Genomic DNA, 62,127 nt, shown 5'->3' on the forward strand with positions numbered 1-62,127 from the left:
GATTAAAACTCGTTCTATTGGTTGCTAATTTTGTGTTTTATTAATTTACTTTTTTTCCTGTCCGACATGGGGACCAGTCCCGGCTAATAATTAACAAATGGTGGAGGCGCCGGGTAACACCAATGGTCTACCTATTCGTCAGACAAAAGTAAAATAAGTGCGTGTCGCGATAAATCGTTAAAGTGAAATAATAATACGTAAAATGGAGGAGAATCAGGAGATGCCGAGACTTTCTAGTCAGGTGCTTGGGGACCCAAGACATGTCCAACTTGGTAGCCGATCAAATGCAGAAGGTGAGAGAGAGATAATACCGAGCGTGGAAAATCGAGGTGAGTCTATTTCATTACATAATACCAATTTTCGCGGAAGTTCTGGTACTATCAGTATGCGTGGTGAGGGTTCGATAAATAGCCTTGATGATGGGAGTTTGGTCAGTCCTATCACTAGGGATTCTTTAAACAGAAAGCGAGATCTAAGATTAGAAGCTGCAAAAAAGAAATTTCTTATTGAATCGAAGATTCTAGAAGAAAGGAGAAAATTAGAAATGCGATTAATTGAGGAAGAGTTTAACGCGAATCTCGATAGTCTAGAAGAGGACGAAGGTTTGCGGGGGGGTTCTATAGATCGGCAAATCGATCATGAGACCGGTAGTGTGGGTGAATGGGTGGATCGCGGACGGCACGGAAATGCAGGTCCTTCATATCGAGATGAAGACAATCGATCGGAATCGGGTCATTCAAGAATTCATGACAATACAATGCTTAGTAATAGCTTAAGAGAGTTTGCCCAAGAAATATCTCGTTCTATAAGAGAATCGCGTGGGGGGGATATGTTAGAAAAAACGAATCAAGGGATAATTAAAAAAATGTCAGTAGGAAAGGCCCTGCCCTCCTTCGATGGTGACGTCTTAGAATGGCCGATGTTTAAACGAGCATTTGAGGAGAGCACATCAAAGGTGGGTTATACTGAACAAGAAAATTTAATTCGACTAAATGAAAGTTTAAAAGGCGATGCAAAAGAAGCCGTAGCTTCGCTTATGGTAACAACTAATGATACTAAGCAAATTATGCAATTATTACAACTTCGTTTCGGCAACGCGAATGCAGTCGGAACTCGTATAATAAAGGATTTAAAAAATCTGCCAAAAATTCAAGGAATAAATGACAATTTTATAAATTTTGCTACTAAAGTCAAGAATAGTGTAGCAGCTTTAGAGGCGACCAAACACCTTGGATATCTGCATAGTCTAGAGTTGGTCCGTGAGATTATGGGCAAAATGCCATCTTCCATGGTTTCCAATTTTAATCGTTATCTGCACAGTAGTAATGAACTTGACATGCCCATGCTTGTATCCTTGTCAAACTTCCTTTTCTTTGAAGCCGAAATCGCGTGCAAAGTTGGCATATTTGAGACTGTAGAAAAATCCGAAACTTTTAAACGCCCTCATAACTCTGACAATAAAAATCATAACCCGAAACGATCGCGAGGAAATTATTTTGAGTCGCAACAGTCTGGTAATCGTGCTACCGAGAGAGTACATACTACGGCTGAAGAAAAGAACAAAAAAGAAAATTGCGGCTACTGTCAAGGTAAAGATCATGCAGTCGTAGTATGTCCTGAATTTGATAAATTGTCCACCTCTAAACGATGGGACTGGGCCAGCAAAAAGAAAATTTGCTTTCGTTGTTTGTCGAGCACTGAACATCGACAAAATAAATGTCGCGAAGGTAGTTGTACCGTCTCTGGTTGTAAGAGTACCCATCATACGTTACTTCATCGAATGGATAGATCTAACGATGATGAAGAAATTTCTATTATAAGAAACGAGGCTCTGAGATCCGTCAAAAATAAGGAAACAGAGAAATGACTAGCCTTCGATAGACGTATTCTATTAAAGATCATTCAAGTCAAATTATATGGACCTAAAGAATCAATTCTTACATTTGCCCTAATGGATGAAGGGTCGACAGTTACCCTTTTAGATGATACCTTAGCTAAAATCATTGGCGTGAGAGGACAACGAGATCCATTACAAATTACTGGCGTAGGGAATTCAGGGACTTCTGACCCCTCTAGCGAACGAGTCGATTTTGAAATTAGTGCCCTCGACAGTAATGTAAAACATTCAATAAGAAACGCTCGCACCATAAAAAGTTTAGTTCTACCTAGTCAATCGCTTTCGGCAAACGATATACAAAATTATTCCCATACGTCACACCTATCTGTCGAGCCTTATAACAATGTTGTACCGAAACTGTTAATCGGTCAGGACCATTGGGATCTCGTTACATCAATAAGAACAATGTCAGTTTCTCGATTTCAGCCAGTAGCTTCCTTGACCAAGTTGGGATGGGTTATTCATGGTCAAATACCTACGCGTTTAGAAAAAAATAATTATGTAACAGTTTTATCAATAGATTGTTCGCAAGAAAATTCCGAAGACTCTTCGGACCTACATAAATTAGTCAAGTCATATTTTAGCACAGAATGTATAGGTATCACTAATAATAGTCGAAGGAACAAATTGGAAAAAAGGGCTGAGAACATATTGTCTAACACTGCGAAACGCATAGGCTCACGTTGGCAGGTAGGTCTGTTGTGGAAGAGTGAAGATATCCAATTACCGAATAATTACCAAAATGCCCTTACACGCCTTTATTCACTTGAAAGAAAAATGGATAAAAATGCTACATTCGGTGAACGATACTGTCAACAGGTAGAATATTTAATTAAGTCTGGGTACGCAAAAAAAGCAGATTTACCCCCCGTTAAAAACCCTCGCGTTTGGTACTTACCTCATTTCGGGGTAATTAACCCTAACAAACCTGACAAAATTCGTCTCGTTTTTGATGCGTCTTCAAAAACTAAAGGAGTTTCGTTAAATTCTAGCTTGCTAACAGGTCCGGATCTTGTTTGTTCACTGTATGGTGTCCTATTGCGTTTCAGACAAAAAAAGATAGCATTTATGGGGGATATTAAGGAAATGTTTCTTCAAATAAAAATTTGCGAAGAAGACCAAGGGGCACAACGGTTTTTGTGGCGCGGAATGAATCGAGAATGCGATCCTGAAGTGTATGTAATGACATCGATGTTATTTGGAGCGACTTCCTCCCCTTGCACTGCACAATATATAATGAATAAAAATGCCAAAGATTTCGAAACAAAATATCCGCGAGCAACTAAAGCCATCAAAAACAAACACTATGTCGACGATTATTTAGATAGTACAGATTCGGAACTGGAAGCGCTCACGGTAATCAAAGAAGTTACAGAAGTTCATAAACACGGAGGATTCGAGATTACCGGGTGGGTTAGTAATAATAAAATTTTACAAAGTAAACTTTCCGCAAATAAAGATAATGACATAGTTGACTTGACAAAAGATCATATAGAAAGAGCTTTAGGTTTAAATTGGAACTCGTCTAAGGACACCATTACCTTTAATTTCGATAGTAGAAAAATCCCCGATTCAATCGCCAACAAAAATGAAAATCCGACTAAACGCGAAATGCTAAGTGTTATAATGTCAGTTTACGATCCATTGGGTATTTTGCTACCACTTACAATTCGAAGTAAAATGTTGTTACAAGACGTCTGGCGAAGGAAGTGCGCCTGGGACGACAAACTGACAGAAGAAGAATTTATTCGTTGGAAAGCATGGATATCGGAATTAAAAAACGCGAAAGATTATCAGATTCCCAGGGCCTATTTTAATCGAGAAGACATACCTCGCGACATAGAATTGCATATTTTTAGTGATGCTAGCGATAAAGCCTATTCCGCTGTTGCTTACTTACGAGGAATTTTTCGAGATGGGTCAATTAATGTTTCGTTTGTCGCGGGAAAGGCGAGAGTAGCTCCACTGAAGTCCCTATCAATCCCGCGTATGGAACTCCAAGGAGCGTTAATAGCGAGTAGATTAGGCAAAACGATTATCGAGGAACTCGAAATAACTATCACGAGGCGCGTATATTGGACCGACTCGCTTACCGTCCTAGGATGGATCCAAGCAGACCCACGAAAGTACGAAGTATTTGTAGCTCACCGCTTAGGAGAAATCGACGAAATAACGGACATAGCGGAATGGAACTGGACTCCTAGCAAATTGAACCCCGCCGATTGTGCAACCAAGAATGTAGGAAATATACAGGTTCTTACAGATAGATGGCTCCAAGGACCGAAGTTCCTTTGTTCCCCCGAATCGATGTGGCCAAAACCGAATTCTATCGATAGGAAAATATCTTGTGAAACCGAAGCAAAACGCGAGTTTGTCACCGTTGTTAAAGAAAACATAACACAAGTTCTGCCAGAGATTTCGCACTTTTCTAAGTATTTATGTCTGATCAGAAGTACATCATGGGTATTGCTGTCCCCCCAACGTTGGCGTGGAAACAAAAGGGCCACGCTCACCCCAGACCTTTTACAGAAAGCCGAACTCGCGTGGATAAAACGACTACAAAGAGAATGCTTCGGGTCCGAAATCCAAAAGTTGAAAGATGGTAAACAATTAGATAAAGATAGTAGGCTTAAAGGTCTTTCACCCGTAATGGACGCGGACGGAGTCACACGAATTGATGGTCGAATAAAAGTAGCCACCGATGTTTCATACGACGTTAAGTTTCCGGTAATCCTAGACGGTAAGCACCCGTTCACTCGATTGATAGTGCAATATTATCATGAAAAATTCGGACATGCCTCACCTGAAACGATTGTTAACGAACTGAGACAGAAGTACTGGATAATAAAACTACGCCCCACGGTAAGATCTGTCTCTGCACAATGCCGATGGTGTCGTGTCCAGAAAGCAAAACCGCAAATTCCCCGCATGGGCGACTTACCCATAGAGAGATTGGGTCATCATCAAAGACCTTTCACGTTTTGCGGGATAGATTACTTTGGTCCTATGTTGGTCACTGTAGGAAGACGAAACGAAAAGAGGTGGGGTGTTCTCATAACGTGCTTAACGACCCGGGCTATTCACCTTGAACTCGCTTCTTCCCTGTCCACCAATTCCGCTATTATGGCACTCAGGCGTATGATAGCTCGACGTGGTTGTCCTTCAGAAATATTTTCGGATAATGGCACAAATTTAAAGGGAATGGACCTGGAACTCCAAAGGTCGATTAAAGAAATCGATTATGACACAATAGAACAAGAAATGACGAGTCGTGGAATCAAATGGCGATATATTCCCCCGTCGACTCCTCATATGGGCGGAAGCTGGGAGAGGTTAGTACGTAGCGTTAAAGTAGCTTTAGCAGTAACTCTGAAATCAAGGGCACCCAAAGAAGAGGTGTTGTCGACATTGCTGGTTGAAGCCGAAAACGTTGTAAATAGTCGACCATTAACCCACGTGTCGGTTGATCACCGTGAAAGGGAAAGTTTAACTCCTAATCACTTTCTAATCGGCTCATCGTCAGGAGCATCAATTCCCGGAAATTTTAACAATGATGATTTGTGTTCCCGAAAGACCTGGCGGAAGTCACAACGTCTAGCCGACATGTTTTGGGCTCGCTGGTTAAAAGAATACATGCCCAGTTTAGTAATTAGGAAATGTTGGACTCAAGAAGTGAGACCGCTGTCAGAAGGTGACGTGGTATTAATCGCAGATCCAACTCTTCCAAGAAATTTATGGCCGAAAGGAATTATTTTAGAGACTATTCCAGGTAAAGATAAACGCGTCCGTTCAGTTAACGTGCGCGTTAGAAATCGAATTATGAAAAGATCAGCAGCAAATATTATTGTACTGGTTCCTGTAGAAGAGAGTACGGGAGTTACTTACTCTCGTACTGGGGGTGAGGATATTGAACACAGGAACTAGAAATGGCGGGAAGGGGGGATGGGTGATGTTTGGATATAATAGGTTTAAGATTTGTGTTTGGATGTTTCTACTTGAAAATTATATTTGTTGAAGGAATTGTTAAAGTTATTTTCTTATCGCGTTCGTTACCGTTGTTACTGCTAGTTCGGTGGTGGGTTTGTGTTTTTATTGCCTTTCAGACTGTTACCTGAAAAGAGACCATCAAAGGAGACAGACAGTTTTCCTACCTGAACGGAGGGACGAGGCTTCCCTGCGGAAAAGGGTACGACAAATTCGGCTTTCCCAGCTAGGGACAACGACAAAAAAGGGGGCCAGACGTGAAGAAGTGGGGTTCCCAGCTCGGGACGCTTCAAAGAATACGTCATTAACGGCTCATTAGTTATTTGGCAGTGCTGGAGTGGAGTTCTCGTTGTGAGACGCTCCTTTTAAAATACTACGAGATTAATAATTGTGATTTGTATTATAATTTTCTTGATTAAAACTCGTTCTATTGGTTGCTAATTTTGTGTTTTATTAATTTACTTTTTTTCCTGTCCGACATGGGGACCAGTCCCGGCTAATAATTAACACAATGCCTCCGTGGTGAAGTGGATGCTTTGGGTTATATGTCACAAAATAATCTAATTTAATTTGTGATTCTGGTTTTGGTCGTCTATTTAAGGGATGAAATTTATATTCTGATTTTACCGAAACTTGATTTTCCTTAACAATTTCGTTTTTAACGGGGGTAGTCTCTATTTTCGTATCTGAATTTTCCGATTTGTTTTGAATATTTTTATTGCGTGAATTAATTCGTTTTTTTGAGCGACCGCCACGGGGCCTAATTTTATGTGGCATAATTTGAATGATTCATAGCAAAAAAAGAAATGAAAAATCAATAGTTTTCAATTACTTCTTTAACAGAGTAAAGTGGCCCTTAAACAGAAAAGTTGAAATAAGATTCCTAATAATTCCGTAATTAGGGAGAGCGAAAAGGTGACGATAAGTAACACGAAAGTAAATAAAAGAAAAATTTCTATTAAAGACATGTTAAGTATAGAAGAAAAATAGGTTTCTTTCTTTTGCAATGAGAATTTTTTTCTTATTTCAAAAATGAAACAAATTTTTACGATTCGCTGTTATGAATTTTGATTAGTCATCATCAACGACATAGTCGGAGAGCCAGCATCAAAAATTGGGAATGAGTCATCATCAATGACCAAGGTCAGAGAGCCAAATTCACAATTTTTCGCAATTCAAACAGGTTGTCACTTAAATCTTTGAATACATTAGGAAATTGAAAATTTTCCTTTTGAAAATTTTCTCTTTTGAATTCTCAAAGTAAAGTATAAAGATGGAGGAAAATATTAGGCAGTTAAAGAAAATATCACTTCTTTCTGTTTTTCTCGATGAGAATTTTGTCTTTATTTCAAAAGATACAAATTTCCAGAGTTACTGTTATGAATTTCGATTAGTCATCATCAACGACATAGTCGGAGAGCCAAAATCAAAATTGTGAATGAGTCATCATCAACGACCAAGGTCGGAGAGCCAAAATCACAATTTTTCGCAATTCAAACAGGTCGTCATGTACTTTTTGAATGCACTAAGAAATTGAAAATTTTCCTTTCGAGAAATTTTCTCTTCTGAATTTTCAAAGTAAAGTATAAAGAATGGAGGAAAATATAAGACAGTCAAAGAAAATATTACTTCTTTTGTTTTTCTCGATGAGAATTTTGTCTTTATTTCAAAAGATACAAATTTCCAGAGTTACTGTTATGAATTTCGATTAGTCATCATCAACGACATAGTCGGAGAGCCAAAATCAAAATTGTGAATGAGTCATCATCAACGACCAAGGTCGGAGAGCCAAAATCACAATTTTTCGCAATTCAAACAGGTCGTCATGTACTTCTTGAATGCATTAGAAATTGAAAGGTTTTTCCTCGGAAAAATCCTCTCTTACACAATTCTCAAAAAGAAGTTTGAAATTAGTTGATTAAAGTCTTTAACTATTCTTTTCTTTTAATTGAAAGAATTTTCGGAACCAATGTCTCAGATAATGTCATCATCAACGACCAAGGTCGGAGAGCCAGAATCATAAATTAGGATTGCGTCATCATCAACAACATAAGTTGGAGAGCCATAATCCAGAATTTATTTTTAAGACAAAGTCATTATGTACTTTTCTTTCAATACAAGGAAAAGAAAATCAATCACTCAATAAATTAGAATGATTGATTTTTAGTTTTGAAATGTTAGTAAGGTATAAGTATAAGAATTTTAAATTAAAAGTAGACGTTAAAAAAAAAATTTTGTCAAAATTAAATTTTTTTTGAAAAACTCTAAAGTGACAATTGATGAAAATCAATTGTTCCGATAACGTAGCTGACAGCAACGTAAGGAAAAATCCCACCGCTGCCACCATCAGCTTGTTACGAACCGAAAAAAAATATTAATTATAAAAATTATTATTTTCTATGTCCTGGAGGCACCAAGCTGCCGAAATTAAAAATTCCGTTTAATTTTATGGGATCGTGTATCCTTTTTAAGAAGAAAACTGCCAAGTTACGTTATTCGGAATTGAATTTAAGGGATAAGACACAATAAAACAATTAAGACCCTTTTATACATTTATTATAAAAAGAAATCTTTGATTTTAAAATGTTGAAATAATACAATAAGATAAGAAGATGGAACGATACATGTTTAAAAACTTACTCTACTGCTTATTATACCGTCGCAAGCTAACGAGGGCGAGGCGTCGAGCTGCTTTCCGACGGGCGGAAAAATACACACACTTAGCAAAGCGCGAAAGCGTCTATTGGTAGCGCACGAAAAATGCTCTCACGGGTCCACCGAATCTAAACAGCGCAGGCACCACACGTGCGGACTGGCCGGTCAAAAAGACAAAAATTCAATAATTTGATTTTATTCGAATTACTGGATTTTTATTAAAGACGACTTCCGTTGGACTTCGTCGGCGTGAAGTATTTACTTTAACTTTTCGTCCGTCCAATTTTAATCACTATCTATGTAGTGGATTGCAAAAATTGAAAAACCGACTCACGGACGGGCTTAGTCCCGGCGTCTCAAAATCGTTTTTATGCCTCTGAAAAATTTCAGAGCTGACTCGCGAATGAGAGTTGTACTGCAATTAATTGACTTCCGCGATGCACTTTTATATGAACGTTTAGAGACTTCAGGTGGGAAAATTTTGTGGACTAAGGGTTTTTAACACGTGAACAAGGCGTGAGCTCTGGGCCTGTTACTATGCCAATAATGCTGAGTTTTTATTTTCTTTTAATGGTATAGCCAAATATAATAATATGCACTTGATAAAATCAAGCATTATTATTGAAAAGACTTGTTATCTTTTGGATTTGTTTTATGAATTTTCCTTGTTGGAAAATGATTTGATTTTTGGCATTTTTACCCTTTTTTTATTTGCAACAATTACAACGTTGATGTTGTGTTGTTATGAGCATGTAGGATTGTTAGGTCCAGAATACGTAATAAAAAGAGTGGGGGGGGTAGAGTAAGAAAAGGATGGAAGCTGAAGAATTACGTTCAAGAAAAAGCTCATCGCGTAGATTTATTTTAACTATTATCATTATTATATCCCTTTTTTTTCGCGAGAAGTCCAATTTCTAGTGTGGCTCCTGTACACATCCATACTCATTTTTTTTTTTTTAGACCCGCAAGTGATAATATCGTGCCTCACAAAACAAAGTATCCATTATTATCTTTTGCAATCAATAATTCCGTTAAATTTTAAATTATGAACATTGCCGCAGCGTTCGATGCATTCAGGGTGCTGCCGCAATGTTCGTTAACGCACTCGCAACATTCGCAACATTACCGTTCGCTACTTTCTTCAATTTTAAGTGGGGAACATTGCTGCAACGTTTAATGCGCTCATAACGCTGCCGCAATGTTCACTAACACATTCGCAACATTCCCATTTACTAACTTCTACAATTTTCATTTGGGAACATTGCCGCAACGTCCAACGCACTTAGGGCGCTGCCGCAATGTTCGATAACACATTCGCAACATTCCCATTTGCTAACTTTTACAATTGTGGTTTGGGAACATTGCCGCAACGTCCAACGCATTCGGGACGCTGCCGCAATGCTCATTAACGCACTCGCAACATTCGCAGCATTAAAATTAAAAATTTTATAATTTTCATTTTTCGATGTTATATTTAATTATGAATGTTCGTAGAATAATATTAGAATATATGTACATATTTTGTTGCTGATATTTATAACATTTTGTTTTAGATATTTGTAATAATAATAATATGTGCATATATGACATTTCAAGAACAAAGCCCGAGTCCGTTCCCATCGCATTATGCTGACGATTGAATTTTATTGTCAAAGTATTGTGTTAAAATTTACGATAAGTAAATTTCACCACAATACAAGAGAAAAAAAAGAATTAAATTTTTAGGTACCACCGTGACATTTGTTAAATTTTTTTTTTGCGTATAATGACTTGCATCAAAAAATTATTTTCTATGCCAAAAAAATTTTTTTTTTGGTGAAAAATGTTTATTTTGGCGAATTTTCATTCAAATTAGAAAAAAATTAATTTCAATCATAACTGAACATAATAAATTTTTTTAAACAATTGAAGATTGGGTATGAAGTTCCATTTAAATGATAATAAAAAAATTTTTTTAAATAAAAGAGTGTTGCTCTTGTACGCTCAACCTCAAAACAGGTTTACAATTTTTGTATTAAATGTTATGAAAATATATTTTATTTTGAAAGTTTTGTTTGAACATGTTGCGACATCCAAATTCTAATCTTTGCAGTGAGTAATTAAATTTATTTAAGTAACCTAATCTTTACTTCTTAGACTATTTCAAAAACTATTCATAAGTTCATTTTCTTTCATTTTTCGTGCATAAATGACACTAGTTTGCAGAGATTTTCATTCATGACATTTGACTCTCATTTCCCATGTAAAATGACCCGCTAAAACCAAAAATAAAGTTCAAAATTTTTAAAAGTAGATCATTTTTTTTTTTTTTTCTTTGTTAAAAAAGAAAAAAAAAATTTTTATGTTATCGTTGTTTTTTATATTTTTCATTGCGAAAAAAATATATTTCACTTAGACTCACACACATAGTGTAAATATATTCGGTTCCAGTGAAAAAATTTATATTTTTTTTTTTAATTAAATTTGAAATTAAATTTCCAATTTATCATCTATACTATATTTTTCAATAGTATTATTGCAAAACAATATTATTTAATTTATTAAAAATTTTGCTTCAAATTTATAAAAGTTTAGAATAAAGACTGGAACTTGGGTGAAGTGCACAACATTTTTTATCATCGAAAATTGAAAAAAAAATAAATTAACATATCATTTAAAAAAACGACACAAAAAGCCAAAAAAAGTCTAAAACAATATAAAATAACATTAAATTATAATTTAAACTTCTTCAAAATTTCAAATTACCAACAATTCACATTAATTATACTTAATTTAAATATCAAAATTCAAAAATAAATAGTTTTGGGAATGACCTCCTTTTTAACCCTTAAATAAGGAAAATGCATGCATTGCTGTGTTTGCGCCACTCGCGGCGCGATTTTAATAATTATAATACATTAATTGCTTAAAGATACATAAAATTGTTAAAAAAATTTTCGTGTGTAAAATTCAACTTTAGAAGTTAGTGTTGCAAAAATTTTTTTTTGTGAAATATTAGTTTTTTAGAGAATGAAAACTTTTGCATCAAAATAAGATTTTTAAAAAAAGTTTTTTTGGGAAAAATTTTTTCTTTGGTGAATAAAATTTTTTGCACCAAAAAAATATTTTCTTTTAAATAACCAAAAATTTAAACGATATAAATTTCTAATTCTTCAAATTACGATTAAATTCAAAGTAATTAATTAATTCGATACAAATTCAAAAAAATCTCCATATTAATTAATCAAAGCATTCATGGATAAAAGTTTAAATCGACTTTCAATTTAATTCAAAAATTTCATTAAGTAAAAAAACAATTAAATAAAATTTCTTCTGTAAGAAAATTTCATTCATTATGAATTTTACTTTATAAAATCTGGTTAAACAGAAATCTGATCTTGTTAACAGCAAAGCATGGAAAAATCTTTATTTTCAACTTGAATATTTTCATTTTTCTATTTATTGCAAGAAATTAATTTATCGAATATTTTGTTCTTAATATTTTATTTCTTATTTTAATTAGAATTTTTAAACTTTTTTGTTGTAACTAGACAAAAATTAATCAAAAAAGTTATTTATATTTGGGTTTCAAATTTCTTAAAAATAGTCTAAAAAATCTGGAAAAGTCATGGAATTCTAAAATCTGTCTTTCGTGGCAACCCTGAATAATAAAAGTTATTATTATTATATTTAATTTTAAAAAAAATGAGTAGTCGAGATAGGAACTGTAAACCTTTCATGACAATGATTGAATAACTCTTAAGGAATTATTATTATTTCCACATTTAATCATTTTATGTACATTGATTTATTTCCGTCAAGCATAATGTTCCTGCTTCGAGACATGCAAATTTTTAATGCAGAATAAAATTTTTAATAAAAAAAATTTTCAGTACAGCAAATTTTTAATGCAGAAGAAAATTTTTAATAAAAAAAATTTTCAGTACAAGAGCGAGGCCGTATCGTTGGGTTAATGCAAGCGGGATGGAGTACTACAGATGTTGCAATAGAGCTACATACTTCGGAGAAGACGGTTCGCCGATGGTGGAATAAATTCCTTAATGGAGAAGATTTCTCAGACCATCGAGTACATAATTCCCGTCCCATCAAAATACCCGATCAAGGCGAATTAGTTAGACAGTATTTTACAGAAGAACCCTTCAATACTGTCAATCAATTCTTAGCTGACACCGGTGTAAATGTTCATCGCAATACAATAAAAAAGGAGATTAAAGGGAATAGTAATGATTTCTGCTTGTGCTAATAAAAAGAAATATCTATCTAAGACAGCTCAAGAGGAAAGAGTTGGGTACGCCCTCCAATACTATGCTGAACCACAGGAATTTTGGGAAAACACGGTTTTCATGGATGAAAAAAAGTTCTGTACCACAGAGGATGGTCGACGAAAAGTTTGGCGACTGAAAGGGCAATATCTGTCACCAAAACATGTTATTGCAGTAAATCACAGTCGAAGAATATCAACATCATTTTGGGGATTCATAACGTCCAAAGGCTTAGGCCAAATTCGTCAAATCCCTGGAAGGATGAATGGCGAAATGTATGTCGACCTATTAGAGAACGAATTTTTGCCCTATCTTCGTCAGCAATTTTCTGAAGAAGAACATCCTGAAATCCAAGTAGTTCAGGATAATAGTAAAATCCATACATCTAATGTTGTAAAAACTTGGTTCGATGATCATCCAGAATTAATACTTCTTCCTCATCCGCCGTACTCCCCAGATTTAAATCCCATTGAAAATGTATGGAGTACAATGCAAAGTAAATTCAGAGCTGGGGAAGCAACAAGTCTTCAAGAGCTTGTCGACAAGGTTCATGCAGTTTGGAATGAACTTTCATTAGCACCTAACATTGCAGCCAATAACATCTACTCAATGCCAAGAAGACTTAGAGAAGTAATAGCTGCAAATGGTTTTTGGAGTAAATATTAATTTGAACTTTTTTTAATAAAATTAAATATTAATTTAACGAATTTAGTCATTTATGCTTTTTTTTAATCGTCTGAAAGTTAAGGGACTTCATGAGGCTCCAGATGCCATAAAACGATAACACAGGCACACAAAAAAAAAAAAGTTGTCTGTTTCTTGAACTACACATATATTTCCTATAGTATTTTGGCCCGCTGAAACCGAATCTGAGGTCAGAATTGCTCCATCACCCTCAGTTTTTTTTTAAATCGACCAAAACCACCCTTAAACGGACAAATTCACACTTCGGAGATAAAAAATAAATCAACTTATTTTTTAGAAAAACCAAATTTTACATCTACGAAACTTTGCTCCACTAACTCAAAAACAAAGCCAGCATTGATCCAGCACCCCCTGAATTTTTTTAATCGAAAAAACTACCCCTAATCTGAAGAATCAAATTCAGGAGGTAAAACAATAAAATAACTGATTAAAAAATTTTATAACCAGGTATTTTTACTCCAGCAAGGCAGAAATAAATCCAGAAATGCTCCCTCACCCTCTAAATTTTTTTTAAATCAAAAAAACCACCCTTAAATAGAAAAATTCAAATTTAAGAAGTAAAAAAATAATAAATTACCGGCTTTTTTTAAAAACAGAACCTTACATGTTTGTAGTTTTGCTCTACTAACTCAAAAAAACAAAGCCAGCATTGATCCAGCACCCCCTGAATTTTTTTAATCGAAAAAACTACCCCTAATCTGAAGAATCAAATTCAAGAGGTAAAACAATAAAATAACTGATTAAAAAATTTTATAACCAGGTATTTTTACTCCAGCAAGGCAGAAACAAATCCAGAAATGCTCCCTCACCCTCTAAATTTTTTTTAAATCAAAAAAACCACCCTTAAATAGAAAAATTCAAATTTAAGAAGTAAAAAAATAATAAATTACCGGCTTTTTTTAAAAACAGAACCTTACATGTTTGTAGTTTTGCTCTACTAACTCAAAAAAACAAAGCCAGCATTGATCTAGCACCCCCTGAATTTTTTTAATCGAAAAAACTACCCCTAATCTAAATAATCAAATTCAGGAGGTAAAACAATAAAATAACTGATTAAAAAATTTTATAACCAGGTATTTTTACTCCAGCAAGGCAGAAATAAATCCAGAAATGCTCCCTCACCCTCTAAATTTTTTTTAAATCAAAAAAACCACCCTTAAATAGAAAAATTTAAATTTAAGAAGTAAAAAAATAATAAATTACCGGCTTTTTTTAAAAACAGAACCTTACATGTTTGTAGTTTTGCTCTACTAACTCAAAAAAACAAAGCCAGCATTGATCCAGCACCCCCTGAATTTTTTTAATCGAAAAAACTACCCCTAATCTGAAGAATCAAATTCAAGAGGTAAAACAATAAAATAACTGATTAAAAAATTTTATAATCAGGTATTTTTACTCCAGCAAGGCAGAAACAAATCCAGAAATGCTCCCTCACCCTCTAAATTTTTTTTAAATCAAAAAAACCACCCTTAAATAGAAAAATTCAAATTTAAGAAGTAAAAAAATAATAAATTACCGGCTTTTTTTAAAAACAGAACCTTACATGTTTGTAGTTTTGCTCTACTAACTCAAAAAAACAAAGCCAGCATTGATCCAGCACCCCCTGAATTTTTTTAATCGAAAAAACTACCCCTAATCTAAATAATCAAATTCAGGAGGTAAAACAATAAAATAACTGATTAAAAAATTTCATGACCAGATATTTTTACTCCAGCAATGCAGAAACAAAGCCAGGAATGCTCCCTCACCCTCTAAATTTTTTTTAAATCAAAAAAACCACCCTTAAATAGAAAAATTTAAATTTAAGAAGTAAAAAAATAATAAATTACCGTCTTTTTTTAAAAACAGAACCTTACATGTTTGTAGTTTTGCTCTACTAACTCAAAAAAACAAAGCCAGCATTGATCCAGCACCCCCTGAATTTTTTTAATCGAAAAAACTACCCCTAATCTGAAGAATCAAATTCAAGAGGTAAAACAATAAAATAACTGATTAAAAAATTTTATAACCAGGTATTTTTACTCCAGCAAGGCAGAAACAAATCCAGAAATGCTCCCTTACCCTCTAAATTTTTTTTAAATCAAAAAAACCACCCTTAAATAGAAAAATTCAAATTTAAGAAGTAAAAAAATAATAAATTACCGGCTTTTTTTAAAAACAGAACCTTACATGTTTGTAGTTTTGCTCTACTAACTCAAAAAAACAAAGCCAGAATTGATCCAGCACCCCCTGAATTTTTTTAATCAAAAAAACTACCCCTAATCTAAATAATCAAATTCAGGAGGTAAAACAATAAAATAACTGATTAAAAAATTTCATGACCAGATATTTTTACTCCAGCAATGCAGAAACAAAGCCAGGAATGCTCCCTCACTCTCTAAAATTTTTTTAAATCGAATAAACCACCCTTAAATAGAAAAATTCAAATTTAAGAAGTAAAAAAATATTAAATTACCGGCTTTTTTTAAAAACAGAACCTTACATGTATGTAGTTTTGCTCTACTAACTCAAAAAAACAAAGCCAGCATTGATCTAGCACCCCCTGAATTTTTTTAATCGAAAAAACTACCCCTAATCTAAATAATCAAATTCAGGAGGTAAAACAATAAAATAACTGATTAAAAAATTTTATAACCAGGTATTTTTACTCCAGCAAGGCAGAAACATACCTGGCTGTAAAATTTTTAATCAGTTATTATATTGTATTACCGCCTGAATTTGATTCTTCAGATTAGGGGTAGTTTTTTCGATTAAACAAATTCAGAGATTGATGAATCAATGGTGGCTTTGTTTTTGAGTTAGAGGAGCGAAAAAACATAGATGTAGTAAGGTTCTGTTTTAAAAAAGTCAGTTATTTAATTTTTAATCTCCTAAATTTGAATTTTTCTATTTAAGGGTGGTTTTTTCGATTTAAAAAAATTTTAGAGGGTGAGGGAGCATTTCTGGCTTTGTTTGTGCATTGCTGGAGTAAAAATATCTGGTTATAAAATTTTTTTAACAGTTATTTTATTGTTTTACCTCCTAAGTTTGATTCTTCAGATTAAGGGTAGTTTTTTTTATTTAAAAAAATTCAGAGGGTGATGGATCAATGCTGGCTTTATTTTTTTTAATTAGTAGAGCAAAACTGCATTCATGTAAGGTTCTGTCTTTAAAAAAAGCCGGTAATTTAATATTTTTTTACTTCTTAAATTTGAATTTTTCTATTTAAGGGTGGTTTTTTCGATTTAAAAAAATTTTAGAGGGTGAGGGAGCATTTCTGGCTTTGTTTCTGCCTTGCTGGAGTAAAAATACCTGGTTATAAAATTTTTTAATCAGTTATTTTATTGTTTTACCTCCTGAATTTGATTCTTCAGATTAGGGGTAGTTTTTTCGATTAAAAAAATTCAGGGGGTGCTGGATCAATGCTGGCTTTGTTTTTGAGTTAGTGGAGCAAAGTTTCGTAGATGTAAAATTTAGTTTTTCTAAAAAATAAGTTGATTTATTTTTTATCTCCGAAGTGTGAATTTGTCCGTTTAAGGGTGGTTTTGGTCGATTTAAAAAAAAACTGAGGGTGATGGAGCAATTCTGACCTCAGATTCGGTTTCAGCGGGCCAAAATACTATAGGAAATATATGTGTAGTTCAAGAAACAGACAACTTTTTTTTTTTTGTGTGCCTGTGTAATTAAAGTCTATATGCGTTCATGACTTATATCAACGCAATCGTTGATTGAAATATACAAATTATTCTCAATATCAGTCCTCGGATCGACTTTAAGGCTCGAAAAAAGTCGCTTTAGTCAATTAAAGATTTTTAAAAGGCGAAAAAGACTATTATTTTTTTCAGTATTGTCTCAAAAATTTCATATTGTATTTCTTTAATTTTCCCTTTTCAATGGTTTCAAAATTAAACTATTCAAAATTTCAATAATTTTTGTCAAATAAATATATTTATATTCTTATTCTTATTTATTTTTCCATAAGAATTAAAAATTTTTTAATTCCGATTTCATTCTGAAATATAATTATTTCTATAAGAATTAAAACTGCAATTCTTCAAAAATTAAATTATTTTTAATAATTTTTAATTAAACTTCATCTCTAAATCAATTATTATTTTTTAATAATTTTCTCAAAGTTTTTCGAGAAAGTATAATTATTGAAATGCAAAAGTTCAATTTTTTACAATAATTGTAAATTCATCACTTTTTTTCTAGTTATATAGGCGATCTATTGAAAATATATAACCAAAATTATTAAAAATATTTAAAAATAATTTATGAATAGTAGATTTTTATGATAACAGATTTTTAATTATATATAATTTAAAAATTTCTAAATAATTGAAATATAGCCAAATTTTTTCGATAAGAATTACATTTTTTAAAAGAATTTTTTGAATAATTATTAAAAATAATCAAGTTCAAAGAATTAATGTAAAAAATTTTATTGAAACAATTTTTTATTTTGATTTTTCATAAAAATTTTCCATAGTTTGATATTAAAAAATTCTAATAAACTTTGAGAAAATCAATTATTTTCAATATAATTTTACAATATTTGAATTATTTAAAAACTTTAAAATTATTATTTCGAAAATTTAACTTTCTTAATCACAAATGAATTTAGAAATATTTTATTATAATTGTTATTTTTTACACTACAAATTTTAAAATTTTTTGAAAATAAGCGGAAAAAAGTCGCCTTTTTTAAAAATAGTCGAAAAAAGTCGAAATATCCGAGGCTTGCAATCTCCATAAACGTTAATGTTGTATCGAATCGTACACATAACTAAAGCAGATATGTTGATACTTATTTTGAACTGAGGATGTTACTATTTATTTTTTTAAATACAAATCTATTGTGGATTTACAAACAGATCTCAGTATGTTTTACTATAACTTTGTTTATGTTTTTAAAAGCAAATCGTTGATGTAATATTCAAATAAAATGTTAACGTTGTATCGAATCCTGTAGCCCTTTTTACTCAAGAAATCCTGTAAAAAAATATATAGTTGGTTGAAAGAAATTTTTTTTAATTGTATCCAAATTATATAATATTTTATTTAAAAATTTTTCATTCTTCTTTTTGTTTAAATTTAAAATTTAAAAACAATAATTGAGAAATATTTAAAAACGCGTCTATTAACTTATTTGTAGACATTTTCTTTTAAAATAATACGAAGTTGTTGACATTTTAAAAATAGAAAATCTTGAAAACTACGCAAAAAAATCTCCATGAGAAAGCAAAGAATTCATGAAATGAACACAGAAAATTCATAATTGAGGGTCTTCATGCAATAAGAGAAAAAGCGAGATTTTCGTTGTGCTATCGTTTGCATGTCATCCGCGGGGACTTCCCCTTACGCGCTTGACTCCTTATTGCATAGAGGTCCTTAATTTAAATTGGCAGTATTTTTTTGCATATAATTTACCTTTTTTTAGCGCTTCATTAAAATCATCCAAATTTTTTTCTGACAAATATTTAATAATTTCTAAAACAGAATAATAATCAAGGCCAGAATACTCTTCTAAATTCGCAACTGCCTTCCTTATTTTATTCGCTAATTTCTTAGCCTTTGTAAAGTGACTAAGCACAAGACATCCAAAAATTTCTAAGTGTTGCAGTTTTGAATTCAAAGAATCTTCAAATTCTTCCTTTTGAAGAATTATCGCGAGCTTTTCAACGCTTAGTTTTAAAAGCGACAAGATGGTGTACTTATTTTCTTCGATAATTCTTTTTTCGCCATACATTTCCAACGTCTTAATGAGGTGTTCAAAAATTGGACTTTTTTCAATCAGATTTTTTATTGTTTCCCACAATTTATGTTGAACAATCATATCTTTATTTGAAAAATATATATAAGTTAGATAAGACAAATCTTGAATGCTGGGCTCATCTGATTCAATACATATAAGGTATTCGATGACGTCAAGAAAATTTTCTAAATTTTTCAAAGAATCATTTTGCATTTTCATCATTTGTTTACACGCAATTGTAATGACCTTATTATTTGTAATTTCTGAGTATCCGCTTCTGAACATTCCAGCTTCAACTGCAGTTTGAATTTCCTGTTTACTTTTATCACAAAGTACCATTGTCTGCAAAAGTGTGAAACCATTTACACATGTTCCCACATCAGCACAACATGTACGCAGTAATGTTACGATTTGAGCAATCGGAAAATTAAATTTTATTGCATAATAAATTGCTAAAGTAACAACATTATATTGGTCATTAATCTCGTCAACGTGCTCCATTAAGAAATCATCTATTATTCGATAATTATTTAAAGATGATAAATGCAACACTCTCCGCAGGTAATCATTATTTACGTCTTCAGGGCAATTGAGGTGATTCATCTTTGTTATCTTGAAAAGAACAAATAATATTATCAAAAACTAAATATTCTTTTAATTTTAAATAACATAAATCTAGATTGAACAAAATTTACTAGGTAGAAATAAATTTTTAAATGACGCATGAATACGTTCTAAAGTGTAATTATTATAGTTACTATTTGATAGCATTTAATTTTGCAGAATGATCTTAAGGCAAAATTGTCATTTTAAAATAAAAAATTTCAAATTAAAAGAATTTCGATTTAACCCCTTCGCAGTCCAGAGAAAATAAAGTTTTTGTGTCACTGATGTTCAAAAAAAAATTTTTTTTTTGAAAAATAATGACTTTATCATAAAATTCAAAATGGTGGATCCAATATCCTCAAGAAAGCATTTTTAGTCAGATTTGTTAACTTTTAATTTTTTAGTCGCCATATTGGATCCGCAATTTAAAATTTTTTATTTTCGACCACAGATTCGAATTCAGCGATCCCGAAAATCCCCGAGTAAGCATTTTCAGCCAGATCCTTCAACTTTTAATTTTTTGGTTGCCATATTAGATCCGCCATTTAAAATTTTTAAAAAGCGACATTGGATTCGTAATCAGCGACCCCGAAGACCCCTGAGTAATGATTTTCAAGTGAATCCGATGCGAATTTTTAACTTTAGAGTCCGCCATTTTGGGTCTGCCATTTAAAATTTTTTATTTTCGACCACAGATTCGAATTCAGCGATCCCGAAAATCCCCGAGTAAGCATTTTCAGCCAGATCCTTCAACTTTTAATTTTTTGGTTGCCATATTGGATCCGCCATTTAAAATTTTTAAAAAGCGACATTGGATTCGTAATCAGCGACCCCGAAGACCCCTGAGTAATGATGTTCAAGTGAATCCGATGCGAATTTTTAACTTTAGAGTCCGCCATTTTGGATCTGCCATTTAAAATTTTTTATTTTCGACTACAGATTCGAATTCAGCGATCCCGAAAACCCCCGAGTAAGCATTTTCAGCCAGATCCTTCAACTATTAATTTTTTTGGTCGCCATATTGGATCCGCCATCTTGAATTTTTTAAAAGTGACATCGGATTCGTAATCAGTGACTCTAAAGACCCCCGAGTAACGATTTTCAATTGAATCCGATGAATTTTTAACTTTAAAGTCCGCCATATTGGATCCGCCATTTTGCATTTTTTATTTTCAACCACAGATTCGAATTCAGCGACCCCGAAAACCCCCGAGGAAGCAATTTTAGCCAGATTCATTAACTTTTGAATGGTTTTTTTATGCCGCTATAGCGGTCAGAGACATACAGGGCACCACGACATTTTTGTGCCGCTATATAGAGGTCAGTGACAGTGAAGGGGTTAATAGAATTATAATTTGACAATAACTAAATATGTTCGGATTTCATTTTGACAGAAATTTTATTTGATTGAATTTAATTTTAAAGAATTTTTATTTCATACAATTTTAAATTATGAGGAATTCAATTTCTACGAATTCTAATTTGACAGAAACTCAATTTAATCGAATTTTAAATTTACAGAATTCTTATTTAATAGAATTTTAATTTTTCAGAATTTAAAGTTTGACGATTTCTAATTTAGCAGAAATTTAATTTGATCAAATTTTATTTGAGCAGGAATTCAATGTGTTCGAATTTTTATTTTACAGAAATTTTATTTATTGCAATTTTAATTTATCAGAAATTCAATTTGAACGAATTCTAATTTGGCCGAAATTTAATTTAATCCAATTTTTATTTATAGAGTTTTTATTTAAAACAATTTTAATTTAACAGAAGTTCAATTTAAACAAATTTTAAATTTTTAGTTTAATTTGATTGAATTTTCATTTAGCAGGAATTCAATGTGATCTAATTTTAATATAACAGAAATCGAAGTTGATTAAGTTTTAATTTTAAACAATTTTTATTTTATTAGAATTTCAATTTTTTAGATTTTTAATTTGATTGAATTTGGGTAGGAAAAATATTTTTAAAATTCCTTTTTAGAAAAATTTTCATTCTTCAGTCTTCATCTTTCATCTTCCCGTATAGAATTTTGATTTAACTGTTTGTCTTTATTGCAAAAATATTTACTTGGTTGAATTTTAATTTTTCAAAAATTTAATTTCTGTGTTTTCCATTGTTGTTTCTACTAAATTAATATTCGATCTAATTAAATTTCTGACAAATTAAAGTTCTATTAAATAATAATTCTGACAAATTCATTTCAAAGCTTACTCCTACATCGATTTCTTAACCCTGAAAAATAGTACTTAAAAATATTTATTTTGAAAAATTTATAATTTTTTAGGCAATCTTCATCTAGGATATTTTAACCAGAAAAATTTACCAACATCTAAAATGAATTTTGAAAAGAGCTTATCTATATGAAAACATTGACATGAAGTTGCTCATTCATTTGTTTAACATTTTTCTATAACCTACGAAATTAATATTATAAAATTTGACGATTAAAAAATAATTGTATACAATGCATTGTAGTGGCTCCAGAAAGAAAAATATTTTATTTTTCCATAATAAAATGTTTTAATAAAAATTCCGCTTTATCGTGAAAACGATTAAATTTGTTACACAACTTTTTAAGAGGGATAATATACTTCGAAAACTAAAATGTTAATTTTCCCCAACCCACTCTTATTAAATACAATATTTTGTCATATAACATTATAATTATTAATCAAGGAAAACAGATATTTCTATATTTATGAATTACTTACAGGCCTTTTATATGCTTTTATTCTTTAAAACAGGAAATTCCTAGCTGTCAAATCTTACGCGACTTTTCAATCTTCGTGTGCTCAACGTTTTTCATTTTTTTTACAACTAATACATTTAACTATAATTTAAACGTATTAACATGTATTTACAGGTATTTCGAGCTTAAATATTTTACATGGAGTTAAAAAATTTAATTTTATTAATAATTAACAATAAAATTTAAGGGGGGAACACCAGTTGTAACTTTCGAAAAATCGATTTTTTTTTGCATTTTCTTAAAGTATACATATTTAGAAATGTGTCTGTAAATTTTAAACTTGATCCGGTGAAAAATGAATGAGATATACAGAACACTGCAGCGGCGCGTCCCGTGGCTTCAGACAAGGTGGCCAGCCATACCTGACCCTAACGACAGATGGCCTTTTCCTATGATTTAGAAACGGCAACCACTGCGGAAGAGTTATTATATGGTCCAGGAATCGATGACTCTTTGTTAATTGGAAACAAAATTTCTTCTGAACAAAAAAAAGTAAGTTGAAACTTTGAATGCGTTTTTCTCAAAATGACATTTTCCAAGTCGGTGACCACGATTACTCGAATACCATTAAACCGATTTATTTAAAATTTAGTGTGCTTCATTTACACATATAAGTCTAGTTCGTGATCGAAGGATTTTTTTTTTTATGCAAAACTTTTTTTTATATAGCTGAAAATCGACCGTATTTTTTTAACGAAAATCATACTTTTGACTTTGACAGGTCGCCATTTTGTCAAATTTTTTTTTTTTTTAAATCCTTCGATCACGAACTAGATAATCTTATAATAAATGTAAATCAATTTCATTTTTGTATTTCAGACGAAGTATACTTGCAGAATGCTGGTCACCGCAATTCGCCTTTTTTCTTAAGGCGCCACTTCAATGGCTCATATCCCTAAAAGTTTTTGTTTAAAAAATTTTTTTTTTCTTTTAAATTACAGCTTTTAACATGTACTTTTAACTAATAAATAGTATTCTTTAAAAAGATTCATTGTTCTTTTGGAAAATATTCTTGTAAAAAGCATTATTTCTTGAGTTACAACTGGTGTTCCCCCCTTAATACCCGTATAATTATTAAGTTTATTTAAATTATTTCTATTAATTAAATTCTTATTTCATGTTATTATTAAATTAAGTTAAATTTAGTTTATTTAGATTCTTTCAAATTTTAATTTAATTTTATTTTAAAAAAATGTACATATAAGACCGCGTTTGAGAAAAGGGTGCTATCGACCAAAATCCACTTTTCGAGAAAAACGCGTTTAAAGTTTTACTACTAATTAAAATAGATTTCTTGAAACATTTTATCTTTCAAAGGACCTGGATAGTTCCTAGACCTAGTTCCTTATGTATTTTTTAATGCTGAACACAATTTTTATGGTTAAATAATTTTTTAAACATCACTGTTATTGTTATAAACAATTTGTTTTGCAAAAGTCAAAATGTGAAATTTAAAAACTTAATTTAAACGACTTGCTGATGTCCTAGATGTCTGGAATTTTTTATGCACCTTCAGAACTGACAACCGCACAGTTGCCAAACAACCATCTATAGTTATTTTTTACCTACAGAACCAGGTTGCCGATGATGTGTATACTTAAAGATCATCTTCGAGAATTTAGCTCGAATTTTTTGTTAATGGTTTTGGCATTGGTATTTGAGGTTTAAGAAAATATCCTCAACACTTGGAGAACCAGGTCGCCGATGACGGGTATACCTGAATATCATCTTCTAGGATTTGGGTCGAATTATTATTTTGACATTCATTTTGAAGGTTTTGAAAATTTTTTTTTTCACTTGGACAACCAGGTCGCCGATGACGGATATACCTGGGGGTCATCTTCCAGGATTTAAGACGATTTTTTCAGAAATGATTTTGACATTTATATTTCAGATTTTGAAAAATATTTTTTACACTCGGATAACCAGGTTATATCAAAAACTTGAGAACGAAAACTATTTTGTTTGTTTTGAATTTTTTTTTTGAATTTTTTTTTTTGAAATTTTGAAAAATTTATAAGTTTTTAATTTTTTATTTTAAGCAAACACACCAAAAGTGATTTTTGTCTTAGAATTACTTATATTTTCATTAAAAAATTTTCTCGAAAAAAAATTATTTTTTTTTAAATTTGTTTAAACAAATGAAAAAAAATTTTTTTAACATTTGGGACTTGTTGCATTGTATTTTTAAGACCTTAAACTATAAGAATCCGTCATAAAAAAAATCGATTTTTTGGTTGATAACACCCTTTTCTCAGACACGATCACTTATGTAAAGTTATTTTTATTTTTAAAAATATTTTTACATTAAATTAAAAATTGAATTTCAATTAATATTATTATTTAGCAGGAATTTAATGTGATCGAAATTTAATTTGAACGAATTCTAATTCAGCAGAAATTCAATTTAATCAAATTTTAATTTTACAGAACTTTTATTTAATACAATTTGAATTTAACAGAAATTCAATTTTAAGGCATTTTAATATAAAATATAAAATATAAAATAGTCATATAAAATTTGTTTTCAGGATTAAAAAATACTTGTACAGTTTACAAAAAATTCTCTCAAAATCAATGGCGAGATTAATTTTAAAGATTGATTCTATTAAAAATAATCACAAAACTCACATTAGAACAGAAAGATTAATAATATATAGCAAAATAATTGTTTTGAATTTGAAAAAACGCAAAATTTTGAAGAACCTATGTTTGATTGAAAAGTGGGTTCACTTGCTTCAAAAACCAACAGAATTGATTTCAAAGCCAAGAAAATCACTGATAACCTTCCCAGGTACATATTTTACAGGGCAATAATGAAATTTAATTTTAATTCCCTGACGTTTAAAGATTTATAAAAATGCGTGATTTTTTCTACAAAAATGTTTACTTTTCTCAGATTTTTTTCCTTTTCACATTGTTTAAGTTTTGGTTACCCTAAAGTATATAAAAAATTCGTGGATATGCAAAAATTCCATGATATTCAAAAAAATTCCCTGATATTTCTTACTTTTCCAGGGTATTTTTAATTTTCCTGATATTCTCAGGTTTTCGAGGTTTTCCAGGTAATGTAGACACACTGCTTCTAAATTTCGTCCAAAAATTAATAAAAATGCCTCCTGAATCGACTTACCCGTCACTAATTTGAATTAGTGACTCACTTATTTAATAATATTTATTAATATTTGACTTATTATTAGTAAAGTTTACTATTAATTAGTAACATCTTACTAATTGAACAGTAAAAACTGAGTCACTAATTCCAATTAGTAGAAATTCTTACTAATTCAGATTTAGAGAGCGATATTTCTACTTTAGCTTTTATATTGAACATATATATTATATTTCCGACGTTGAATATGATAATACGCACAGTGGAATTTTCAAATTAAAATATCAATATAGGTAAATATTGTTTGAAAAATCAAATTCAGATTCTGTAACAATACTGCTTACCATGCAGTCTGGAATTTTCTTTCTTCATTCATATCAAATGAGTATTCTCCAAAGTCTCCAAAAATTTACAGCCAGAAGATAATAATAATCAATCAAAAAAAGAGATCGACCCGTGAAAAAATCATTGAAAGAAAAATATATTTATTATAAGTGTACAAATGTATTAAAAATAATGAAATATTTTTAAAAAAGTTATTAAATTTTTTTTTAAAGTTGAGTTTTTAAAGAATTTTAATATTGGAAATTTTGAAAATGAATAAATTTTACAAAGAGTTAAAATTATTTATTAATAAATATATAACTCAAATTTTTAAGATATTTTTTTTTATTTTTTTATTTTATTTATTTTACAAAATTTATAAATTTAAGATTTTATTCAAATTCATGTTTTCGTAATAAAAGTTTATTTGTTACGTTTACAAATATATTTAAAAAATTGTTCTAAACATTTTGTGAAATAATTAATTAGTTATTATTCAATTAATAAAAGCAATAAAAGTAAATTCAGTTTTCGTAATAAAAGTTTATTTGTTACGTTTACAAATATATTTAAAAAATTGTTCTATACATTTTGTAAAATAATTAATTACTTATTATTCAATTAATAAAAGCAATAAAAGTAAATTCTGTAACTCAGAGTCGAATAAAATTTAAAAATTCAAAAAATATCTTTCATTTTAAAAAATTTTCAAATTACAATAAAATAATTCTAATAAAATGGTAATTTAATAAAATAGTAAAGTAAATTTTATAGAGTAAAAGAGAGAAATCATGTTGAAATCGTGGCACCGCCTAGACAGTAATGACATGGTGAATTTGATGCTCTTAAAGATGATGCTCATTTTCACTATTGATGCACAAATAATTTTCTGATAATTCTAAATTCCGTTTTTCACAGTGAATAAAAACTTTCCTTACATCATGTACACTGCAAACAAAATTCAGAAAAACTTATTTCTTTATTTTTAAATTAACTTTGATTTATTTTTTTTTTCTTAATTATTTATTTTTTTAATTTATATTTAAAATCAATTTATTAAACATTTCCTATTTCAAGGGTTGCCACGCTTTTGCTATTTTAAAATTCCATGAATTTCCCAGGTTTTCCAAGTCAAAAAATTGAATTTCTTGAGGTTATTTTTAAAAATTTATTCTCTCAAACAAGAAAGTCATAAAAGTCAAATGCAGGATGCATCTTTGGTTTTTTTAATTAACTAATTTAGAGAAATACATAACACATGGACAGCAAAATTTTATTTTCAAAACACTATAATTTATTATAGAAAAATAGATATGAATATTAAACATGTTTTTTGTCCAAACATATAAAATAAAAATTTTTAAGTGTATATACCCTTGAAAAAAAATATAAACGACACGAGTTGTCTAAAATTATCAATAACAAATTAAAACAAGTTGAAGTATGTAATTTTTGTGTTCATTCCATGAACACTTTGCTTCCTCATGGAGATATTTTGCGATCAGTTTATGATAATTTATTTATTTATATTTATATAATAATAAGTAAAAAATTAAACTAAAAATTAAAATAAAAAATATATATTTGTGCATATGTGTGTGTATAACTTTATATTTATAAATGATTGGTATTTAGCCATAAAAATTTTTGAACAAAAAATTCAAACAGGTTTTTATCAATATTATTGATTTTTAAAATGTTAATAACTTTGGATAAAGTAATCATAAAATGTTCGTTAATAGGTCAAAAGATGCGTCTTGAAAATCTCTACAAAATGAAACTAAAAAAATTGTAGGTGTCATAACATTTTTTTAAAGTTATGAGCAAAAATGATTTTTTATGATTTTTAAAATGTCAATAACTTTGGATAAAATAATCGTAAAATATTCGTTAATAGGTCAAAAGATGCGTCTTAAAAAACTCTACAAAATTAAGTAAAAACATCCGAACTTTCAAAACATGTGTTTCAAGTTATGAGCAAAAAACGATTTTTCAAAAATTTTAAAAGTCAAAAAAAATATAGTTAATATGTATTAATTTGTCCCAAAGTTTTCTCATTTTATGTCCACAGGTGAGATCTATAATTTAAAAAAAATTCAGCCCTAAAGCTCTTATAGAATTTGAGATATTTATGAAAATGTAATGTATATATATATATATATATATATATATATACACACACACAATCATACGGATTGACATTTTCTAAAAATGTAATTTTTGGATTCCTGAGGTCAAAAAACATAAAGATATGTCAAAAAAATGAGTTCGAAAAATTTCGCGAAAACAATACTTCCTCCATGAGGAAGCAATTCGAATAAATATAAAATGAGATAAAATCAAATCAGTAGAAAATAATAAGAATTTGAATTAAGTGAAAAAAAAGAAATAAAAACAACGATTGAATCGTTTTGTGCAGAAACCGTACAAGTCCATAAATCAAAATTGTTCAGGAATCAATAAAAACTGTTTTTCTTATAAATAAATGTATATTTATCAATTTTGCTTTTTGCATTATATTTTCCTAACCTACAAGTTTAAAATTATGAACGATTTGTTTTATAATTAATATAAGATAAGAAAAAATTAAATAAACTTTTGGACTTGTGCTGTTTCTGCACAAAACGATATGAAGAACACAACAAATGGAACAAAATAAATGTATTATTCCAATTTTATTAAATATTTAGTAAAAATATATTAAAATATTAAATTTTATTAATTTTTATTAACATTTTATTCATATAATATTACTTTTTTTAATCAAAAATTCAAAGTACCAAAAAAAATTAAAATTTTTAACATTCTTATTTATTATTAACTTGAAATATTAAAAATTGAAAAGTTAAGTTTTCTTTTTCGAATATTGTTGTTGTCAATTAAAATTCTTTGGTAAAACAGTAAATATTCTATCAATCTATTGTCTTCAATGGTTTTGAGGTTATGTTTATATACACGGAACAAAAATTTGAGTAATTTATTTTAAGGTTTTAGAGTTTATTAATATCTGTAATATTTTTTTTTGCGGCTTCATTTAAAGATAATTTTTCAATAAAAAAGTGATTTTCGAAAAAAATGGACTTGTGCGGTTTCTGCACAAAACGATTCAATTGAAAAAAGTACCAAATTAATTAATAAATAAAAACGTAAAACTGTAAAACAAATATTAAAATTGAAAAATATTACCTTTTTAGTTGAAGTTTATAAATAAAACGGCTTCATAATCCGAAAAAATACTTCCCAATATTTTTTTTTATTTATTATCTGAAAAAGATTAGTTTAAATCTTAAAATTAAAATCACGATTTAAATCAAATTTTCATTTACATTTTACATTACAATTTTTAAAATACTCTTGATTTAAATTAAAATAATCTGATTTAATTTAAAAAATCAGATCGTTTTGATCTTTTTAAAAATATTGTTTTTTAATTCCTGAGGGTTAGAATGCCCGTTTGACAGCTGTTACAGTCTGTTACGCCAATACGCCTACGTCATGAAGTACACATTTCTGTAGAAACGTCGCGACTTTTAAAAATGTGTAAAAACCGGAAGGACAGCATTAATGCACTTGGGTGTAATTTGATGGTAGAAACTCTTGGACTTTCGTGGGAAAGTGATAAGATATGAAAAAGACCCCTGCAGTCAACAGCTGGATGGATGCACTTTAGAGTTTCTAAAAGATTTAATAGCTATATTCTTATCTATATTGAATTTTCCAAATTTCAAAGTGCATCCAACGAGTGTAGACTACTGAAAGTACTTTGTCTCGTTATCGGTTCTTAAAAGAAAGACAAACAATTTACACAAAAAAAATATGAGACGTAGTTTAAATAAAACAGATGTTTTCCATACAAAGTTTACAAAAAATTAAAAGGAAAAAGAACATAAAATTTAATAAAATATCGCAGGACGTTACACCCCCATCGTAAAATGGTTACTTAAGGATGCAAGACGAAAAGTGACCATATTTCTAAGTACAATCAAAATGAAACACAAATAATTTTAAATACGGATGAAAGGTTTTGAGGTTAAACTTTGTTGCTTGTGAACTAACCATAACAATCAAATACTCATTTTAAGTTGAAGTATCCTTTTTGTTGTTGTAGTTCTGTATTTGGACAAATTTGTACTGTTGATGTTGATGATTCTGGTGCTATAGGTTCTTCTGGATTTATGTCAGTTGTAACATTTTCTAATGGCACTTCTTCAGTTTTTGTTTTAGTTCTTAAATGAACTAAAAGATGAGCTATAGAACTGCAGATTGCTCCCAATAAATGTAGGGACCAACCATAGACGGAATGTAATGTGTATCCTCGAACAATGGTGTTAACTACTAATTTAATAACATGTAAAATAGTAATTATAGCAAAAATTCCTGCACTTGCTGTACCAAAAGTCATGAATTTATTCCACATTTTGTTCTATGTGTTTTCAACAAATTTTTCAACAACTTGTTCGTTGAAAAGGTTTAGAATGCCTTGGTTTGTTGAAACTGTGTGATGTCCAGTCATGCCCAAGACTAGATCGTTGAGAACAGAAAACTTTTCCACAGGAAACATAATTTTGTCGTTTGGTTTAATTTGGTAATACGAAGGTAAAAGAGTGTTGCATTCAATTTGGGTTCCTTTATTCTTTAAAACATGAGTTCATGGTGATAAATATAAAGTTTTGTTGTTGCTAACTACTTGTAGTTCCATATAACAACTTTCTCCTTGTTGTATTTTTACTTCAACCGGTGTGCATTTGATGATATGAATTACTTCACCAGCAACTAAAGCCATATAACCTGGTCCTTTCATTACATCATACGTGAATTGGTCAGGTGATTGAATTGCTATAGATAATGAATTTTTTAACGTTTGTTGTTCCAGATTACATTTTTGTGTTACAATGTCAATGTATAAATTTTTTAATTGTTTTCGTATATATTTTTCTACATAAATAAATTTAGAGTTAACATACGTGAAAATATCAAGATTAGATATCGCAATTTGATTATTTTCTGTAAAACTACTTCCTGCATGAGTTTCAAAAATGAATAATTTTGGATGTTCTGTTTTAATAATTTTGTAACCGCATACAAATTCATCTGATTTAGATGTTAAAGCAAAAGTTACTTGGCCTTTAGTTACTGCAAAAACTGTTTGTGGGTTAAATATATCGAGATCAATAATTTTATCAGCGGTACCTTCATATAATATACTATATTGGTCGAATTTACAATTATCTAGATGTACGGAATTCCAAAAAGTGTGTCCTCCTTCTTGATCTATACACATTTCTTTTGATAAAGGACAGACTGTACCAGATTTTAAGATTAATTGATTTGTTTCTAATTTTACTCTAGCTAAATGTTCTGATAATGTAATTTTTACAGAACCTTGAACGACGACGTCTTTCCATGATCCGAAAGGATCAGAGTAACCCGCACCGTCACATGTTCCATCGTTTTCAATTACGCCCGCTAGTGTTACTGGTTGTACTACAGTTTGATTTAATAATAAACCATTAATCGAGTGAGTGTCTGTTATTCTCAAAATTCCGGTAAAATGCGCAATGTCACACGCCGATTTAGTGGTTTCCTTAATATACTCATTCATTCCATTATGTACTACTGATACATGAGAGTGCATACCGCAGTGGTAAATCACTTTCCGTATTTCTACTTTACATTGTCTTACAATCGTTTCTTTGTACTCACTTATCTGCAGTAGTTAAATATAACTTTGGGTAGAAATTATATTTGTTTTTGGTATTTCACATTCTCCTACTTGTAAAAGAGAAACAGTAGATATATTCAATTCTCCTGACCCACAGTTATACCCAATCATACCCCATGTTGATGATACAAGAGTACAAAAGAAAATGATCATCAATGAAATCATTCTGTAACAGAATCTTTTTATGACTTATTAGTAAAAAGAAAAATCTAATCAGATTCATATTGATCATGTCTTACGTTATTTCGTGGCGTATTTAATTCCCGGTTTATATGAGAAATTCGTAAACGATTTGCGTGAACTACTTTGTGATCTTTTCCAATTTGAATTTTAATATTATTTTTACTTAAAATTTCAATTATTTTATAAGGACCCGCATAATGATTTCCAAATTTCCCGGGTTTAGGACCTGATAAAAGAAAAACGTAATCTCCTAGTTTAAAATTTATAGGATTTACATTTCTGTCATAATATTCTTTAGATTTCGTTTTTGATAAGACCTGATTATCATACACTATTTTTTGTATTCCATTAAGTCTAGAAACTAATTCCGTTATATATCCTTTGAATGTAGGAGTTAAATCACCTTCTCGTAAGGGATCGCTTGAAGGGAGTCGAGCTAGACGGCCGAATATAACTTCATAAGGGGTATGTTTAGTACTTTCATGAACACTTGTATTGTAACTAAGCATAGCAACATCGAGCTACTGGTCCCATTCGTTATCAGCATCAGTGTATTGTTTTAGAAATTCTCCTAATGAATGATGTGAACATTCTAATGATCCGTTAGATTGAGGATGAATAGCGGTTGTCCTCAATTTTTTTATTCGGAATCGTTTTGTAACTCTAACTAAAAGTTCGCTTAAGAAATTTCTACTCTAATCTGTTAAAACGGTTTTGGTTGCTCCAAATATACAAATGAACCTTTTTATAAATGCATCAGCAATAGTACTGGATAATGTATTTTGAAGGGGGACTGCAATACAAAATTTAGAAAACAAATCTTGGATTGTAGGGATATATTCATTACCATTTTTAGTTGGTTTCAAAGGACCTACAATATCCATAGCTATTTTGTCTAATGCAACTCCTGGCGTATCCGTAATTATCATTGGTTGTTTTGTTTTTAAACGAACCAACTTCTTTAATTGTCAATCTAAACATTTCTGTATCCTACGAGTGATGTCATCTTTTAAATTTTCCCAAAAATATTTTTGTTTAATTCTATAATATGTCTTTCCGACACCTTTATGACCTCCTACAGGGCTTTTATGAAATTCGTAAAAAATTTCGTCGCGTTTTTCATGAGGTACATATGTTAGATTGTTAGATTGTCGCGAAATTATTTTGTTATGTTCGATTAATTTGCGGGCATCTTCATCGCATGGTGACCCGTTTGTAGATACGAAATATATAATATTATCCGCACGATTTTGAATAGGTTCCTTTTTTGTATAATTCTTGCTCTAGTCGTGTTAATTTCCGATATTTCATCCGAAAAATTTTCTGAAGAAATAGAACTTTCTGAATCTGTTTCAGGGTCCGAGGCGTGACGTAAATATCTTCTTTTTCTAGCTTCTTATCTTGGGTTAGGGAAGGGATTTATTCGAGGTGTTGATTTTTCTTCTTCTTGTTCCATAATTGGATCAGCTTGTAAATCTTGATTTTTATTACTGAGTGGTTTAGTCGTTGCACTTGGTTCTTCATTTTTTTCCTCTTCACTTTCTTCATAATTAGGTTTCTTAATATTTCGCTTGGGGTATCGTTTAGTTAACAAATCTAGGGATTCCTTCATTTCACAAGGTTTAGATACATTGATTTGTTCTTCATTTTTCTTTGAAGGTAGAGTATCTTTTTTATTTAATTTATCGTTAGAAACAATTTTTTTTAGGGTTTTCATCGACTTTTGGAGAAGGGGAATTTAAAGATTTTTGTTGTGCTCTTGTTAAAACATTTAAATCTGTCACACCGATTGGATTTCTTGATAAAGCATCTGCATTCGTATTTATTTTTCCAGGTCTGTGAAAGACAGTGTAATTATACTCTGATAATTTAAAACGCCATTTTTGAACACGAGTATTTAAATCTGCTGATTTGAACCAAATTAGAGGTTGATGATCAGTGTATATGTTAATTTGTCGGCCATATACATACGATCGGAAAGCTTCTGTACTATCTACAATGGCTAATGCTTCATTTTCATAAACTTCATAGTTCAACTCGGGCCCTCGTAAGACGCGAGAAAAATAAGCAATAGGCTTGTCTTTGCCGATTTCACCTTGAGATAGAATACCTCCGATTGCGTAACCTGATGCATCTGTTGTGATGTTATAAGATTTATTTAATTCCGGAAATTGAAGTAAAGGAGCATTACACAAAAGGTCTTTTAAAGTTTCAAATAAAAGATTAGTTTTTTCATCCCAAACAAATTCTGCATCTTTTTGTAGTAATTTTGTTAAGGGTTTCGCGATTTGTTCAAAATTTTTAATAAACCGTCTATAATATCCTGCAAGGCCTAAGAATTCTCGAATTTTTTTAACATTTTTAGGGATTGGAAATTGTTTAACAGCTTCAATTTTCTTTGAATCAGGACTAAGACCATCCTTGCTTAACTTGTGTCCTAGATAATTAACTTCTGTTCTTAAAAATTCGCACTTATCTGTTTGTATTTTCAATCCGGCTGTCACAAGTCTTTTCATTAACTCGTGAAATTTCTGATCGTGTTCTTCTAAATATAAATAAAAAATTATCATTATTTTGCTTTTTATCAATTTGGCGCGTTTTATATTGGAAAGGAAATTCTCGATGATCTATAGTAATTATTGCATTTTTAAAATCGATTATTGCTTTTGCATCCTGACAGAATTGTGCACCAAGAATGGCAGAAGTAGGCATAATTACGTCATTTGAAACGACTTGGAAAGTAGACTTTACTCCATAAACATATATATCAGTACATCCAAAAGTTCTTATAAGATTATTACCGACTCCTTTGAGTAATTGTTTTTAATTTGTTATTAAAGGATCTCCTGGAATCATCATACGTTCTTTGATTACGTTTGGTTCTGAACCCGTGTCAATTAAAAAGTCACTCCTTTTTTGAGTTAGAGCATGATTAATTGTCATAAAAGGCAATCTACCTAAGACATTAATATCTTCAACACTGCAAATATCTCTTGTTTCATTAATGATACTTTCTCTTCTTTTTAAAGTTACGCGTAAATTATCTATTTCTAATTTTTGTGTTAAGAAATTGATTTTACATTTTGATGTTAAGAAAAACTGAGTGCCTAAAATTCCATCATATGGAATAGGTGTATTATTTGGAACAATTAAAAATTCAGTAATGTATCCTCTTATTTTTAAATTAACTGATCCTAAAGTTTCAGGAGATTCTCCACCTATACCGAAGATTTTATAGATATTATTTTTATTTATTGAATGAGATTCTGGAATACATTTTTGTTTTAATAAATTAGCTTCTGCTCCTGTGTCTAAGAGTAAACTAATACCTTTTTCTGAATTAATTTTGATATCAATGTACGGGCAAAATTTTCTTTGTGTTTCGTTTACCACGTTAATTCGCACGGTAGGTCTACTGTTTCGGTCACATTCACTGAGCGCATTGGTTTTATTTGAGTCTCCATGTTTGCGCTCGGAATGGGGAGACTCTGGCCGTTTCCCTGAAATCTTTGATTGTTAAATAATCTTTTTCTACATTCTTCTAATGTGTGACCTATGCCTTTGCAATATCTACAAATTATTAATTGAGTTGGATTCATCGATAATTGATTAACAAGACGTCGACATGTTGCCGCTGTATGACCTATACCATTACAATTTTGACATTGTAGTTGAGATCGCGATTCTAACGGATTTTGAAACTTTTGTTGCATATTGTCGGGTTTATAAAAAGGATTTTTAAAGCATGTTTTAGCATCATGTCCTGGTTTGCTACAAATTTGACAAACTAAGGAATTAGAAAGAGATCTACATGTTTTAGCCTCATGTCCCGGTTTACCACAAATTTGACAAACTAAGGAATTAGAATTAGAAAGAGATCTACATGTTTTAGCCTCATGTCCCGGTTTAACACAAATTTGACAAACTAAAGAATTAGAATTAGTAATTTGTCTACAAAATTTAGAATCATGTCCCGTTTTTCCACAAATTATACAAGGTTTGATTTTAAAACAATCAGATGCTTTATGACCTGGTTTATTACAAATTTGACAGGTAATATTAGTATTATTTTTTTTTCTGACAATCTTGAGTATTATGATCATTATTTTTAGTTATTACAAAATTTATCATTACGCAGACTACAATCGGTTGCTTCATGTCCCTCTTCTTTACATAATTGACATGTAAAAATCTCTTTTTTTCTTACAGGTTTTGAATCTGAAATTAAATTATTTCGCCTACCTTTTTGTTTGACTAATCTTTTTTCGATTTTAATTGCGCTTTTTATTAATTCAGTAATGTTAGCATTCGCTGGCATTTTGTTTTCGATTTCTGGAAGGAACCCTTCTTTAAAACTGTCTACGATATCAGCTTGGGTTTTAGTTACAAAAGCTTCGGTTACAGTACCGGTAAAAGCGCGTTGAGCTTCAATAATTCGCATCCCTATATCTCGAATTCTATTTTCGAATGTTATGACATTTTCATCTTCCCTTTGATATTCATTGCCTAAGTCTCCCAACAATTGTTTAACTGTTCGGCTAACTATATAAATATCTTTAAGGAAATTTCCTAAAGCTTCAATCGTTTCAAAATTTTGTCCAATAATTGTCTCTTGGACCTCACCATAAATTTTGGTTTTAATAAATTTCACAAGATTACCTTCAGCCGCTGCTGCTACCATACTTTTAGCTTCTGAACATCCTCTTAAAAAGATATTAATAGGGATATTAGTTCCATTAAACTCTGGAACTGCTTTTAAAGCATCAGTTAAACTGACCGTTTGATTTACATTTAATGTCATTTCGGTAAAATTTAAATTTTCTTGTAACGTTAGATTATTATCAATTAAAGTATTGTCAATAGTATTTTTTTCAATTAATGTTTCGTTTGTATTTCCAAAAGCAATAGTTGTAATATCATTAAAACTCGAATTGAAATCTAATTGTCTTCTAACAGTTTCACCTGAAGTAAATGAATTTTCTGATAATGAAATATTAGGAAAATTTGATTCAAATTGAGATTCCACTATTGGTGTTGAGGTTGTTCAATTTTCTAAAATGTTTTCACTTTTAGAGGGAGATCGATCTAACTGTTTTCCTGAAATAAAAGGATTAAAAGCTTCAATTTCATTAGCTAAACAAGCATCGACTTTAGCTTGACTTCTAGTTATTCTAGCATCACTCATAGGATATAAGGATATATAAAGGTAATAAAAATAAACCCTATTTTTGAAAACAAGATTAAATGTATTAGAAAATTTTATGATATTCGTCGAAATAATACAATTTTAGCATCTAAATTTAATTTCCTAAATACTTCGGGATGAACTCCCCCTTTTGGTAATTCAATCCTTTTTTCGACAGGTGGCTCTGGTGGCTGATATACCTTATAATTTGGAAGAGGAGGATTAGAAATTAAGAATTCTTTTTCTCTAATTTGTTCGGCTTTCAATTTTCTATATTCCGCAAGTGGCATCCATTTTTCCCCAAGAGCAGCCTTTTTTTAAATTTTTTGTTATAACTGGCTCTCTGTGTTTTTAGATTTAGAACATTTGGATTTAGAATAATTGGATTTAGAATTTTTTAGATTTAGAATAATTGGATTTAGAATTTTTTAGATTTAGAACATTTGGATTTAGAAATATTTTATTTTATAATTGTATCCTTTAATAATTAATATTTAGATGCTGGAAAACTCAAAAATGTTAACAAAAATCGCGAGATACCGCGCGGAACTATAAAAGTAATGGTGGGGGTAGCGCGTGACTACTAGACTACAGTCCCTATAGCTGCTAGTAAGTGGAAATAACCGTTGCCTGGCTTATACAGTCAGCCGTCTTGCCGTCTGACTAACAAGGGTATGTATCCCCTCACACAACGTGTTAACTGTGAGTCGCGAGCGTCAACTACACGAATTTTATTAAAAGGATTATTTATTATAAAATTTGTTTATAAAAAATATTTTTTTTACTCTATATAATTATTGAAAGGGTAGAAAAATCAAAAATGATATTAAAACTCGAGAGGGACATCGCGTTCGCGAGATAACGCTCGGGTCGCGGCAGGTATACAAGGTACTAGCCGCGCAACGCGGCAGCGTGACCCAGCTACTACACAAAGGGGATCCTACAAGGGATCTTCAAAATAAGATGTCTAAATTTTATTATGACAGATGAATTTAGAAAAACTATTTGTTTACGAATTTCTCATTTTATTATTTATTTATAATAAAAAAAAAAAATTATTTATAAAAAAAAAAATTAATTTTTAAATTTATTATAACAAAATTTTAATTTTACGCACATTTTAAGAAAATTTTAATCTTTTAGGGAATTTTTATCATTATTTTTAGTTTAGAATAAGAAAAGAAAAGAAAGAAGTAAAAGGATTAAAACAGACCAATCTGAAGTATCCCTCCGGGGCCTCCAAAAATTTAATTATGTTACGTCCGACAACGCAACATAGTTAATAAATTTTAATTTATTTTTGAGTCTAGACGCATTGTCCACAACTCGGGAAACTTTCAAATTGATTCGTTTTATTTGAAGGAGAATTTAAAGGATTGAAAAAATAATGATGCACTGAATACACCAAAATCTTTTCGGAAGGTGTTTAATAAAGAAATAACGATCAAATCTTTTAAGGAATGAAGTGAACTAAAATGCGCTACTTAATCGCACGACGTCCTTCGGAATTAGAAGTATGACAAGAAAAAAATAGATGAGAGAAGAAAAGTAATTAATTATGCAATAAAAGTACTTACTTTTTTCTGTTTTATTTATAAATGTTGAAGATCGTTGAAAATTTGTTTAAATTTGAATTTTGGGTCTTGGCTTCGTGATTAAGAATTGAATTAATTGAACTTAGAACTTTGACTAAATGCACTGAGATTTGAGAAATTTGACTGATTGCACTAAGAATTAAGAAATTAGACTTGAGAAATTTGACTTTAGAATTTTGACTTGTTGCACTGAGAATTAAGAAATTGGACTTGAGAAATTTGACTTTAGAATTTAGACTGACTAATTTTGACTGACGAATGTTGACTGACTTTTTAATTCAAATCTTCAGTTTTTATATTATTATCCCTACTTAAATTTTTTAGTTGGGTGGAAATTTGGAGATGAATATTTTATAGAGTGGGTAGTTAAAAAGATCAGTGATTGGATTTTTTATGAAAAACTTATCTAAAAGAAAGATGTCATTGGATCTTTCAGGCCCAGCCTTGCAAGGGATGACTTTGCGTGGGCGTATCTTTAAGATTAGGGTGTTTCGAAAAAGTGGGGAACTATAGTTTACACTATTTTTAAAAGATGAAGCCAAAATTCACTTTTTAAACGAATTTTCAAAAGTACAAAAATTCTTAAAATTATTTATGAAATACATGTTTTTATGAATATTTAATTACATAATATTAAAAATTTACTCATTCAATTACACACACATACTTTTTTTATACATATATATATAAATATAAAAGATAATTAAGTAAAATTAATTATATATAATTAAATGACAATAGTTAAAAAAGAAACATGTAAAATTTCTGTTACTTATAGTGTAAATGATTAATTACACAGCCCCACAATAAAAAAAGTGTCATGTACTTTTGACCGGAATACCCTAACCCTATGTATTTTGACGCGCTGAACACGAATCCGAATTTGAATTTTTGAAATCTGACATCAGATTCGTAATCTGCGACCCAAAAAACCCTTAGATACACTATTGAACATTAATTTTTAAAAAATTTCGTAAAATAATGTCCCCCTCTCCAAAAAAAAATCAAGGGGTAGTTTCCCGCCTTAAATCAACTTTTGGGAAAAACAAAAAAATACGTGTCAAATTGTTTTCAAAAAACTACAAAACTGCCAAGTTTCAGAAAAAACGGCGTACGGCACTTCCCTAGTGTTACTTGTCAGCAACTTAGAAAATCTGTAGATACCAAATTTCATAATAATCTGACAATTTTTTAAAAATAATTTCTTAATATTTAAATTAAAATTCGTTTGCCATATTGGATCCGCCATTTTGGATTTCGAAAATCTGACATCAGATTCGTAATCAGCGACACAAAAAAACTCCAGATACCAAATTTGAAGTTAATACATCAATTTTTAAAAAAATCGCCTACTCAAAATCCGACATGTTTTTTGAGGTTAGAAAAAAATTCTGACGTGATGGACCAAAACGGACTTCGGATTCGTGTTCAGCGCGTCGAAATACATAGGGTTAGGGTATTCCGGTCAAAAGTACATGACACTTTTTTTTGTAGGGCTGTGTTACTTTCATAATAATGTTTAAAATTTCAATATTAATTTAAATTGTTAATTAAGATTTAATTAATTATATTTTTTTAGTAATTGAATATATAATTATAAATAATAAATTAATTTGAAATTCCAAACATTAATATTAAAACTTAACTAAAAATTTAAAAAAATATTTTTAAGAATTATTTAAAATTCACTAAATTAACGTGTGAGATATTATTTAGAAAAATAGAAATATAACAGACTTTGTATCCTAATATTTTTTATAGTTTTATGACTAACAGATGTAATTTGATGGTAGAAACTCTTGGACTTTCGTGGGAAAGTGATAAGATATGAAAAAGACCCCAGCAGTCAAAAGCTGGAAGGATGCACTTTAGAGTTTCTAAAAGATTTAATAGCTATATTCTTATCTATATTGAATTTTCCAAATTTCAAAGTGCATCCCACGAGTGTAGACTACTGAAAGTACTTTGTCTCGTTATCGGTTCTTAAAAGAAAGACAAACAATTTACACAAAAAAAATATGAGACGTAGTTTAGATAAAACAGATGTTTTCCATACAAAATTTACAAAAAATTAAAAGGAAAAAGAACATAAAATTTACTAAAATAACGCAGAACGTTACAATTCTCTATTATCGAATTCCTATTGTGAGACGTTCTTACTGACGAAAAATGATTTAAGCGATTATTTTCAAACATTGACTTAAAATGGTTTCTCATTTTGTTATTATGAGTTTCATAATTTACACGGTTTGGCATAACGTTAAATAATATAGATGTTGCAAATGCTATTGCATATACTCAACACTAGCAAAAGGTTGTTGATCAACAGCTTCAAAAACTACTGTTGGTTTAAAAGGGAACAATCTAATTAAATATTTTATTTCATGCACATTTAAACACCCCTCATTAAGGCTATCAAAAATATAAAGCCTTACTCTATCGTAATAGACACAAATTCAGTGACCATAATTGTTATTACCGCTAAAAAGTATTTGAATATGTTTATCACCTTCTCTAATTGGGACATAAAATCAAGCATTTGTACATAAAAAGCACTTTGTATATTGAAAAAAGAATTGGAATCTTTTCTTAATAAATCTTCAAATTTGTACGTATGCATGTAATTTAACAATTTATTTCTATTTTCAATAATTTTTAAATCTTTATCACTTAAAATAACATACTCTTTTATGTTGGCCATAGTATACTTCGTTTAATTTTAATTTTGATTCATGAAAATCTAAATATCTTTAACCCTTTTGCTCACTCTCTCTAATATAACAAATTTTGCCTTTTATTAAATATAACCAATTTTGTCTTTAATTCAATACCACCAATTTTACCTTTTATTAAATATAACCAATTTTTCCTTTAATTCAATACAACTAATTTTACCTTTTACTAAATATAACCAATTTTTCCTTTAATTGAATATAACCAATTTTTACTTTAATCCAATATAACTAATTTTGCCTTTTATCCAATAAAACTACCAAATATCCAAAATAATGAGAGAACTATGAGTAACTATGAATCAGTAACTACTGATCAGCCAATATGTGCAAAAAGGACACTCTTATATGAGTAATTAGTAGTTCATTATAAATAACATATATACGTATTTATACCTGTATTAAAACCCCGGAACAAATTCTACAAAAAAACCAACCCTTGGCCAATAGAACCTTTGTTAATGAAGATTAACTCTGAGTACATAATGAAATGTACTGTAGGTTTACATCGACATCGGCACGTCTGACGTCTCGAAATTTTTTCTGTGTAATATCACATGGAAATATAAAGATAAAAGTCAAAAACTGAAGAGGTAATCTATATCTTTCTTTCTCACATCAAGGAATATAACATTTAAACATTTTCATTTAATATTGCATTTCTCTATCAAGAGGATTCAAAATAACATAAGAATATCTTCGCCTATACCAATCCTTGGATAATAGAGTTTAATTGTTACTTCGTTTACTCATGTTTTAAGTATAATATCCAATAATTTAAAATATTTTAAAATTATTAAATTATGAGTGTTTTGCAACATTTGTTAACGTTATTTAATGCAAAACATATATATTTACAAAGTATGAAGCAGAATATTATTATTGAAACAATTATTCATTATTTAATAATAGGTGTCGCACTGATTAACACAAACCTTCAAAACAAGAAAAATGTATCAAGTTTCGAAAACTTGAAATTTTTCTATTTAATCACAATATAATTTAAATAGAATATATGCATTATGTAGAAAAGAGTTCAAACTTTATGGTAATACCAAAAAGTGTCCAAAAATATATAAAATTGACATATTAATATGTCTTTGAAAAAAAGTGTTCTTATGCCATTTTGAATTGTCTAGATAGAGAAACGCAATGTTAAACAAAGAAGTACTTATGTTATATTCCTTGGTGTAAGAAAGAAAGGTATGCGTTACCTATTCAGTTTTATACTTTCTTTATAGCTTTTTCACGTGATAAAGCGAGAAAGAAATAATTACCTGGGTCCTCAGAGTTATTAATTAATCCTCTTTAACAGATTGCAGGTCAAGCGAACCCTCATTTGGAAAATAAAGATACATCTTTCTCTCTCCATAACTTGTTCTTTTCTCTGTCACCGAAAACCCAGCAGGGATCCGGACGGAATGAATGAATACTAAGATTATTATAGTTAACTAGCAACTTTGTCGTCCGCAAGCGGCCGACTACGTTGCTAGTGTGCATTAACCATATTTTTTATTCATTTTTTTTCAAAAAAATTTAATATTAGAAATGTAAAAAAAAATTCTTTATATTGGATCTACCACCCAAGTAGCACGGTATATTGCTTGAATGTCAAGCTGATATTAACCGGGAATATTTTTGTGACATTTAGGCGATATCATAATGTCCTCTTCACGGGGACATTCCTCCGTGATGTATCTATGGGACGGTCTTTCACACAAAAAATGTAACGCGTTACAAAACTTACATTCTACATTTATTAAACCTAAATAATTCTGTGGAACTTTACTTTCATCTAAATCTTCAAAAGACATTATTGCAACTCCTGCACTTTTTTTATTCCAATTATCGTTTTTACATGTCAAATTCTTTTCTTCACACATTCCTTTCATCCTTCTTCTTCTTACATGACAAATTATTTTCTTGATGCACTTTCTTTTCATCTTGAGTTTCCATTGATATTTTTCTTTTCCTACATGCCAAATTTTTATCCTTGTGTATTTTCTTTCCATCTTCAATTTTTATAGATAATTTCTTTTTTTGCATGTCAAATTTTTTTTGCGCTCTTTCTATTTTATTTCTGATTTATTACGATTACGTTTTCTCAATCTCTCATTCTCCTGTCTTATTATTTTCTGCTCATATGTAACTTCGCGCCTTGCCTTCCTTTTTCTTTCCTTCTCTTTAATTGCTCGATTTATCTTTTTATCATTTTCTTTACTCAGAAAATTTTTCATTTTTAAATATTCATGTGGTGAAATTTTGTTCACCTTATTATCAGTTGTACGAATTATTTTCTTTTCACTAGTGTCATTTAGAGAATGTTTAATTTTGAAATCTTGTGTTAATAGAACTCTGTTAATATTATTACTGGGAATATAATTCCTAAAAATATAATTTTTATGTTCCTGTGTTCAATTTATGAAAAGATGGTTCTAATCATTCTCTATTATCGAATTCCTATTGTGAGACGTTCTTACTGTCGGAAAATGATTTAAGCGATTATTTTCAAACATTGACTTAAATTTGTTTCTCATTTTGTTATTATCAGTTTCATAATTTACACGGTTTGGCATTACGTTAAATAATATAGATGTTGCAAATGCTATTGCATATACTCCACACTCAGCACTACCAAAAGGTTGTTGATCAACAGCTACAAAATCTATAAAGTATTTGAATATGTTTATCACCGTCTCTAATTGGGACAATAAAATCAAGCATTTGTACATACAAAAGAATCTTTTCTTAAGGGGGGAACACCAGTTGTAACTCAAGAAATAATGCTTTTTACAAGAATATTTTCCAAAAGAACAATGAATCTTTTTAAAGAATACTATTTATTAGTTAAAAGTACATGTTAAAAGCTGTAATTTAAAAGAAAAAAAAATTTTTTAACAAAAACTTTTAGAGATATGAGCCATTGAAGTGGCGCCTTAAGAAAAAAGGCGAATTGCGGTGACCAGCATTCTGCAAGTATACTTCGTCTGAAATACAAAAATGAAATTGATTTACATTTATTATAAGATTATCTAGTTCGTGATCGAAGGATTTAAAAAAAAAAATTTGACAAAATGGCGACCTGTCAAAGTCAAAAGTATGATTTTCGTTAAAAAAATACTGTCGATTTTCAGCTATATAAAAAAAAGTTTTGCATAAAAAAAAAATCCTTCGATCACGAACTAGACTTATATGTGTAAATGAAGCACACTAAATTTTAAATAAATCGGTTTAATGGTATTCGAGTAATCGTGGTCACCGACTTGGAAAATGTCATTTTGAGAAAAACTCATTCAAAGTTTCAACTTACTTTTTTTTGTTCAGAAGAAATTTTGTTTCCAATTAACAAAGAGTCATCGATTCCTGGACCATATAATAACTCTTCCGCAGTGGTTGCCGTTTCTAAATCATAGGAAAAGGCCATCTGTCGTTAGGGTCAGGTATGGCTGGCCACCTTGTCTGAAGCCACGGGACGCGCCGCTGCAGTGTTCTGTATATCTCATTCATTTTTCACCGGATCAAGTTTAAAATTTACAGACACATTTCTAAATATGTATACTTTAAGAAAATGCAAAAAAAAATCGATTTTTCGAAAGTTACAACTGGTGTTCCCCCCTTAATAAATCTTCAAATTTGTACATATGCATGTAATTTAACAATTTATTTCTATTTTCAATAATTTTTAAATCTTTATCACTTAAAATAATATACTCTTTTATGTTGGCCATAGTATACTTCGTTTAATTTTATTTTTGATTCATAAAAATCTAAATATCTTTAACCCTTTTGCTCACTCCCTGTAATATAACCAATTTTGCCTTTTATTAAATATAACCAATTTTGTCTTTAATTCAATACAACCAATTTTACCTTTTATTAAATATAACCAATTTTTCCTTTAATTCAGTACAACTAATTTTACCTTTTACTAAATATAACCAATTTTTCCTTTAATTCTATATAACCAATTTTTACTTTAATCCAATATAACCAATTTTGCCTTTTATCCAATAAAACTACCATATATCCAAATGAATGAGAGAACTATGTGTAACTATGAATCAGTAACTACTGATCAGCCAATAAGTGCAAAAAGGACACTCTTATATGAGTAATTAGTAGTTCATTATAAATAACATATATGTGACGCTCCACAAGAAAAGGGACCTATCGCGACAAAAAATTAATTTCTAGCTTTATATGCGAATCGATAGTATTTGAGTTGCTGTTTCATATAGAAATGTCAAAAATAATATTTTTCTAATTACTTTTTTTGTAATAAAGCTTTAAACATGACCATGTCAATCGCGTTCCAGCACGGACTACGGAAACCATCCCCACCACCACTGCTACTAGTATACTTGGTGTATCCGTGAGACGTAGGAACGATGTAGTAGTAAAGTAGTGGGGTTGATTTTCGCTGGTGCGTCTCAGCCAATCAGAACGTTCAACTTTAAACGCCTTTCCTGTATAATTCTGTTTTGTCGCTATAGGTCCCTTTTCTCGTGGAGCGTCACATATACGTATTCATACCTGTATTAAAACCCCGGAAAAAATACCACAAAAAAACCAGCCATTGGACAATAGAACCTTTGTTAATGAGGATTAACTCTGAGGACCCAGCTAATAATTTCTTTTTTCACATTTATTATATAGAAAAATAAAGATGTACCAACCCTTGGCCAATAGAACCTTTGTTAATGAAGATTAACTCTGAGTACATAATTAGTAGGGGAGCTTATGATGCTAAATGGGGATTTACTCGAGCGTCGTGGGGACGAAGATATTTTGTAGTTTAGATAATAAGGAAAATAAAAGGTTCTATAAAGTTTTCCTTTTTAGTGGTGGGGGAAGCGTCTATAAATTTTTAAAAATGTAAAAAAAAACAATTACATGGAAATACTCGAGCGTGTCAGATATTAGTAGTTTAGATACTCCAACGTGACTCTGATACCAGAGGTATGTTCATCTGACGGTTTGCGTGGTGGTGTTGGCTCTCCGGATGGATACAAAGTAAAAAAAAAAATTTTTCTTCGAGCGCGTCAGATATTTACGGAAGATGTTAAATGAACCTTAAAAATGCTCCCATTCAGAAAACTGACGTTTCGGAAGTCACGCAAGCTCGTAGCGAATTGTTGAAAATGCAAAAAAAATCGCCATCTTGAAATACTCGAGCGTGTCAGATTTTTATACTGATGGTGCAGCTTGATGCTGCAGTCATGATAGCCGAAAATCTGACGATTATTTTGAGGAATATTGTTAATCTGACAGCTGTTTTGTGATCAGCTGTAAAAGTGTCTTGGCGACGGAGAGCAGTGTCAGAAATCGAGATGGTGCGAGAGAGTCAGAAATAGGAAAAAAATGAAACGGAAGATGAGGCACGGAGTGGGGAATGCGTGTTGTACTCGAGATGCGCGCTTTAATCTCCATAGACGATTTTCATTACTTCGGCTTCTGGAAATCGTCAGATTATATTTTATTCGTGATTCTTATGTTATTTCCTTCAAATTAAAAAAAAATTTAACCGCGCTGGAGAATGTCAAGTCAACGTTTTTTTTTCAAATTTATAACCCTCCCACTCCCTTACGTTACGCTCAAATCGTCAGATTTTTTAAATGTACATTTTTTAGCTAGTAATTAACCCACCTTCCCTTAATCTGACGCGCTTCAATATTTCCGACGATCGATTTTTTTTACTATTCTGATGAGCTCTCCTAGTCGCACGTCTGGATAAAAAGAGTTAATACTTGGAAGAGGTACTTAACAATATGCAAGGTATCTCCCCCTGTGTTCATCTGCCGCGCTCGAGTAAATCCCAAAAAACACATTGGGCTCCCCTACTATAATGAAATGTACTGTAGGTTTACATTGACATCGGCACGTCTGACGTCTCGAAATTTTTTCCGTGTATTATCACATGGAAATATAAAGATAAAAGGCAAAAACTGAAGAGGTAATGTATATCTTTCTTTCTCACATCAAGGAATATAACATATAAACATTTTCATTTAATATTGCATTTCTCTATCTAGAGGATTCAAAATGACATAAGAATATCTTCGCCTAAAAATCTTACTCTTCTTTTTTTCTGTTTTCAAAATAAAAAAAAAATATGTATATATACCAGTATTAGACCCTCCAAACAATTACCACAAACATTACCAATCCTTGGACAATAGAGCCTTTGTTAATGAAGATTAATTCTGAGGGGCCAGGTAATAATTTTTAAATTTTTTTATTAAAATTTTCTGGGGCTCTAATACAGGTAGGGAAGAGTGATAAACAGTGGCACAGTTTAAACAGTAGGACACTTTAATTTTCTGAAAAACTACTTAAAGAAACTCGACCAAAATTTAAATGTAAAGCATGTTTATGACAACACACTATCTCCAAAAATTTTAGCCACATTGATTCATTATTTACAAAGAAAATTGAAAAAAAATGTTTTTGACGTTACGGAGTAAATTTTTTCTTGAAATACAATGCTGATTTTTATATAAATAGGACAGTTTTAAAAAAAGTGTAATTGTTACTTCGTTTACTGATGTTTTTAAGTATAATATCCAATAATTTAAAATATTTTAAAATGTTACAATCAATTTTTATTTAAATAATTTCTTGCGATTGCTTAATTTAAACAGTGTCCAAAAATATATAAAATTAACATATTAATATGTCTTTGAAAAAAAGTGGCTCACTGTTTGTCACTCTCCCCTATATACATATATACAGATATATGAATATTTATTTTTATTCTTAAAACAAAAAGGAAGAAGATTAAGATTTTAGACGAAGATGTTCTTATGCCATTTTCAATCGTCTAGATAGAGAAACGCAATGTTAAACGAAGAAGTACTTATGTTATATTCCTTGGTGTAAGAAAGAAAGGTATGCGTTACCTATTCAGTTTTAGACTTTCTTTATAGTTTTTTCACGTGATAAAGGGAGAAAGAAATTATTACCTGGGTCCTCAGAGTTATTAATTAATCCTCTTTAAAAGATTGCAGGTCAAGCGAACCCTCATTTGCAAAATAAAGATATATCTTTCTCTCTCCATAACTTGTTCTTTTCTCTGTCACCGAAAACCCAGCAGGGGTCCGGACGGAATGAATGAATGAATGAATACCAAGATTATTATAGTTAATTTAAAAATTTTTTAAATCATTTTATTAAAAAAGATTAAGATACATAAAAACATAAAATCATAAGATACTTTATAAAACATTTATAAATAACTGAGATGTGACAGTTTGTTATTATGAATCAAATTGACAAAAATAAGGAATAAGAAAAAAATTTTGAATGATTTTTAAGTCTGTTTTCTTTGAAATGCGAGACAAAATACTGAAACAGTTTGACTATGATTTTCAAGTTTTTATGCATTGAGCAATTACTTGAATTATCTTGCTAACAATTGTCAAGATAAAAGCTTGGCAATACTCAAAACCTCTTGCTGGTGATCTGAGGTTAAAATATTGACGTTGAACTTAATTTTAAAACTGTAAATTAAGCTCCAAAACCTCTTGTCCCCATTTACCCCAACTGACCGTATCGTATTTTTTATAAATATGAAAGATTTTTTTTCAATCGCCCCAGCCCAAAAAGTCAATGTTCTGGGATTGGCTTCATACTTTGGTAAATTGTTGTCCTATATGATAGTAATAAATCCCTAAAATATAAACTCATTAAAAAAATATTTGTAGAAAGTAAATGGGGTTGAAGTTTTGACATTAAGGGTAACATTGTCATTTTCAAACCGGTATAACTATGACAAAAGTTAATGGATTTTAATTTATCTATAATGAATTTTAATGCATTTTTCACGTACTTTTCAAAAATGTATACGAAATTTAAAAAAAATAGTTTTTGACAATAATTTTGCAAGAAACATAATATTAAAGTAGGCGGTGCCTACCTAAATCCTCGAAGATGATCTCCAGGTATACCCGTTATCGGCACCGCGTACTTTAATATTCTGTTTCTCACAAAATTATTGTTATCCCACTTTCACATTTACATAGCTCATGGGAAAAAACCTCAGCTTTCCAATGAAAATTTAAAAAAATACCCGAAGGGGTGAAAATCGAAAAATAAGGGTTGATTTTTAAAAAAGGGTTCAAACAATATTTTTTTTAAATTTCGTATACATTTTTGAAAAGTATGTGAAAAATGAATTAAAATTCATTATAGATAAATTAAAATCAATTAACTTTTGTCATAGTTATACGGATTTGAAAATGACAATGTTACCCTTAATGTCAAAACTTCAACCCCATTTACTTTCTACAAATATTTTTTTAATGAGTTTATATTTTAGGGATTTATTACTATCATATAGAACAACAATTTACCAAAGTATGAAGCCAATCCCAGAACATTGACTTTTTGGGCTGGGGCGATTGAAAAAGAATCTCTCATATATAGGTACATATATATGAAGAAAATTATTAATAATTCTTTATGAAATAAATCAACTTTTTATTTTATATATGAAAATTTTCAAAAATTTTTTAAGAATTTTAAAAAATTTAATATTGAAGAAAGAAAGAAAAAAAAATATATATATATATATGTTACGGTAAAAGTACATAATCGGTAAATGTGCACATTCACCAAGGTCGTTGGTAGAAGTTAGAAATCTGTGATTAAATAAAAAAATTTCAGACATTTACCATGCAAAATTGGTAAATGTGCACATTGACCACCGTTAGTTGGTAAATGTTGATATTTTGTTAAACGTTGTTTGCTATTATTGTTATCACTGTCATTGATGTTTACAAAATATTTTAATTAAGTATTATTTATTTTTTCTATTTATTATAACAATAGCTGCTTCTTTTTCAAATGATAAAAAAATTAAATTATCAAAAAAACAAAAATTATTTATTCTGGCAAGGACCACTGCCATGGCATTTAGAATTGCACAACAGATTTTGTGCTTTACAGCTGCATTTTTTTGTGTTGCATTTTCCCTTACAAAGGCATCTTTGAAATCCTTGTCCGCCAGTCAAGGATTGTAAGGATACTGTTTCCCGCAAAGATATTTCTCTGTTTGGGACTTCATCAGGAGAAAGAAATTTTTGTCTGCAGACTGTGAACTGATTCCTGCTGTAGCTGTGTTGTAGTCGTCCTTATTTAGTTCCTAATAAATACTGCTCTTCCTTATTTACAGATAACACAGTAGCAATTAAATTTCGAGAATCGCTTTTTCCTCTGTCCACATCTGGTATAGGCACTTTGACCGAATCTCCTACTTCTGCAGGCGGAAATTTTTTTTTTTTTGCAAAAGAATAATAACTGAGATTGCTAATATAAACATTCTACTTTCACAAATCTATCCTCTTTGTATAAGTTTGATTTGTATCTCATTAAAATGTATACAAAATAAAATGTCAACATTTACCGGTAAATGTGCACATTCACTGGGCTATTTGGTAAATGTGAGAAATTTTCAAAATGACGAAAAAATTTCGTACATTTACCAAGTAAATTGGTAAATGTGCACATTGACCACCGTTAGTTGGTAAATGTTGACATTTTATTTTGTATACATTTTAATGAGATACAAATCAAACTTATACAAAGAGGATAGATTTGTAAAAGTATAATGTTTATATTAGAGTAGTATAGCTAGGGGGCTTCTACGCCAGGTTCTGATCTCGGCTAAGTACCTGCAGTCGGTAACTGCTCGGTCGGTAATGCAGATTTCTACTTTATCAGCAGTCGGTAAGGTAGGAATCTGACAAAAATTTCAACTCGACCTTATCGAATTTCGATAAGGTAGGAAACTGTTTTACCGACCGAACATTGAAGTTAGTTTACCGACCACCTAATAGATGGCGCTCACCTCAGAGTGTGTTGCCGACTTTAATTAACCTGTTTTATTGAACATTGAAGTTAGTTTACCGACCACCCAATAGATGGCGCTCACTTCAGAGTGTGTTGCCGACTTTAATAAACCTGTTTTATTGAACATTGAAGTTAGTTTACCGATCACCCAATAGATGGCGCTCACTTCAGTCTGTGGTTTTAAACTTTTTTACTGAATTAGTTTACCAACCACCCAATAGATGGCGCTCACTTTTATTATCAACTTTTTTTAAAAAAATATTTTTCAATTAAAACTGTTTTACCGACCGACTTAGTTTACCCGATAGGTGGCGCTTACCTTTCTTATCGACTTTGTATTTTTAAATATTATTTTAAATTTATTTCCACGCAACAGTGCTGCGCTCTTTACCTCATGGTAAAATTCTCGCTCGGTCGATAGTTGGTAACTGGTCGACCGAGCGTGCGAGCTAGTTGTGTACGGTGCCGCGTTAGTGGAGCCGCGCGAGTAGTATCCCCCACCCGGCGGCGGCGCGCGCCGCTTTATGCCTGCGGTAGTGGTGGGGTACTGCCTATAAGAGTCGGACTGCTCTCGTGGATCCACATAATCTGTTCTAGATGAGCCACGAGAGCAGTCGCAAAATGGAACGGTGCCACTGCTGGCAATGTGTTGAGGAACAATAAAATTGAGAAATGTAAGTACATAATAATTACTCATTAAATATATAAAATATAATATAAAATATAATATAAAATATAATATAAAATATAATATAAAATATAATATAAAATATAATATAAAATATAATATAAAATATAATATAAAATATAATATAAAATATAATATATTTTTAGAGAGAATATGAGCTTCTAGAAACTCCCCCCAATTCCCCCGCAGAAGGGGGTCTAGAGATGGATGATGGCTATTATGAGCTGTCTGCGGGTGAAAATAATGAGGAGCCACCACCGGCAGTAAGTATAATTAATTTTTAAAATTTAAATTTGAAATTAACTCTTTTTCTTTTTAGTTCCAAACTCCACCACCAGGGGAAGGGGGAACTCCCATTCCAGAGTCACCCAACTCCTGGGTGACTGAAATGGAGTTGCCGGTGGTGGTAATTCCGAGGCGCCGCCACCATCGCCGCCATCGTCGTAGCTTCCACTATCGGCACACTCATCGCCACCGCCATCACCTTTCCACCGGTGGGTATATTCTTACTACCAGGACGGTGGTGGTGAGGGTGACGGCGGTCGTGACTACGACGATGGCTTCATAACATTTTGGAAAAAAAAAATAAATAAATAAATAAAAAAATAAATAAATAAAATAAAAAAATAAATAAAAAAAAAATAAATAAAAATAAAAAAATTTTCTCGACTCATCTCTTTGCGCATGCGCAGTAAGAGTTAGTCTATCTACGCATGCGTGAAAAGTTCAGAATATTAAATATATATATGCTATTGTATATATATATTTTAAAAATGATCGAGTTTACAATGTCTGCGCATGCGTGAATAGTATTCTGGGGAGGCCCATGCTATTGCGCGTGCGCGGTTATATTTAGCTATAAATACAAGGATTTCAAGCCGTGAAACTCATTCTATTCTGTGAGCTAGTGCAGCTTAGTCGCAGCAAAGCAAACTGTAATAGAGCGATCTTTTATTTATTGTATTTTTTCTTGCGTTTTGACATTTAATTTTATTTTATAAGTTTTTTTGTGTGCTTGGTTCTTTTTTTGCGTGTTATTAGATTAAGGATTAGTATATAAGTACGTTTTTTCCGTTTTTATTAATTTCTTTATTATTCATTTTTTTTTCTTTATTACTATATTTATTGTTCTTTATTATTATTATTTTGTTTATAAATATTTTGTTCTATTTTTATATTATTTATTTCTATTGTTTTTTTTATTTATTTTTACGCGACAATGCCTGGTAAACGAAAGTTTGCAGGCATTGGGAGACCTGCGAAGCGACCCAATTATAAGACCATCCTTGATGAGTGCGAGGTCACTATTGCACTCATCAAGGATGCTCTTGAATTACTCGCGAGTTTGCGCAATGGCGCTGTTAAAAACGAGTTTATAGCGCGATGGGTTGCCGAATGTTCTTGCAACGAACAAGTTTTAACAAGTCTTTTAAGATCTATGCAATTTACGCATGAGAAAAGTCGTTGCCAGAACATTCTACAATTCATTATGAGATTTAGAGTTTTGTTCGAATCTCAAGCGGTAGAGGGCGGTGGTATACAAGACCCTAATATTAATAATCGCGTGCGTTGGGCTATGTGTGAGTCAGCGTTTGAGTGCCGATTGTACACGTATGTCATATTAAATATTGTACATGTAGATATAGGTGCGTTTTTGAACGATGCGGCCATTTTGTTTCAAGAGCACATTCAAGATGCCTTAAATCAAAATGGTCCCATTATCGTATATGGTGTTTTAACTGCTAATTTTAAAAGAGTGCAGAATGAAGTGGAGGTAGTGCAGCCAATTCCATTCTCTTCTAAATCTAACAGCATCTTCCTCACAACTTTATTGGAGGACTGGTTCGAGGTCAATTTGAAGCAGCCAATCCTGAGGAATGTGGAGGAGTTCCATGAAAAGGGGTCCAGCTGGAATCTACAGTCTATAGTTAAGTTAGAAATTAATGTTAATAAATATAACCCCATGCGTGCGAGTACATATATCAGTTTACCCCCAAAAATAAGAGCCAAACATGCGTGTATTAATGTAGAAAATGAAAAAGATAATAAGTGTTTTAAATGGGCTATACTTTCCGCTTTACATGACGTGTCACATCCCAAACGTGTGTCTAGTTACACTGATATTGAAAATGAATTAAATTTTGATGGTATTGAATTTCCTGTAGCGCTGAAAAGTATACCTAAATTTGAAATGCTCAACAATATCTCGATAAATGTATAAGGTCTTACTAAAAGATATGGTAATTTCTCTGTTCACCCTCTTCATCTGACCGCAGTGAAGAGGGATCAGCATGTAAACCTGTTACATGTAGTAGATTATTATATAGATGAAAGTGTTAATGAAGATAATGTAAACAATGATTCTAACGATATTGATTTTATGAATTTCCACTATGTTTGGATTAAAAATTTATCGCGGTTAGTATCCAAACAATTGACTAACCATAAATGTAAAAAATATATTTGTGATCGTTGTTTACACTATTTTTCATCAGCGGAAAGATTGAATGTACACGATGAAAATTGTAAACGTATGAATGTATGTAGCGTAAAATTACCGAATGCTGAAAATTGTAAAATTACCTTTAAAAATTATGATAATATGGAGAAAGTTCCTTTTATCATCTATGCCGACTGTGAAAGTTTACTTCTTCCCGTTGAAGAAGATACAGATAATTTAAGTAAAACTGAAATTTTCCAGCGCCATAAATTGCTTAGTATAGGTTATTATGTAAAATGTAGTTACGATGACTCATTGTCCGTGTATGTACCGTGTCCGAGGCAGGAAAATGATCCTGCCAAGTGGTTTGCTGACGAGTTAAGGCAATTTTCCGAGAAAATTGATAATGTATTTAAGAATCCTATTTCTATGGATGCCTTAACTCCTCAGCAAATCGCTGATTTTAAGAAAGCAAGCGTATGCCATATTTGCCGTAAGAATATACCAGCTAATGTTAAAAAGGTTCGCGATCATTGTCATCTTACTGGCAAATATAGAGGTGCTGCGCATAAATCATGCAACTTGAATTATCATGAGTGCCAAATCGTACCCATTGTATTTCATAATTTAAGTGGGTACGATGCACACTTTATAATTCATGCTGTATCGACGAGCTTTGAAGGTCGAGTTGACCTCCTCCCCTTGAACAAGGAGAAATATATCTCCTTTACGAAAAATATCAAGGGGAGTGTGGTTAAATTACGCTTCATTGACTCGTTTAGATTCATGGCAGCATCTCTAGAAAAATTAGCGTCATATCTTGACGAATATAAAATTGTTGAATCCGTATTTGCCAGTACGGTGACAGATCGCGAAAAAATTAAATTATTAACGAGAAAAGGTGTCTTCCCTTACGAGTATTTAGACTCGCGAAGTAAGTTGGATGACACCGAATTACCAGCCAAAGAGAGATTCTATAGTACTCTCTATGATGCTGGTATATCCGATGGTGAATATGAGCATGCGCAAAAAGTCTGGTCTGAATTTAATTGTCAAACCTTTAACGATTACGTTCACCTTTATATGAAAACAGACGTGTTATTACTCGCCGATGTCTTTGAGAACTTTCGCGAACAATGTTTAAACGCGTACAGGTTAGATCCAGCACACTATTATACTACCCCCGGTTTAACTTGGGATGCTATGCTCAAATATACGGGCATAACATTGCAACTTATAACTGATATAGACATGATGATGTTTATTGAGTCGGGTATCAGAGGTGGTATTAGCCAGTGTTGTAACCGTTACGCTAAAGCGAACAATCACTATATGGATCAGTTCGATCCTACGCAAGACACCCAATATATTATGTATTTTGACGCGAATAATTTATATGGTTGGGCAATGGCACAAGCGCTACCAATTGGTGGTTTCAAGTGGATTGCCAACCCAGACGAGACCTTTAACTTCAACGTACCCGACGACTCTTCAGTCGGGTACATGTTGGAAGTCGATCTCGAATATCCCGAGAGCCTTCACGATTCTCATAAAGACATACCGTTTTGCGCAGTTAATGCAAAACCTCCCATGTCCAAGCAGGAGAAATTACTCACAACTCTCCTGCCTAAAGAGAAGTACGTGATGCATTATCGTGCATTGAAACAGGCTCTCGGGAACGGTCTCAAACTAGTCAAAATACATCGGGTGCTCCAATTCAACCAATCACAATGGTTGAAACCCTATATAGACTATAATACTGCCATGCGAACAACTGCAAAAAATGAATTTGAAAAGAATTTATTCAAATTAATGAATAACGCAGTGTATGGTAAGACCATGGAAAATGTTCGCAAGCATGTAGACATTAAATTGGTTACACACTGGTTCGGCAGATATGGTGCCGAAGCCCTCATCTCTCGGCCCAATTTCCACAGTCGTGCAATATTCGATGAAGACCTTGTGGCCATCGAATTACGAAAGACTGAGGTCCTACTCAATAAACCGATTTATGTGGGTTTAAGTGTGTTGGATGTCACGAAAACGCTTGTCTATGACTTTCACTACAGTTACATGCTTCCGAAATATGGTGAAGCATGTAAACTGTTGTATACAGACACTGACAGTCTAGTGTACGTAGTGAAATGTCAAGACATATATAAAGATATGAAAGAAGACATCCACAAGTTCGACACATCTGACTATCCGGTAAACAATGCGTATGGTATTCCGCAAGTCAACAAAAAAGTTCTCGGCCTAATGAAGGACGAGTGCAATGGTAAAATTGTTACTGAATTTGTTGGCTTGCGGAGTAAAATGTATAGCATACGCGTTGAAGGTGAAGATTTCGTTAAGAAAGCTAAAGGCATTAAAGCGGGAGTCGTCAAAAAGTCTATTCATTTTGACGATTACGTTGAATGCTTGCGTGATTTTAAGATTCAGACTAGAACTCAATACAACATTAGGTCACGGTTACATAATATAGAAACTGTTAAACAAGTTAAAGATACTTGCTTACCGAGAGTACCGATACTCTACCCTGGGGTCACTATAGGATCCCAGAAATCGAAGAATTGTAAATATTTTTGTAAAATAAAATGTAAGGATTTTCATGTTAAATAAATGTAAAAAAATATTATAAATTTTATGTATTTTTTTATTTATAAAAACCTTGTATATACATAACTCATAATTAAAATTGATTTAATTTAAATATTAATAAAAATTTGATTTTTATAATTTTGTTCTAATAATAAACACTGACAATGACAAATTCAAATATTAATCTCAAAATTGAAACAAGCAGAAATCAATTTGAAACAATTATCACAAAGTGAATTTAATACTCTCTATAATGTAACTGTTTAATAAAATATAATTTAAACATTATTGTAGAACTCTAGTCCTGGAATAAAATCTTCGACAAAGTGCAACATAATCATGATATGCACGTAGTAATTTTACATAATTTAAGGTTAAATCATTGTTGATTCATTGTTGATTCATTGTTGATTCACTATTGATTCATTATTGATTCATTATTGATTCATTGTTGATTCATTATTGATTCATTGTTGATTCATTATTGATTCATTATTGATTCATTATTGATTCATTGTTGATTTAACCTTAAATTATGTAAAATTACAACGTGCATATCATGAAAGTATGTTGCACTCTGTGGAAGATTTTATTCCAGGACTAGAGTTCTACAATAATGTTTAAATTATATTTTATTAAACAGTTACATTATAGAGAGTATTAAATTCACTTTGTGATAATTGTTTCAAATTGATTTCTGCTTGCTTCAATTTTGAGATTAATATTTGAATTTGGCATTGTCAATGTTTATTATTAGAATAAATTTTGATTTAAGTTATAAATTTGCTTTCTCTTCCCAAGTATTGTGAGAGTTATCAAAGCCAAGCCATTTGACGAGAACTTTATTTCCACGTGTCTTGAGAATTTTTTCAACCAGATAAATATCTGGATATTTTACTTTAAGAAGTTCCTCTGCATAGAATCCTCCACTAATGGGTTGATCTTGATAGTCTTTGAGTTTATAAGTTATAGGTTTAGTTGACAAGACTTGATCTATTGTGAATATTTCTGTTGTCCAATTGGGAGTGTAACCTTTCTCAAACACGCTTTTATACTTGCTGACTCGAACTTTGTCACCAATTTTAAACTTTGCTTTCTTTAAAGGTATTTTTCTTAGCTTTAAAAATCGTTCTTTCAAAATCTCAACATCTTCTGCAGTAACATCTTTCGGCTTCATTCCAATAGTCCGATGTTTAGTGTTATTATAATTGGAAATAAGATTAGGTAATATATCATACCATTTATAATTTCCACGTAGACTGAATTGCATCCACATTTTTCGTTTTAGAGTTCGATTAAATCGTTCAACAATAGATGCTTTCAAATTACTGAATGTTGAGTAGAAATTAATTTTATACTTTTTCATTAAAGCTTCAAACTGAGAATTATAGAATTCTTTACCTTTATCAGAATGTAGATTTTTTGGAATACGTCCTTTTATGAATATGGATTTCATAGCGTTAGTGACATCTTTTCCATTTTTACTTTTTACAGGAACAGCCCAAGCGTATTTGGAAAATATATCTATAACTGTTAGTAAATACTTAAAACCTTTATTTACTTTGGAATAAGGTAACATTTCTACTAAATCTGCTTGCCAAGTCTCATCAATATCACGCATGTCGACTCGGCGGCGATGATAATTCCTCCTTGCCTGACTATGAAGTTCAGTCACTACTGTTTTCTTTTTGTCGTTCATTTTCTAGAGTACTCAAACGAGCATCCAATTGACTGATAATTTCAGCGTTTCGATATGATAAATCAGTATTTATTTCTCTTTCCAAGACTTTTAATTTTTCGTTTATAGAGTCTTCGAGAATTTTTAATAATATATAGTTATTATCAATTTCTTTTCGCAGTGTAGACGTTACTTCATATATTAGTCTTAACTCGTTTTCGACTAAACGTTGTGCAAGTTGTAAATTAACTACGTCAGTTTTTTCTTTTGCATCAGCAACATTGGAAATTTTTCTACCCTGTAAGTCGAAGTGACCTTCTGAGTTAATTTTAAAACCAATTCCAGGTGGACCTGGAGGTCCTCTTGCGACCCTTACAATTCCTCTTTCATTAAGAGGATGTCCGAACACATCAATGCTCATCTTAAGACTGAGAGAAAGTTGATGAAACACCTCCTTATATACTTTTCTTGAGCCTGACTAAATGAAACAATAATTTTCAATATATAATTTGCGCTTCACGTAATTCTTCTATGATTGACATAATTTCATTATTGTGACTGGGATTCCCAGCTGCTTGAGATGCCATAAGCAATCGAAGACGGTCAACCAATTCGTTAGGATCATCCCAATAGATATAGTCTGGTTGAAAACTTTTTTTTACAATCATAAAATGTGGTAGTGAAGTGCCAGTTTTCGATCGTCTTTTTGGTGTTTCATTATGAGGAAAAAGTTTTAAAATAATATTGACATATTTAAAAGTTTTCTTGTACATATAGGTTCAGAAGAACTATAATTTTTTCTGTGAGCATTGGAGATGATGAGAATTTGTTTATAATTATTCATATCATCATCGCTAATGTATGTCATTTCAGGTTTATTTTTAAATAACAGTTCCAATAAACCAGAAGTAATATTAAAACGTTTATCACCAACATTTATTAAGTGATCTTTAAAACTTAATGGTGCATCAGCAATCTTGAGAGAACCATTTTTAACCTTATATACGCCGTACAACGTATCTAAACATTGCTTTCTATTATGATCTAGCAAGTATATATATTTATTAACTACTTTATCATATTCAAAGCCTGGAATTACTGATGTTTCATCTTCATCAGCACTCAAAAAATTCATACTATCATCTAATTCATCTTTACTTTTAATTACCTCCTCCTTCTTTTCTATCTTATGATTTTCATGTTTAACATCAGAGAGGTTAACAATTTTCTCTAAGGGTTGAACTATAGGTTTAAAAGTTTCACTCAAAACATTTTCAACAGCTTCTTTTCCAATTTTTAACATGCGATGTTTCCGTCTAATGGCCTCACTAGCTTTGGCAATTTGGCGGAGATACTCTTTCTCCTTACGAAACATGTTGTTAGTTCAAAGATATACACTAGACTAATAGTCATGGAACCAATCACCTTCTATTTATAGTGTTATGAAGCAGTCAAAACCTTTCCTATATCTCCCCTCATTCAGATTGCAGTCTTTATCAATGACTACGAAGCCATATTTATCAGAGTTCCAACATGTTGAACAAAGCTCACGAAACTTGGTAAATGTCATGTCTGTATTAACATGATCATCATACACATGTTTTAAATTTGTTTCATCCTGACGAAAAAGAACTAATAAATTAACATTATCTCTTACTAAATATTTGGGAATCCTCGCATATGTCTGACAGAGATAAAAGCAATCAACATTGACATGTCTACCCATGCAGAAGAAAGCTCTTATATTATCTTGCTTTTCACAAGCTACGTCATCAAATATAAAAATAGAGTTTGGCCTTGCACCTTTTGGGGAAATTACATCTTCATGCTCGCTAAATGGTAAATATTTAATTCCCTTAACACTACCTATAACTTTTTCCAAAAATTTATACTTTGGTTGGTGAAGAGATTTTGAGTAGAGATAAATATTATTAAATCTCAGACCGTTTGGATGTAAAATTAGAGAAAGTAGTACATTTGTTTTACCACAATTTGATGGTCCACAAAAAACTGCACGAATACTACCAGACAACAAACTACCATGACGCTTCACTTGCTTCTTATAGTACTGTTCTACAATCGCATCTAGATTCACGACTGGAAGCTTGTGATGTTGTTGCTTGAATCGCATTCTGAAATAGACTGCCGCAAAAGGTATAAATACAGCCCTTATATAGCTTACGAGTCATTCTACTTTTAACTTTCATAGAGTGAGGTATGATTATACATCACCGCTCCCGAGGTAAAGGTTTAGTTAACAGTCTTATAAATAAGTTACCATTTGAATTACACATACCTGGTTATCAATACTGTGGTCCAGGTACTAAATTGATAAAGCGTTTAGCACGAGGTGATACAGGTATAAATCCATTAGACGAAGTTTGCAAAGAGCACGATATTGCATATTCAGAGAATCGTAATAACGTTCAAGCAAGAAACGCTGCTGATAGGATTTTAGCTGATAAGGCGTGGCAACGAGTTTAAGCTAACGATTCCAGTGTAGGTGAAAAAGCTGCTGCTTTAGCTATATCTGGTACAATGAAGGTCAAATCAAAATTAGGTATGGGAATGAGAAGAAAAAAGACATCTAAAAATAAGAAGAAGAAGCAGAAACAAACAGTATTAAGAAAAATTGTTGATGCTGCTAGACATTCCATTATTCCGGGAAATGATACTCAATCTACAATCAAAGCTGCAGTTGAAAATGCTCGAAAAGCTATTAGAAGAGCAGGTGGTAGAAGTAAAATTTTAACACCTCGCATTCTACCAGTACCTTCAAAAGTTGGTGGTCTCTTACCATTAATTCCAATTTTTGCTGGTCTCAGTTCTCTTGGAGCTCTTGCTGGTGGAACAGCAAGTATAGTGAAAGCAGTAAACAACGCAAATGCAGCAAAAGAGCAGTTGAAAGAAGCTCATCGTCACAATAGAGTAATGGAAGATGTTTCTTTAGGTAAAGGTCTTTTCTTGAAACCCTATCGACAGGGATTGGAACTTTATTTGAAACCTTACTCTAAAGGATTAGGTATGAGGCAAAAAAAAAGATGTTTAAAAAAAAAGTTCTCATAAAACTTCCTCAACGAGCATTAACTAACTATGATTTGCTCAAATACGCTAAAGAGTTAAAAATTCCTCATTTTCGGGGAGTATTCATGCGAAATGAGTTGCCAATAGGAGGACCTCGGAAAAATGAATCTGCCATTATTAATCTCGATAATAAGGATGGTCCTGGAACACATTGGGTTGCTTATAAAAAGCTTCAAGATAAAGCATTGTATTTTGACAGCTTTGGTAACCTTCAACCACCTTTTGAGCTTATCAGTTATTAAGGCTATAATACCTTGATACAATATAATCATGACAGTTGTCAAAGTTATGATACTTTTCATTGTGGACACTTATGTCTTAAATTTCTAA

The 62,127-nt window shown here is 31.0% G+C and overlaps 4 protein-coding genes and 1 long non-coding RNA gene across 6 annotated transcripts; 2 read left to right on the forward strand and 3 right to left on the reverse strand.

Moving 5' to 3' along the window:
• The first annotated feature begins 1,951 nt into the window (after window positions 1–1,951).
• LOC127288756 (uncharacterized) lies at window positions 1,952–5,821 on the forward strand. The gene has a single exon (XM_051316394.1). The coding sequence runs from the start codon at window positions 1,952–1,954 to the stop codon at window positions 5,819–5,821; it is 3,870 nt and encodes a 1,289-aa protein (XP_051172351.1).
• Window positions 5,822–26,704: 20,883 nt separating this feature from the next.
• LOC127288746 (uncharacterized) lies at window positions 26,705–29,500 on the reverse strand. 2 transcript variants are annotated; one of them, XR_007844081.1, is made up of 3 exons: window positions 29,379–29,500; window positions 29,227–29,304; window positions 26,705–26,988 (listed from the first exon to the last, which is right to left on the reverse strand). It is a non-coding gene; the product is annotated as an uncharacterized LOC127288746 (long non-coding RNA). The 2 variants fall into 2 exon arrangements; XR_007844080.1 differs by having other exon boundaries at window positions 29,367–29,496.
• A 23,713-nt stretch (window positions 29,501–53,213) lies between these two features.
• Window positions 53,214–57,389, forward strand: LOC127288757 (uncharacterized). Its single transcript, XM_051316396.1, has 3 exons — window positions 53,214–53,926; window positions 54,230–56,957; window positions 57,330–57,389. Exons 1-3 carry the CDS (start codon window positions 53,214–53,216, stop codon window positions 57,387–57,389), a joined length of 3,501 nt encoding a protein of 1,166 aa, XP_051172353.1.
• Window positions 57,390–57,810: 421 nt separating this feature from the next.
• LOC127288758 (uncharacterized) lies at window positions 57,811–58,311 on the reverse strand. Its single transcript, XM_051316397.1, has one exon. It carries the CDS (start codon window positions 58,309–58,311, stop codon window positions 57,811–57,813), a length of 501 nt encoding a protein of 166 aa, XP_051172354.1.
• An 899-nt stretch (window positions 58,312–59,210) lies between these two features.
• On the reverse strand, window positions 59,211–60,088 carry LOC127288759 (uncharacterized). Its single transcript, XM_051316398.1, has 2 exons — window positions 59,485–60,088; window positions 59,211–59,353 (listed from the first exon to the last, which is right to left on the reverse strand). The coding sequence occupies exons 1-2, from the start codon at window positions 60,086–60,088 to the stop codon at window positions 59,211–59,213; spliced, it is 747 nt and encodes a 248-aa protein (XP_051172355.1).
• Window positions 60,089–62,127: the final 2,039 nt, after the last annotated feature.

The sequence above is a fragment of the Leptopilina boulardi genome, unplaced genomic scaffold (assembly GCF_019393585.1).
Source record: "Leptopilina boulardi isolate dan_hultmark-lab unplaced genomic scaffold, ZJU_Lbou_2.1 LbouV2_393, whole genome shotgun sequence".
Classification (NCBI taxonomy): Eukaryota; Metazoa; Arthropoda; class Insecta; order Hymenoptera; family Figitidae; genus Leptopilina; species Leptopilina boulardi.

What these genes read in the sequence shown, in the direction of transcription:
- LOC127288756 (XM_051316394.1), top strand. Translation starts at nt 1,952, where the DNA reads ATGGATGAAGGGTCGACAGTTACCCTTTTAGATGATACCTTAGCTAAA.
- LOC127288757 (XM_051316396.1), top strand. Translation starts at nt 53,214, where the DNA reads ATGCCTGGTAAACGAAAGTTTGCAGGCATTGGGAGACCTGCGAAGCGA. An exon ending in AATCTACAGTCTATAGTTAA is followed by an intron (nt 53,927 to 54,229) that starts GTTAGAAATTAA and finishes TCTTACTAAAAG; the next exon opens with ATATGGTAATTTCTCTGTTC. An exon ending in AAGATACTTGCTTACCGAGA is followed by an intron (nt 56,958 to 57,329) that starts GTACCGATACTC and finishes ACATTATTGTAG; the next exon opens with AACTCTAGTCCTGGAATAAA.
- LOC127288759 (XM_051316398.1), bottom strand. Translation starts at nt 60,088, where the DNA reads ATGTTTCGTAAGGAGAAAGAGTATCTCCGCCAAATTGCCAAAGCTAGT. An exon ending in TAGTTCTTCTGAACCTATAT is followed by an intron (nt 59,354 to 59,484) that starts GTACAAGAAAAC and finishes GTTTTCAACCAG; the next exon opens with ACTATATCTATTGGGATGAT.
- LOC127288758 (XM_051316397.1), bottom strand. Translation starts at nt 58,311, where the DNA reads ATGTGGATGCAATTCAGTCTACGTGGAAATTATAAATGGTATGATATA.